This window comes from Eretmochelys imbricata, chromosome 24 (assembly GCF_965152235.1).
Source record: "Eretmochelys imbricata isolate rEreImb1 chromosome 24, rEreImb1.hap1, whole genome shotgun sequence".
In the NCBI taxonomy this organism is placed as follows: domain Eukaryota; kingdom Metazoa; phylum Chordata; order Testudines; family Cheloniidae; genus Eretmochelys; species Eretmochelys imbricata.
In genome coordinates this window covers 7,610,373-7,679,902 of record NC_135595.1, presented here as the reverse complement: position 1 = coordinate 7,679,902, position 69,530 = coordinate 7,610,373, and the positions used below count along the sequence as shown (strand labels likewise).

General features: G+C 59.6%; 1 protein-coding gene across 1 annotated transcript; it reads right to left on the bottom strand.

Annotated features, from left to right (window-relative positions):
* Positions 1-20,491: 20,491 nt before the first annotated feature.
* Positions 20,492-56,237, bottom strand: ADAMTSL4 (ADAMTS like 4). The gene is made up of 16 exons (XM_077841619.1): positions 56,028-56,237; positions 51,020-51,825; positions 48,949-50,275; positions 47,141-47,243; positions 35,567-35,703; positions 33,963-34,167; positions 31,720-31,898; positions 31,289-31,394; positions 30,625-30,867; positions 29,359-29,488; positions 27,238-27,442; positions 26,679-26,852; positions 25,659-25,832; positions 23,667-23,846; positions 22,825-22,969; positions 20,492-22,175 (listed from the first exon to the last, which is right to left on the bottom strand). Exons 1-16 carry the CDS (start codon positions 56,235-56,237, stop codon positions 22,036-22,038), a joined length of 4,464 nt encoding a protein of 1,487 aa, XP_077697745.1. The 3' UTR covers positions 20,492-22,035.
* Positions 56,238-69,530: the final 13,293 nt, after the last annotated feature.

Below are 69,530 nucleotides of genomic sequence, written 5' to 3'. Positions count from 1 at the left end.
GTAAATCAGGAGTAACTCCCCCAGAGGCCGGGGATCAGCCGCCGTAGGGCCCCTTATGGCTGTTTCTCGCCCGGCTGCCCTGTCTCTCCCGCTTTCCTCCGCGTGGCTCCCATGCTCGGTCCATCCTCTCACACCGTCCGCCAGCAGCCGTGCCAGCCCCCCAGCAGCCGCGCCAGCCCCCCACTCATGCAGAGACTGCAAATGCAGATCGGGCTTAAAAATCACAAGCGCTGTAAAAAGTCATGACCTTGGGGCACCGTGTGTCCTGGGTCAATATTTTGCAGCCGCTTGAGCTGCACTGATTCTTACGGTCGGTCTTAGAGGCCCAGCTGAGATCAGGCTCCCAGCTGCTGTGCAGGCACGGAGAATTGGGAAGGGAAACTGAGGCACAGAGAGGGGAAAGTCCTTGTCCCAGGTGAGTGACAGAGCTGGGAATAGCAACCACATCTCCTGGCTCCCAGTCTGGTGCTCAAGCCGCTAGGTCACACGGGGACCCGCTTACAAAGCCATTCTGGCTCCTCCGGTAAACAGGAGTACTGTGTCCTCCAAAGGGTGCTACAGGATCTCAAAGTGCTGTGCAAATATTTATTAGGTCTCACGCCACTCGCTGTGGTGTACGCATCTCTAGTCTGCAGCTGGGGAAACCGAGGCACCAAGCGAGACGGGAGGCACAGTCATACCATGAGTCAGTGGCAGAGCTACAAATAGAACCCAGGAGTCCTGAGTCCTTCTCCCTTGCTCTAGCCACCAGACCACGCTCCTGCCCAAAGCTGAGAAGGGAACCCAGGAGTCCTGGCTCCCGGTCCCCTGTTCTAACCACTAGCCAGACCGCGTTACCACTTGCTCAGCCCTGCCTTTCTACCCTGTCCTGTCCTGCTAACCCCAGTTCCTGCAGCGAGTGTTAAATACAGGAGCGGCCCTTGGAAACATCGGTGCGGGACGCCACGGCTGCAGGGCGGGTCTCCGTGCAAGGACACAGCCGTTCTGCCCTGGCTGAAATTAGCGGTGGAAAGTGAAACAAGGGAGGCCTGTATGGCGGGGGAGGGGGCCGGACAAAAGGCCTTTTGTAGCTCCTGTTTATATGTAACCAGATGCACCAGAACCCCCGGCGTGGAGTTAAAACGCTCCTGCTGCTGGTAGTGTCAGCGGAAAATAGGCGGAGGGCCAAATGGATCCCTGCTGTAGCAAACGCCTTTGCAGCCAGCCAAGTCCCCCCATGGAAGGGATCAGGCCCCTGAGCGCTGAGTCCCCCACAGGGGCAGGTGCTTGGGGGCAGGCTGGGTGAGCTCAGTGCGGGCAAAGACAAGGATTTGTGATTTGCTGATGGCCCTTGAGGCAGCCAGGAAAGGCTCTAGGTCCAGTGAGAGTAGAGAATGCCTCAGCTTCAGCCTGTCTCATTCCACTGGCCTCCACCCCTGGAGGCCTGTTCACCCCATGGCTTATGTCACACATGAGATGAGTTTTGGTCGTTCTCAGTCCAGCTCCGGTTAGTTGCTGGCCCAGAGATGGTTCCCCAGCTGTGCTCAGGCAAGGGTCAGGACTGAACAGCGGGGCCAGGGGCATGGGCTGCAGAAGAGCTGTCTGGGGGGAGCCCAGGGCTGAAATGAGGGGGGAGGGTCGAGCCAGAGGAGCATGGGAGCCCCGTGGACTGGAGGGCTGCGTGCATGGAGCTCCGGGCTGGAATAGCCCGTGGGGGATGAGGGACAGTCAGCACGGAGGGGCGTCGGCAGGGTTGTGTGGGACCCCAGGTCTGGAAGAGCGGGGGGAGCTGCAGAATGCAGCAGAGGAGTCTGTGCAGGGCTGCAGGAAGATTGGGGGGGGGCGGGGTGTGGTGGGGAGCATGCACAGGGCATGTTATCCGCGCCTGCCCGCGTGTGCTTGGGACCCCTGGTGGCCCTGACGGGCTCAGTGCATTGTAGGAGTATGCGAAACCTCACGTACACCCAGCTGGGGGGGTGGGGAAGGGGGACAGAGGTCAATCATCACTTGCTCATAGACATCAGTTGCACACGTGGCAGAGAGCTGACCCCTGAGCCTGGCCTGGGGCGAGGTCAGGGAGCTGCACACAACAGCCAGGAAGGAAGCCACAATCCCCGCCCCTCTCTGACTCCAGCCAGGAGGGTGGGGCAGGAGCCCCCATGAGCCTCCCTGCAGGGCGGCTGGGGCCCAGGCAGTGCGGGCTCTTGCAGGAGAGGGCTCTGACCTAATCACTGCCCTTCCCCATCTTCCCCCATCTATAGTCAACATCCTCGCAGCCGCCTGGCACTGCCCGCAACACACGATGATAATGCAACCAGCTGGATAATGCACGCACACACGCACATATACACAAGTGGCAGTGCCCTCTATTGGATGCAATGAGAACGTCTCAACTGTGTATCGTAGGCCCTATACTGCTGACAGCACATGGGGATTCTCCTTTAGGTGCAGGGAATGTAGGGGCTTTTGGGAACCAGAGGACCCCTGTTGTTGCCATAATCTTCCAAGCGACCCCAGATGCGTTACAATGCACAAGGCTTCCCTCGGAAACAGTTTGCAGACGGTTTGCTAATTAACCCTCGCAATCCAGTGTTATTGTCCCTGTTGTGCGGGTGGAGAAGCTGAGGCACGGACAGCTGAAGTCCTGACTCCTCGCCCCGTGCTCACATTGTACCAGGTAGAGTCGCTGCCTGCCTGCCTGCACTTAAATGCGGCTGGTGCTGGGGCAGAGCACCACCCCTTTCGTCAGCCTTCTGACCCGCAGGATTTTCACTGTCTGCTCTCAACGACCCCTGTGCAGCTCAGGCATGGGGGTGGAGCTGGTTCTTAGGCCCAGATCCCCAAAAGTATTTAGGCACCAAACCTCCAGTGGGAGTTAGATGCCTACACTGCGTTGGAAGATCGAGGCCTTAGTCACCAATGCTGGGGACCACTCACGAGCCAGACTAGACCCGGTTCCCTTCCCAGAGCTGGGCTAGCCCTGCCCAGCTGATGAGAGGGGAAGCGTAGGGCAGAGCAGTTCTGTCTGCACGGTCCCTTTTCACCCCGCCTCTCCTAGAAGAGCCTCTGCATTTTCCCAAGCTCAGGGACTTTCGGTCTCACACGGCTGCAAATGCTTTGGAAGGCTGCCGAGGGAGTGGGAGAGCTCTGTCAGAAAGCACGAGGCGGGGAAAGTTTGCAAAGCCAGCGAGCAAAGCGACTCCCAGCTTAAGTTGCAAACAGTCCAGGGGAAATTCTGAGCTCTCTGTACCCGGGACGTTATTCCATCCTGGGGCATTTGCAGAGTTACGAACCCAGTTTCTCCTCTCAGTCACACGAACGCAAACTCATTGCACGGCTACGAACGGACACGACACCAGTGCGAGCGCCCCAGCAAAGTGCCACGGCACTCGTGTTAGCGAGAGTCAGGGCTGCTCCGTTGTGACAAGGATTGACGCTGGTAATTTTGCTGCGAGGCGAATTCCCCCTCTTGCAGGGAGCTGGGAAATGTGTCCCCGCTGCAAAGCTTGGGTCACGATCCAGTTGCAAAATTCCCGAGCATAAGGGAGGGGGGGGGAGGGAGGGGCCAGATCCTAATCTTCCATCCAGGCCTATGCGGTCCAACGCTAAGGGAGAAAGATCTGGGAATCTCCCCAAAGCGCCATTGGGGCAGGTGCTGCTAGGAGCCCTGTGGGCCCAGCCCTGTTTACACGGGCACTAAACCTGAGCAGACGCTGGCCTGCTGGCCAAGGCGGCCTTTGTCTCTGGCTTAGTCGGTTTGCGCAGAGTTCACACTGCACTGGATTCAGGTGGGCCTGTGCAGGAGCCAGCCATGCCACTGGGGTAGTCCCAGGGGAGGTGAGGGGACAGGCTGGGGGGGCTGCAAGGATTGGAAGGAGAAGAGGTGGTGAGAGGGAGACGAAGGGGGTGGGAGTTAGGAGGACGTGGGGCTGAGGATGAGGCGGCTGGGAGAGGGAGGGGAAGGCGGGGGAAGGAGATTGGGTGGGGGCGCTGCGGGAGGTGAGGGAAGGAGGCCAGGGGGACAGGCTGGGGGCTGCGAGGCTTGTGGGGGGGAGGCCCCGTCTGGAGCCCCTGGTGTGTAGCGCAAGGCAGCCGAGGCTGGGGCGTCCAGCTCAGATTGCGGAGCCTGCCGGGCCCTGGGGCGGGGTGGGGGAGCCCCGCACGGCCTGACGTCATGCAGCCCACAGCCACGCGGCCGGCGTGTCTCCCAGCCACGGAGCCGGACACAGGCCACTGCGCAGGCAGGAAGAGCTGTCATGGCCCAGCGGGTTCTCTTCGGGCTATTTTCAGTAGTCTTGGCACGCACCGTATCACACGGGCATCACTAGCTTGTATCAGCCCCAGGGTGGGGCCGTCAGCCCGAGGGGCTCACCTGGCTCTGCTGACACGACGGGATTAAACCTCACGAGCTGCCCCGGGGGCCGGCCCCAGGATCAGTAACCCCCATGGAGAGCCTGAGACACAGAGAGGGCAAGGGGCTTGCCCAAGATCACGCAGTGAGTCGGTGTCGGAAGGGGAACCCAGGAGTCCCGAAATGCCAGTCCCCTGGTGTAACCATAGACACACTCTCGCCCCTGAGCTGGAAAAAGAACCCAGGAATCCTGACTCCCAGTCTCACTCCCCGCCCCTGGCCCCTGTTCTAATCGCTAGACATCACTGCCTTTGAAGGCCGCCGCACTTTGCACTCACTAGCTGAGCTGGTGCATTTCACATGGGCAGGGGGGCGGGCGAGCAGGGCTGGCCGCGAGCTCTTGTCTGCCCGCACACTTCCCGTCCCGGCAAACCGCTCCCCCATTGTTGCCAGCGGCAGGTACGGGCTTGCTCTGGAATGCCTGGGAGCTGCAGGGGGTCCCCGAGCTGCAAAGGAATGCAGCCCCCCCCTTTCCCTTTCCTTCCCCCCATAAACACCAGGGCACTGAGTCAGACCCAGCAGGAAGCTTCTGGGCCACGATAACCACATTGCAAAGCAAGCGGCAGAGCAGCTCCCCGGGTTGTCCCAGAAACTTCCTGCCCAGAAGGTGCCGATCTGGTCAGCTGCCCACCATTAAAGCCTTTATGGCTAGTCATTATCAGCCCAGGACTCCTGGGTTCCAAGCCCAGCTCTGCCGCTGCCTTCCTGGCTGGTTTTCTTCTTACAGTTTGTATTCGCACCGGGGCTGGGAGCCTGTATCACGGACCCTGCTCCAGGTGCTGCACAAACCCAGAGCAAAGAGCCAGCCCCTGGCCCAAAGAGCGTCCAGGCTCAGGACAAGGCAAGAGGAGCAGCTGGATAGAGGCCGCGGAAGCAAGGAGACAATGGTGTCTTGTAGCCCAGCTGCAGGCAGGGGTGGGATGGGGGGGAGCATACAAGCAGAGCGAACGCTTTGCTCGCAGCCAACAGGGTTTTTTTGGTTTCGCTTTAAAGCTTTTTTTCTTTTTAGATTTTGTTTTTAGATCTTTAGCTTCTGCTCGCTGGCTCTCAGTTTCCTCTTCTATCAAGAGGCGATCATGCTGGAGGGGGTGGGGTGGCTGGGTGTAATTCATTGGGAGAAGCTCTGGCGTTACACAGATGGGCGTCCCAGGGGGTCGTTATCTCAATAATGAAGTCCTCCAGTCCTCCTCTGGCAGGTGCCATGGGCCTGGCTCTGCTCTCATCTACCCTGGGAATATATGAGCCCCCCCATAATTCCCCTGTGCCATGGGGCAGGATCATTAGTCCCATTTTAGAGAGGGGGAAACTGAGGCACGGGCCGGTGAAAATTACTCGAGGTCATGCAACCAGCCAGGGTAAGAGATGAAAGCAGAATCCAGGAGTCCTGACTCCTAGTCCCAGCTCAGAAATGGGAATGGAACCCAGGAGTCCTGACACCCAGACCCACCTTCGCCAACCACTGGAAACCAGTCCCCTCCCCGAGCCAGACTAGATTTCAGGACTCCTGACTCCCAGCCCCCTGCTCTAACCCCTAGACCCCACTCTCTCCAGCACACTACACCTATGCCCCTAGGGGCTCGAGGTACATTCCAAGCATTGCTCAGTCCCCAGCCCGGCTTTACTGGCTACACCCACGAAACCGCCAGATTCCTGGCCTCGCCAGGAACAAATAGCAGGGGATGAATCACCCCTGCTGGCTGTGGAAATATGTACAGCAGCTCGTTAGGCGTCCGGCCTGTTCAGCAATCTCTGCTCTCCAGCGCTGACATGCCTGGCACAACCCAGCGCTGAGAATCCCCGACTCTCATGGGCAGTGGCTTGTCCCCACTTTGCCTGGACAAAGTCAGGTCCTTGACGCTGGCTGCCAACCCGCCTGTGAACAAGCCACTTGCTTCCTTGAGCTCAGAACAAGACCCTGCCGAGGGACCCAAATGAAGCATCCGGCTTTTCCAAAGGAGTTCAGCACCCAGCGCAGGTGGGGCAGCAGGGCGCTGAGCGCTTTAGAAAGAAATCTGACCTGCAGCTACCAGTGAAATGCAGCCACCTCTGGGGTGTGACGTGGCAGCTGTTTCACAGCTGTGCAGCGCCACAGTATGGGACAGGACGTGAGGAAGAACCTGAGCTCAGGGCCCCGCCAGGCCAGATGCTACACTGACACAAAGGGAAAGACAGGCCATGCCCAAGAAGCTTCCAAGCTAAATAGCTAATGGGTAGGAGGGGAAACTGAGGCACAGAGAGGGGCCCTGATGTGCTGAAGGTCAGTAGCTGAGCTAGGCCTAGAACCTAGCTGTCCTGGCCTCCAGGCCACTGCCCTGCCTACTAGCCCATGCTGCCTGCCGGAGCATTTGCTGCCTTTACACAGTTGCGAGATCGAGATGTGGAACCTGGCCTCAGAGGCTGACCGGCTATTTCCTGCCCCAAACCTTGGTCCAGCACGTTGGCAGCCGCAGATTCTGCTTTCGCTGCCGGGTTCTGCTGAGCCGTGCAGTGTGGGCTGGAGGGGCCGAGCGCCGGGCTTGCAGAACTGCCTGGCTCAGCGAGACCAGCGCCCTCCAGCCCTGCCCTCCCCACATGCTCGCCGGAGGGGGAGTTCTGTTCTCCCTGTGAGTGCCACGCGGCCAGCACAGAGCTGACGACCTCCAACGCCAGCCGTCCCAGGACTCGCTGCGACCCCCCCTTCACTAGCCATGCCCCCTCTATGGCAGCGCTACCCTGGTTCACCTGAGGTGCCTCCCCCACCTTTGCAGGGGAGATTCTTGGGGGGCTGTGGCTAGGGCCAGTGGGATGAACATACCCCAAGGCTGTGTACAGGCCCGTGGCGGGTTAAGATTTTCTAAAGCTTCATAAACATGTATGAAACATGCTTTTCAGCCTGAAACGTTTGGTGCGGGATCACGTCCCCCGCGCTGGAATGCAGCCACTTCTGGGCTAGGGTGCAGCCGGCCTGTCACAGGCAAACAGCCGTGCAGGATAGGAAGCAAGGAAGACTCCTATTTCCTGCTGAAGCTGAAGAATGGGGAGGGGGAGGGGATTAGATCCGGCCATCAGGGTTCAGGGTTCAAGGGATTTTTATGGGCCAGTAACCTCTTGGCTTTTACTTCTCAGCTGAGAGACCCGTCTCGAGGGGCGGGCGTCACAGCCCCGGCTAGTGCTGCTCCAGGGTGTGCGTCTGCCCCAATCAGCAGCTCCCTGGTGGTCTCGCGTCCACGCCCGGCCCTGCCTGACCCTGCTCGGGGCAGGATCGTAACCCAAGGTGGTACAAATTGCAGGGGGTAAACCTGGGATCCCCTCACGCCCCCATGCAGTGGTTGCTGGAACAGTTTTTATAGTGTGTGGGGCAGGGTCCCCCCTCCACCCCATTACAGGACGCTGCCCCCACACCCGACTCTGCCCCCTGCTCCTTCTCCGGGTGGCTTGAATGGGACGTTGTGCCAACTCTGCTCCGTCAAGCACCCCATTGCCCCCCTGAGCAGCAGCTGGGGAACAGGCCATCTCTGCCTCTGGCTCCTGTGTGCAGAACCCAGCAGACAAGCAAGACAAAGCTCTGTGTGTCTGCTGCCAGCCATGCCTGGCACGGGGGGTGGGGGGGCTGCCAGCTCCCAGCCATCTGCCATCTGGAGCACGCTCTGCACAGGGCCCGCCAGTGGGAAGCGGCTGGGTGGGGAAGACGGGGGCAGGATGCCACCATGGGAGAGCAGCGGGACAATGCCCGGGCAAGGGGGGGAAGCTTGCTCCTGGTGCCCCTCTTTGCAGCTAGGCACTGTTCAGGCCTAGTCGGGTATTTGGTGCAACCTCTTTTATTTCCAGGGAACGGACCGAGGCCTGTGGCACTGACATGGCCGGGCTCAAACCAGCCGGCAGCGCAGCTCCCACCCCCGCGAGGTCACACGCGCCTTCTGTCCCAGCCTCTGCCGGGTGCGTCCACACCTGCCAATCTCGAGCAGGTTTGAACTCACCCCGGAACGAGGTTACACACAGCTCGCAACAATCCAGATTGGCCGGCCTGGCTCGGCCCTGGTCTGCGGAGCAGGGAGAAGACAGGGCCGTTGCAGAGGTAATGAGCCCTGCTGGGGGGCAGGGGGTCTCTGCAGCAGCCTCCTCTCTCTCCACCTGGCTCAGCAGAGCTGCCCAGCGGCTAGGGGGGAAGCCAGGACTTTTGCCGTGAATTCCAGCAAATCCCCCCCGCACACACACACAAACTTCCCGGCCTTGGACGGGCTCAGCTGCAAGGCAAAGGGAAAACGAAAGCGACAGGATGTGGTGGGCCGAGTGGGGTGAAAAGCCCCGGGCTGCGGTAGAGACAGAGAGGGGAAGCTGCAACGCAGCCGAGCGGCAAGTTCCCAGCCCACGGCCAGGAACAGAAACGAGTCCCACGCACAGCTCCTAGGACGGCTCCCTGCTCCTGCTAGCCCTAGCCAAGCCTGGGACATCCCCTCACCCCCCCGCCAGCTCTGCCGGTGCCCCTCAATCCCGACCCATAGCCCCTGCTATCCCCGCCCTGGGGTCCCCCTCCCCCAGCTCTGCCGGTGCCCCTCAATCCCGACCTGCAGCCCCTGCTATCCCCGCCTGGGGTCCCCCTCCCCCAGCTCTGCTGGTGCCCCTCAATTCCAACCCACAGCCCCTGCTATCCGCACCCTGGGGTCCCCCTTCCCCAGCTCAGCCAGTCCCCCTCCCGACCCACAGCCCCTGCTATCCCTGCCTTGGGGTCCACCTCCTCCAGCTCAGCTGGTACCCCTCAATCCCGACCCACAGCCCCTGATATCCCAGCCCTGGGGCCCCCTGCATTTCGTCTGATGCACTTCAGATACCCAGTGCGTGGGATTGGCAGCCCCAGGGACTTAGGTCCCCACAGCAGTGACCCCTTCCAGGGGGCATCCAGGCTCCAGGGCTGGGTGCAGCTCTGTCTCTGTCCGCGGGCTCTGCTAGTGACCGGGCTGAGACCTGCCAAACTCATCTCACGTGGGCACCTCGCAAGCAGCCATCTGGCTCTCCAGTGCAGGGGGGCTCTGCGTGCATGGGTGCACGGCACCTCCCTGCACTGGGCTCAGCCCACGCAGCGCTGAGGGGAGAAGAGGTTTCCACATCATGTCTGGGGAAAGTTCCCCTTTCGGCTGGTCTGTGACGAGGCACTTGACCAGCAACTGCAGCTAGAGACACCCCCAGAGGGCCCAGGTAGAGCAAATGCAGGTCAGGCCGTGCACAGAGCTCTCAGGGGGCTGCGCGGGTCTCCAGCCCCCCTCCCTAGTGCGGCAATGGCCCCCACCCCCCAGCTCTCCTATCATCCCCCCCACCCCCGACATAGCCCCCTTCCCAGTGCAGCAACGGCCCCGACCCACCCCCAGCTCTGCCGTCGCCCTCACGCCCAACACAGCCCCCTGGGCACCCACTCCCCCAACTCTGCCGCTGCCCCTGAACCCCGACCTGCAGCTCCCCCCACCACCACCATTTAAACGGTCAGGCCTGACCTAGGATAAAAAATCACTTCACACATACACACACTGCCCCCCCCACCATGCGTGGGGGGGCGCCCCAGACCCGCCTCCCTCTCACTGTGCAAGGCGAGGGGGCAGTAGTGGCTGCCCCACCATGGGCTGGAATGGGAGCCCCCCCAGCCCACCCCAGAGCCAGAGCAGGGCCTCGGAAAACACCCTGCCAAGGGAGCCTGGCTGGAGTCACCCGCCCCGCCCGGCCGTGCCCCCGGCCAGCGCCGGGCACCTTTGGAACCAACCGGCAGGAGCACCCAGATACTGGCACCAGGGTGTGGCTGGATGGCCCTGAGCTGAGCAACCAAAAGCCTCTCGCTTACACCACGGGGGCCTGTCGGGGCACCCCCCCCCACCCCCCGGGGCTGGGCATGGCACAGATCAGGCGGGGGAGGTCTCCCAGCTGCTGCAAGGTGCATGTGTGTGTGTGTGTGAGAGAATGCAGGTGTGCGCACTTGTGCCTATGCGTGTGCAAGACACCAGCCCCTGGCTTGCCTCCGTGCGGCGCTGCCGAGGGCGATGGCAGTGCTGAGCCGGGCTGCCGGAGTCGCCTGCCATCCCTTCGTTCATCTGTTTCAAAGGCCAGGGATTTCCTGCGACAAATCCAAACTCCAGCCACCCGCCCAGCAATTCCCGCTCCTTGGGACAGGCTCCCGCTGGTGTTTCGCCGGCCGATGTGCCAGCAGGAATCCGGATGCGCTGGGGTTATCTGCCTTGACCCTGGGGAGCCTGGGGCCCGGCAGGCTGGCGGCTGAGTCACTGCTCAGGAATGCTGGTTGGCAGCCCCCAGCCGGCATGAGCCGCCAAGTTCCCAGCAGTCCCCGCTCCCGCAGCTCACTAATCACCCTTCGCCTGCTTCCCACCCCCTCCACCCCTGAGCTTGGGGCATGGCCTGGCGGGGTTGGGGTTCAGGCAGTGCTAAGCCCCCTTCGCGCGCCCCATGCTCTGGGGTTGAGCCCCGGGGTTCAACTGCAGCAGCCTCAGGGCTGCTCTACCTTCTGCTACGGCCCCTGGGGAGCAGAGACTAGCCACAGCGCAGGGCACTCGGGTCACGCCCCCGATCCACCCCCTGCACTGGGGCTGGGAGAAGGGCGGGTGCAGAGCCCCCATATCAGTGCCACACCACCCTACGTCGCCTTCGGTGCCAGGGGATGGGGGGAGGCTTCTCAGGGATCGGCTTCCCCCCACTCCAATGCCCCTTAGATTCCCAGTGGGGCCTCAGCATCCCAGAGAACCAGGAACACAACTGGGGGGGGGAGGGGGGGAACCTGCCAGCAGCAGCCTCAGCACAGGCCCCTAATGTGGGTCGGCCCGGGGCGGCTCTGTTCTCCGTGGGAGTGGGGGCCGGGCCCATGGGCCCGGGGGGCTGGGCAAGGGGTGCAGGCGGGCTGGCCAAGGTCATCCCGCCAGCAGCAGCTGCTCCCTGCAGGGCATCAAGGAGTGGGCTGGTGCTGGTGATGGGATGGGAGAGGTCTCGGGGCTGCAAATGCGAACGCAGACACCTCCCTGCTGCTCTGCTGGGACAGGAGAGGGCTTTAAGAGAGTGCCCGGCTCTGTGCCAATCACATGCCCAGCCCAGCTTGTCCTTTGGACAGGACCTGCCCTGCTCCTGAAGGGTCTCAGGGCCTGATCCAGCCCGAATAAAAGATGTCTCCATATACACACCTACCCACCCATCCATCCACAGAACCCCTGTCTAGCCATCCAGCCTTCCTCATGTACCCCCTCTATCCACCCACCCACAGAACCCCTGTCTAGCCATCCAGCCTTCCTCATGTACCCCCTCTATCCACCCACCCACCCATCCAACCACAGAACCCCTGTCTAGCCATCCAGCCTTCCTCATGTACCCCCTCTATCCATCCATCCATCCACTGTTTCCTCTAATTTTTCATGACCATGTGCAGAATGAATTTTGTTAGCTGCACCAATATGGAGGTGATGTGTGGTGGGAATGGGGTTGAGGGGTTTGGAGTGTGGCAAGGGGGCTCAGGGCTGGGACACAGGGCTGGGGTGCAGGAGGGTGAGGGCTCTGGCTGGCGGTGCGGGCTCTGGGGTGGGGCTGGGGATGAAGAGTTTGGGGTGCAGGCTGCCCTGGGGCTGCGGTGGGGAGAGGGGATTCCCACCCCAGCCCTCTCTTGCCGCAGCAGCTCAGGGCGGGTGAGAGGTGCCTCTCCCTGCCTGCGGGGCCCTTGATAGCCTGCTGCACGGTCACACAGCTTAGAGGGAACTTAGCCACCCACCCACCCATCGCGAGCTAGCTAGCCCCATATTCACCCTTCACCTCTCTCTCCCTCTCTCTCTCTCTCTCTCTCTCTCTCTCTCTGTTCTTTACACGCTCCCCCTGGCTGCAGTATCTGAGCCCCCTCCCATGCCCCTTTGCTGTGGCCACTGTCCTTTTCCAGCCCCAGCAGCTGATTTCTCAGCCCAGGCCAGGGCTCAGGGGTACGTCTCATACCCAGGGCAGGCCCCAGAGCCTGGGCTCCAGCCCGAGGGGGGACGTCTACACTGGTATTTTTAGCACCGTAGTGTGAGCCTGAGCCAGCTGATCCAGGCTCTGAGACTCGCTGCCGCGGGGTTTTTTGCAGTGTGGACGTCCCCAGGTGGCATGCAGGCAGCTGGCTGGGCATGGGAGGAACTGCAGGGGCTGCCCATGTCCAGCAGCCTCTGTACATTGCTCCCAGCTGAGCCCTCCCTCACCACAAGGGCAGAGCACCTGGGTGGTCAGTCACCGTCCGGCCGTCCCCCTTGCCCGCCGGGCTGCACTGCAGGAACTGGGGCCTGGCCGTTCCCATGGCAGGTCTGCAGGGCATGGGCGGGTGTTTAGGGTTTTATAGCCAGGAGATTGCCCTTGAATGGCTTCATAACAGGATATTTGAGATAGGACTGAGCACGTGGACACTACAGTGCAGATAGAAAACAAGCCCTGTGCATCCTGGCCTCTGCACCACCACACGGGGCACCTCCTGCCCAGAGCTAGGAACAGAACCCAGGAGTCCTGTCTCCCAGTGCCCTGCTCTAACCACTAGCCCCCACTCTCCTCCCAGTGGTGGGAACAGAACCCAGGAGTCCTGTCTCCCAGTGCCCCGCTCTAACCACTAGCCCCCACTCTCCTCCCAGTGGCGGGAACAGAACGCAGGAATCCTGTCTCCCAGTGCCCTGCTCTAACCACTAGCCCCCACTCTCCTCCCAGTGGCGGGAACAGAACCCAGGAGTCCTGTCTCCCAGTGCCCCGCTCTAACCACTAGCCCCCACTCTCCTCCCAGTGGCGGGAACAGAACCCAGGAGTCCTGTCTCCCAGTGCCCTGCTCTAACCACTAGCCCCCACTCTCCTCCCAGTGGTGGGAACAGAACCCAGGAGTCCTGTCTCCCAGTGCCCCGCTCTAACCACTAGCCCCCACTCTCCTCCCAGTGGCGGGAACAGAACGCAGGAATCCTGTCTCCCAGTGCCCCACTCTAACCACTAGCCCCCACTCTCCTCCCAGTGGCGGGAACAGAACCCAGGAGTCCTGTCTCCCAGTGCCCTGCTCTAACCACTAGCCCCCACTCTCCTCCCAGTGGCGGGAACAGAACCCAGGAGTCCTGTCTCCCAGTGCCCCGCTCTAACCACTAGCCCCCACTCTCCTCCCAGTGGCGGAAACAGAACCCAGGAGTCCTGTCTCCCAGTGCCCTGCTCTAACCACTAGCCCCCACTCTCCTCCCAGTGGTGGGAACAGAACCCAGGAGTCCTGTCTCCCAGTGCCCCGCTCTAACCACTAGCCCCCACTCTCCTCCCAGTGGCGGGAACAGAACGCAGGAATCCTGTCTCCCAGTGCCCTGCTCTAACCACTAGCCCCCACTCTCCTCCCAGTGGTGGGAACAGAACCCAGGAGTCCTGTCTCCCAGTGCCCCGCTCTAACCACTAGCCCCCACTCTCCTCCCAGTGGCGGGAACAGAACCCAGGAGTCCTGTCTCCCAGTGCCCTGCTCTAACCACTAGCCCCCACTCTCCTCCCAGTGGTGGGAACAGAACCCAGGAGTCCTGTCTCCCAGTGCCCCACTCTAACCACTAGCCCCCACTCTCCTCCCAGTGCGGGAACAGAACCCAGGAGTCCTGTCTCCCAGTGCCCTGCTCTAACCACTAGCCCCCACTCCCCTCCCAGTGCTGGGACTAGAACCCAAGAGTCCTGGCTCCCATTTTCCATAGAGCCCTGGCTCCCAGCCCTCCCTGCTCCAACCATTAGTCCCCACCCCACTTCTTTCCCAGATACCCCACCTCATGTCATCCCAAGAATCAAAACTTGCTCACACGCTACGGACTGGAGAGGCTTTGCGTAACAGTCACTTGCCTGCTGGGCACAAAACCATTCATTACAGCCATGATTTTCAAACGTTCCTAAGGGAGTTAGGTGCTCAAGTCCTATGGAAATTCTATGGGAATTGGATTCACAATTCATTTAGGCTCCTTTTGGAAGCAGCCTAGTGGCCAGTGCATTGGACTTGGGCGCAGGACACCTCAGTTGTATTCTATGCCTCGCTCCACCTGCTGGCTGACCTTGAGCAAGGCCCTCCCCCCCCCATGCCTCAGTTTCCCCAGCTGTAAAATGGGGATAATTGTGATGGAGGACAATTGCCTGTGATATCCTGGGTTCCCGTCACTGAATGATGTTTACTACCTTTGCGTTAAAAAAGTGCAGTTGTGGCCATGTTACTGTCGGGTTGTGTGCAACCTTCCTAGGAGCCGGGACTAATGTCAACCTCGGGGAACTGGTAGGACCAGCAAAGGACGGTCTGGGCCGGGCTGTGTGACGTGCGTTTCCTAGGAGCGCCTCGGCTGCGTCAGAGCCCTGCGGCCCGTGGGGATGGGGGGGGTGAAGTCTACACCTTGCTGCTCGCCCCCAGGCTGCTGTGGAGTGACCATCGGTCAGACGCCCCGCCCCATGCTCTGGTACAATCACAGCACGTGGATTGAGTCCTCAGCTGGAGGGGCCAGACCCTGGCTGGAGCGTCTGCACTGCAGCCGAGATTCCACCACCGCACTGGAGCGTCCACACTGCACGCTCAGCCTGGGCTTACCAGGGCTGGGGCTCGGTCTCCCAGCTGTGCTAGCGTGCCCATACCTTAGGCGCAAGCCTGAGTCAAGAGTCCAGGTTTAGGGCGCCGTGTAGACAGACTCTGCGCAGCCCTGGGCGCGCTGTTCCGCTGAAGCTGATCGCTGGTGACCCCTGGTGGCTGAAATAGGTAACACACCAGCGGTTGTGGCTCTTTTCACCAAGATGTTCACAAGGGCGCTGCATGTTGGGTGCTAAAAATCGGCGCCACGGGACCCGCTGGGTGCCGGGCGCTTTGCAGACTTGGGCCCTTGTTTTGGTGCCTCGATGGGAGCCGAGCCCTAGGATATCCGGCTGCTGCTGCCCCCTTTTGGAATCCGAATTCCCTTGCTTTCCTCTCCATCTCGCCGAGCCTGCAGGGGTTGGGCTGGGTTTCACAATGACCTGGCCTCTCTGCGTGGCATAAGTCGGTTTCAGGGCAGCTTGGCTTTGTCCTGGCTGTAGTCTTCCTTTCCTGGTCCCAGCTGTTGGCGGTGCTTTGGGGTGATGGGGTGCCCTCACCCGCCCGCCTTCTTCCTCACACTCCCCAGGGTGTGCGCTCAGTGACCTTTTACCCTGGGCAACAGTCGATATACAAAACCTGCCGTGCGTGTGGCTCCCTGCTCAGGGCTTGGGGGGTAGAGGGCCGCTGTGTGACTGTCCTGTCCTTCGCCCCCCTCCCGAGCATGTCCTTCCAATCCTAGCGCTGCTGGACTGCTTGAATCTTTATTCCAGCTAGCCCCCGATCAGACAATTACCCCATCAGCTTCCTCCGGGGACTAATTAGCAGCTGAGTGTTCGGCCCCCCGGCTCCTGGTCACCCCCTGCACGCTGGCACAGGGAGTTTTCACAAAGCCCCATTTTGGCCTCGTATCAGGGTGTTCCTGAGCAGGGCCTTAGGAGCCATTGTCCTGCCCTGCAGATCTTTACGCCAGGGCAAGTGCACGTATAACTCACTGGTTTGTGCCGGGGGGGGGGGGGGGGGCAGGAAACGCGGGGGCTGGAGTCCGCTCTCTCACATAGGTTTTGCACTGGTGGGCCCCCGTTGGGCTCACTCGCCGTATAGGTCTGTGCATCGCAGAGCCCGGTCAGACCCGTGTGCCTATAAACTGACTGCGCTGGGAACCAGCAAAGAGGCAGGGCAGAATTCAAGCTTGAAGGAGGAGGTGAATTCCCCGGGCGGGGAAGGGCTACTTACCTTGCTGGCAATGTGCTGGTTCCAGGTGCTCAGGGCATATGCTTTGCTGGGTTCTGTGCTGTATCTCCCGTGTGTGCTACCGTGGCCACTGCTGTCTGGGCAGCGTGGGATCCCCCCAGCTCATTGCTGCCCCATCTCAGCTGATAGTGCAGTGGCAGGTCACCTCAGAGCATCCCGCTGGCCTAGGGCTGCGTCAGGTACCAGGACACCACTCCTGGCAGGGGGGTGTCTCTAGGGCTTGCATGCTGATTAGTTGCTGGGGACCCTGCCCTGTACCGACAGGAGGCCCAGCAGTGCTGGGGGCGGGGGGGTGTTGGAGTGCAGCAGTTCAGAGCAAATCACAGTACTGTGAGGTCCGTGAGCTGCTAACGGGCCCTGCCCAGCGAAAGCAACCAGCTTCTCATGCTGCTAGGGAAGGGGTGGGGAGGATTGCTGATGCTGATTGTTTCAGAGCAGCTTTGGGTGACCCTACAGCCAAGCTGCTGCCTCTAACGAGAGCCCAGCCACTAGCAGGGGCAGTGTTTGGTTCTGCTAAACTCGGGCAGTAACCGTGTCAAGAAGACCCAGTCTGCAGACCGGCCTGCACCAGCAGAAAAGCGTCCCACGGAGCTCAGCTCAGAGGCCGCAAGCCGGGCTGGACAGCTGTCCTTGCCAGATGTCAATAACACACCAGACCAAAGCAAACATGCTCCTTAGAGCTACCATGTGTCCGGCGGCAGGCCCTGCTGTGAGAGGCAAACTGCTGGGCACCCCTCAGGCTGCAAGGATGGTTCCTCCGTCACCTCCTCGCCACGGATCGCAAAGCACCTTGCCATTCATTACTGAAGGCTCCCAATCCACCCCACATTGCCCCTGGAGATGTTAAGCGCAGAGCAGGGATGGGACTAACTGAAGATGGCAGGCCAGGAATAGAAACAGAACCATCCTGGCTCCCTGCTCTTACCGCTGTCTCAGGTGTCTTGATGCCCAGCTCTCTGTTAGTTCATGCTCCACTGCCCCTTCCGCCCCACAAGGTTCCCTCCAGCGTCTGCCCTCTGGAAGACCCATCCGTCTTTGTAGCAGAGAAGCGTAGCTCTCTGAGTCCGATTGGCCAGCATGTGCTAGGTTCTGCCGCCAGAGCCTGTCATGGGAATAGGAGACTAGCTGGACGGGTGACAGGTGTGTCTGGGAGAAGACAGTTCCTGTGGGCGGACAGGCAGCTAGAGATGGTGGATTGTTTACAGTGCAATCAGCCACGTGAGACCATATGAGTGTGAGTTCAGGACTAGGATCCGGCTGCATCAGGATGCAGATTACGCACTGTCCGGCCTCTGCCTTCCTTAAGTTTGCAGGCAACTGGGGGAGAATGGCTGATTCGGCTCTCACTTGCTCCTGTGTAAATCCGGAGTAACTCCACTGAGCTCAATGGGCCTGAGTTTCTGCTTACCCTGGTGTAAATCAGGCGTGATGCCCTTGCAGGCCATGCAGTTACTCTGAGATAGGAACGATATGATGGGACTCAGGAGCAGAGTGGCTTTTCCTCCCCCTATGCAGCCTGGATAGAAGGACGAAATGCAGAGGTGAAACTGACTAGAAAGATGGTAGAGAGAGGAGGTGCGGGAGGGAATATATTTTATTGGCCCAGCCTCTGTTGGTGTGAGAGACGTTTTCGAGCTTCTTCTGCAGGGCTGGGAAAGGTAGTCAGCACCTCATAGCTAAACAGAACGTGGAACAGATTGTTTAGCATAAGGACCATTCAAAGAGACGCGGCCCGTTAACACCCCTGCAGGACCAAAAGTGGGTGAATGGGTTACACATTGTTGTAATAAGCCATAAATCCTTTGTCTTTATTAAGACCATGATTTTTAGCATCTAACAAAGGTATGAATTTAAGCTCCCAGGCTCGTCTTTTGAAGATGTCGTGCAGGTTTCCTTCAAGGCTGAGGACTGAGAGGTCAGATTGTGATCACTTTGTGACAAGTGGTAGCCACAGGTGATGTGGTGTTTGTGTCTTTTAGCGTTTTCCTGTGTGAATTCATCTGAGAGTGTAGTGATTGTCTGGTTTCATCCACATAGTTGGGACCGGGACATTTAGTGCCCTGGATGAGGTACGTCACATGTTGTGATGGGCATGTGTAGGACCCAAGGATTCTGAAAGGTGTGTTGTGGGAGGTGTTGATCATTGTAGCAGTGGAGACAGGTCTGTAGGTTTTGCATCTGTTGTTCTGGCAGGGTCTGGTGCCACTCTGAGTGGGTCTGTGGGGAGCTTGCTTCTGCTGATGAGCTTGGCAAGATTGTTATGGGTGAGGAGGAAAAGGATGATTTTGGCGACATGTTTGGGGTGGATATCTGAGAGTCGTCCATTGTCTTGTGGATATTTGAGGCAGGCAGCTATGCCATCACTGTGTGGGATGTTGGCATATAGGGAAGTAATCTCCATAGTGGCAAGGATGATGTTCTGAGGGAGGTTGTTAATGTTGGGATATTTTGGAGGAAGTCAGTTGTGTCCTGGAGGAAGCTGGCCCTTTGTGAGGTGAGTGGTTTGAGGATGGTCTCTATGGGTCTCAATATTCCTTCAGTAGGAGTGCCATGGCCAGATATGATGGGTCTGCCTGGGGTCTCTTGTGTCTCTTGGGAAGCATGCAGAAGGTCCCTGGGGTGGAATTGTGGGGAACGAGATTGTAGAGTTTCTCTTGAGAGTAGTTTGGGGAAGGATTTGATGATTAAATTCCTGGGTGACTTGTGGTGGGGGTCTTCTCTGATCTCTTCCTAGTAGGCGGCGTCAGAGAATTGTTGGCTGGCCTCGTTAACATAGTCATCACGGTTGAGTACTACAATGGTGCCCCCATTGCATGCGGGTTTGATCCGTATCTGGTGGTTAGCTTTCAGGGACTGTCTAGCTGTTCTCTCGGTGGTAGAGAGTTTGGGGTGGATGTGATGTTTTACTAAGGATTTCAATTTTTTCCCTGACACAATCAGTGTAATGATGATGGCGTGATATCGTCTACTGGGGGGTCATATGATTCTTTTCCCTTATGACCTGTTGGTGGGGACGTGATAGTTGTGGGTGGTGTTGCTATTGTTGTGAAATTCTTTGAAGCAGAGTCAGCGAAAGAATTCCTCTAGTTCTCGACGTTAGTACAATACCAGATTTTGCAGTTGGGCAAAGTTCAGTCCCTTGTAGAGTAGAGACAATTCAGCTCCAGATACGGGTGGTCTTGATAGATGGATGATGTTGGGGTGTCATGTAGCGTCCACGTGGGTCCTGGTGCCCTGGTTTCTCCCGGAGGTGGTGTTCTGTGGGTTGTGGAGTTCTTGGAGTTGGTTCCACGGTTTTGTTTTGTGTTGGATGGCTGGCATCAGAGGGAGTTGATAGTTGTTTCGGTTTTCTTGCATGGTCTCCACGTAGGATTCCTGATCTTTTTCCTTCCCATGTGTGGCACCATACACTGATTTCTTGTTTGAGAGGGTCCCTTTTGGAGTACGTGAGGTCTTGGTGAAGGTTCCTCAATTTTTCAGAAGTTCTGCAAAGCTGGTCAGCGTATTTGGGGCTGTACGTCAGGGTTAAAGGATTGTGGAGAGTGAGTCTTCTGGAGATGTTTTGTTTCCTGCCATTGCTCAGGAAGTCACTGTTGCTGTTCAGTTTTGCTTCCTTTTTCTTTGTATTGGGGAGTGGCCATTTCAGACGCAAAATTCAGTTGTCTCCCATTGTTGTCTGCAATGATGCTGTAGCCAGGTTGGTCCCTGACAGAGAGTGAAATTCACCAGGCTCATGCCAACCATCCCAGCCAAGCAGAGCGCAGAGTCTAAGGCCCCAATTCCGCAACACACATGAACATGCCCTTAACTTCAAGCATGTGAATCAGAACCATCCTGGCTCCCTGCTCTTACCGCTGTCTCAGGTGTCTTGATGCCCAGCTCTCTGTTAGCTCATGCTCCACTCACTTAAGCGCTCTGCTGAATCAGGACTTTAGACTGTAACCTTTTGGGGACTGTCTCTCACTCAGCCTATGCAATGCCTGGCACAACAGGGCCCCAAACTCAGTTGAGGACTCTAGATCCTATTGTAATACAATAATAAAACATTATTATTCTTTACACAGTCTTTCCCAGCCCCAGTTCCCCCCTCCCATCTAAGATTTCTCTGCACCAACCAACCCTTAACCAGGTAACTAATCCTGAATACTCTTTTTTATGTTCTTCAAGTTGGCAAAAGTAACATATTTCTTAAAAAGGGGGGGAAAATATAAGCCCACAGGGAAACATCAGCTCATCTTTAATACAAAATAAATTAGATTTGCACAAAAAAACCCAGATACAATCTTTATAATATATAGTTATATATTTATATAATCTGGACACTCTGAATGGCTTTGCAGTAAAAATTTTCTATAAAATGTCTTTAATATAATGCCTTTATTTGTCAGGGGTTTTCTACCCCCTGCTACCCTCTTCTTCACCCAGCCTCATAAAATGTGGCCCTGCAATGCTCCAGCATGGTGTGTCCATGTTGTCGTCCCATGGCTGGTCCACAAGAGGTTAAAGGTCTACTACAGACACTGCCTAAGAGAGGTGATGCTTTAGCTCAACTGGTAGACGTGTGTGCTTTTTTTTTTTTTTTCTCCTGAAGCTCCCAGGTTCAAATCCTGTGTATAGCTCAAGCAGGCAGGTGGGGATTACACATGGACAATAAAAGTGATGGGAAATCTAGGGGCTGATCTGTAGCCCATGAAGTTAACAGCAAGAATCCCATTGGTCTCAAGAGAAGCAGAAAGACATGAGGGAGAAGCAGTTCAGTGACGCTATCACCAAAACAGCCAGCCAGCCAGCCCATGCAGACGTCCTGGGGGCGTGGGCTCTACAGAGGAGGTTTGCTCTGTAAGTTCCCCAGACAAAGCAGGGACAGGGAAGGAAGTTGATGGGGAAACAACTAGAGGGGACTCACTCGAGCTTGACACGCATTCAGGGGTCATGTCAGCACTGGCAGAAGCTGCTGAGCTGGGTGTGCAGGGCAAGCTCCCCACGTGCAGGGGCACCCCCTAGGGGTGAGAGGGGAGTTCAGGTTCCTGCTGCCCGTTCGGTCCTCGGCCTGGTGCTAATCGGGGCGGTGACTTGTGTCTGCCAGGAGCTGGACTGGGAGCTCCCCCAGCCTCCGAATTGTGTCACCTCCATGCCCAAAGAGGGGGCTTGGAGGCCTCAGACATGACGCCCAGGCCAGGCTCTGGGGTGGGACACGTAGCACATGGGTCCCTTTGCACCATTATGAGGCCGGCCGGCACGGGGCACCACTGGGCTTCGCAGCTCCATGGGATGCAGGCAACACGAGGGTCAGGCTCCGTGGAAGCGCTGGGAGTCGCGTTACCCAGCAGGAAGCACCAATTCCTTCCAGTGGAGGGTGGGTGGCGGGCTTTCCGGGCTCACCTGTGGGGCTACGTGATGACGGGGCAGCCGGGCCGGGGGCGGGGCCCTATAGCATCCCGGCCCCAGAGAGCAGTCAGTATCGCGGCCCGCGGCGGCCCCTTCCCCTCACCACTGGGCCCGTACGCAGAATTGGTCAGTAACACACAAGGGCCCTGATCCTGGGCAGGACTGGCTCTGTTGGAGTGAGCGGGGACAAACTCCCGGCACTCAGCTCCACTCAGGATTGGGCCCTAGAGTTGCGAGCGGAAGTGGCCTCTCCAGCGACAGGGAAGATGTGTGGCCCTGGGACGAGCCAGGCATGCGGCCTGGCCATGATCCTCGTCCAAAGCCGTTCCGGCCTCTTGGGCACAGTCTGGTTGTTCCCGCCCCACATGCTGCGGGGTGGCCTTGGGGGGGACGAGCAGCCCAGGTCCGTCCGAGTCCTCCCCAAGGAACACGCCCATCCGCATGATGAGCGTGCGAGAGCCTGGCCCCCGTCTCTGGCCGGCCGGCGCCGCTACCGGCTCTGCATGTCCTTGCTCCGCGCCACGGCCCGCGTGCAGGACGCGCAGCACACCAGCTTGTAGTACGAATAGACGCAGAGCCGGGCCTGCACCACCACGGGGCAGTTGTGGTACTTGTCCCTGCAGTTCTCGTCTGGAAAGAGGAGGGGAGCGGTGAGGAGCCGGGGGTGCGGCGCACTCGGGGTTAATGCTGTGGGGAAACCCCGTTTGGTCCCACACCCCCCGCCCTTGGCGGGCTTCCAATCCATCATCACTGCTCGGCACCCATGGAGCAGCCGTCGCTCTCAGAGGGGTTTTAACAAGATGGGGGCGGGGCAGGAAGTATCATCCACTGCACAGAAGGGGAAACCGAGGCACAGAGAGGAAAAGTGAAAGAGCTGAGAATAGAACCCACGAATCCTGGCTCTCATCACTAGCCTTCCCTGCACTGGGAATAGGACCCAGGAGTCCTGGCTCTCATCACTAGCCTGCGCTGAGAATAGAACCCAGGAGTCCTGGTTGCCAGTCCTTTGCTCATACCCCAAGCCCACACCTCTCATGAGGCTTGGGAGGGGCACTCCTCACTCAGGGAGTCCATCCCCTCCATATCAGTCTGCACCAGGTCCTGGCCCCAGCGTCTGCACCACCTCCCCTGTTAGCCACTCCCCCTGCCCTGGGCTCCCTTTGGCTGCTCTCTGCTTAGGGCACTGTAGAGGAGAGGTATACAGATGGACTCAGGCAGGGGTGAAGTGGGGTGGAAAAGGGGGTGGCTGACCAGGCCACAGGCGGTTGGCGTCCCTTACCGAGCTCAGGGGTACAGGGCTGGGTATTGCAGGAACGTTTCTTGATGGGTTTGAGGTCCGACTGGCAGAGATTGCTGAAGGTTTTGTTCTGGGTCAGGCACTGCACTTCCCGCACCTGGACTCCCCCCACACACGACTTGGAACACTGCGGGGGCAGAGAGGGGGTTAGGAGAGTGACCAACATCCCCCCCGAACCATAAGGACCCCTGCACTGCTCTGCAGATTTTGTGCAGGGGAATCGGCCTCCCCACCCAGCACAGAGATGCAGCCACCTCTGGTGCAGAGCGTGGCAGCTGGCAACAGCCACTCGGCAATGCTGCACAGGGCTCACTCAATGCTGAAATTGTTTGGGTGCAGCAGCTGTTGAACAGCAGTTTAAGAGAGGAAGTGAAGTTGGGGCCTGTACGGGGAGAGAGGGGGAGGGAACAACCCGACTTGGCCAGGACACTAGGTTTTATGCTGGGATTTTTTATGCCATTTTATGCCATTTTTTTCTTCCTGAGGCTGGGGGCAGCTTAGAGCTGACGCACTGAGTGAAGCTGAGCCCCCACTTTTCCCTGACGGCCCTGCAGGAGACGCTGCCTCTCAAGTATCTGGCAAACGAACAGCCACTCATGCTATGCCAAACCTCCAGGGCCTGGAAAAATGGGCAACCAGATTGGCATGGCCACAGGGCACGTACTGCACTGTCCTCTAGTGGATGGGATCGGAATGGTTTGACTACATGTCATAGCCCTTGTATGGCTCTCATCTGAAGGGGAGTCTCCCTAGTCTCAGCTGGCAGGGGCCTGGGTTGGGGGTGGGAGCCCAAGTCTGTCAGGGAGGGGCCTGCAGGCTCTCACCGCACTCCAGGAGGTGGAGAACCAGCGAGCATCGCAGGCAGTTCCAGTGCAGGGCTGCAGGGAGGACGGCTTCTCCAGGGGGGCACACTCTGAGGCCTCCGTCACGTTGAACTCTGAGCCCAGCTTGCTGACACAGATCACGTCCCGCCGCTGAGAACCGGTGCCACAGTCCGCCGAGCACTGCGGGGGGGAAGGGAGGGGAGGGAAAGGGCTCAGGCCACTGGGGGCACTCAAAAAGAAAAGGAGGACTTGTGGCACCTTAGAGACGAACCAATTTATTTGAGCAAGAGCTTTCGTGAGCGACAGCTCACTTCATTGGATGCAGGGCTCCTGCATGTCACCTGCCCGGCACTGAGGGAAAACCCACCCGCTACCCACCCACCACCCACGTCCCACCCGGAGTGCTCGTCATTAGGGCATGTCCTAGCGGGACCAGCCCAGCTGGTCATGGAAGAGGCTAATCTCTCCATCTCTGTTCGCTGGCAAAGCAGCCGCTGCTCTGTGTGCTTCCTGGAATTGCGGTGTGTCCCTATGGGGTCTGCGGAGACCTTGGCCCCCAGGAGGGCAAAACTGGGGTTGGCGAGTGCAAACACAGACCAGGGGAGCCATACACCCCGTGACAGAATGTCCCCATGTGCACACCCTGCACACTACTGTAACAATCTGGGTACTGAGTTATGCCTTGGGAGGTATCATCAGAAAAGTCATTGTCTGCTGGTCAATACTGTCCTGATAAAATATGGGTGGCCACATTGTGAAGCGATAGATTCCAACTGCATGGGGATCTTAACACATGGTCCAAAGGGAGCCTGGCAAACAGGCCTGTCTCAAACAAAGGAACATGGGCTCTGCTTAATTGGCATTTAAGCAGCAAACAGAGTCATCAAGCAGGGCGGGTAGAAACAGAAACCCCAAACAGGTGAGGAAAAGCAGCAGGGAACATCCTTCCACACAGACTCTCTGTCGCCAGAATCTCAGCCAGAAATGTTTTCCAAGAGGAGGGGAGATGCTGTAAAAAGGGGGACAGACACCCCAAGGCTCCCCTTCTCTCTCTCTCTCTGCCCATCGATTCTCTGCACCAGAGGGACAAAGGAAGCAGCCGTTGAACTGGGGAAGGGCTCCTGGCCTAAGAAGCTTCTTCAGTAAGACGGCAGAGAACACGTGGGGAGTAAACCTTGCCCCGAATTAAACAGAGATTGTGAAGTTAGGCACCCGCAGAGTTTTCTCTTTACTTTTCTTGTATCCATTTCTGACTGTTATGCCTCATGACCTGTAACTCACCTAAAATCTCTCTCCTGGCAGTTAATAAACTTGTTTTATTGGTTTTTCTAATCCCACGTGTCGGAATCGAAGTGTCTGTGAAACTCCATTTGAGGGAACGAGATGTGTGCATGTCACTTCTAGTAATAAAAGGAGGGACTTTATACTCGCTTGTATTGTCCAGCAGAGGGCCGGGCAGGACAGGACATTCATTTCTGGGGGGAAATCTAGGACCAGGGGAGTGTTGGGGTCACCCTGCAGTATAGCCAAGGCTGGTGAGGGCCAAGGTGTGTCTGGCTGGAGCACACACAGACGTAGCTGGGAGTGACTTGCACACTGGAGGCTGTTTCGGAGCGGTCCAGATTGGAGGCTATCGACGCCAAGCAGTGTAAAGGGCCCCCAGGTTAGAGGGCAGGGGTGACACAGCTACTCGTTAGGCTGCACTGTATGCTGGATATGTGTCTCACACACACACCACTGATTGTTATGCATGGGCACAAATACACACCAATACATATGCACACACACACAGAGCACTGACTGTTATGTATGGGCCCGTGAGCACACACACACAGCACTGATTGCTCTGCCTGGCACACGCGTGTGCAGCACACATACCCCATGCTGAGTGCAAATGATCCCAGGAGGCTGCAGAGAAGTGTCCCCAGGCCTGGCCCCAAGAGCAGGGTGCTTTCCCACCCAGCCCGGCCCGGCGCCCACACCCCTCCTCACCTGGCTCCAGGGCCCCGTGTACCACTTGACAGTGCGGTGGCAGGGCCCGCTGTTGCAGGCTCGCATGTCGGCTGGCTTGGTGCCTGCGCAGGTCTCCTCCACCTGCCCGTTGGCATAGCTGGACAGACAGACCACAGAGCGGCGCTGGATCCCCGTCCCGCACTCCACCGAACACTGGGCCGATGGGCAAGAGAGAGAGAGACACCATCAGGGAACCTGGCCAGGGGCACCTCCCAGCGTAGGACTCCTGGGGCCTGGTGCTATCTAGCCTGGGACGGCTCAGACCCCTGCACCTTGGTTCATTACACAGGGATCCACCCCTCACTGGCCCCATGGCTCCTTGGGCCCTGCAAGGGGCAGGGGGGGCTGATGGGGCTTATTATCCATCCTTCAGCAGATCCACCCAGCTGCACTCCTGGGGCCTTGGGACACTAGAAGGCAGCACTGCCCAGCATCGCAGGGAAGCCATGGCTGGGCTTCTCCAGGCAGGGAGCCACAGGCCAGGGTCTGCACGTAGCCCCTCCTGGCCCCCGACCCCAGGGATGCAGCAGCCCCAGCCCTGAGGCAGGGAGCTTCTCCTATGGGGAATCCCCTGAGGAACCCACTGAACTTATCCGGGCCAGGCTGGGGGGTTCCCAAGAATCTCAGGTCACAAGAGAAATGAGTTTGCTGGGCCTCAACCTTGTTCCTAGTGGAAGGGCTTCAGCATTGCAAGATCACCGCAAAATCTGGCATGACTGGGCTGTCCCTGCTCCAGGGGCCCAGGCCTGGGCTAGCAGGGGTCTGCGGGTCGGGATTGAGGGGCATCAGCAGAGCTGGGATGGGGCAGGGCTGGGCTAGCAGGGGCTGTGGGTCGGGAGTGAGGGGCACCGGCGGAGGTGGGGGGGTTCCCAGGGCTGGGCTAGCAGGGGCTGTGGGTCGGGAGTGAGGGGCACCGGCGGAGGTGGGGGGCTGGGCTAGCAGGGGCTGTGGGTCGGGAGTGAGGGGCACCGGCGGAGCCAGTGGGGGGGGGTCACCGACCGTGCTGCTCCAGTCGCTGTGGAACCAGCTGCGCACGCAGGGCCCCATGTCGCAGGCCTCGTTGGCCGGGGGCCGGTGGCTGCCGTTGCACTCGCCGTCGCTCAGCAGGTCGCCGCGGTTACTGATGCAGCGGATGTGGCGGGTCCGGTGGCCCAGGCCGCACAGAACCGAGCACTGGGGGGAGGGCGGAGCCGGAGGTGGTGTCACCATGGAGACTGGTGTTACCATGACAACGCCTCCCTGTATGGGATGGGAGGGAACCCCCCCCCACACACACAGTCCTGCCCCCCAGGGTCTCCCCTCCCTCATGGCACCCCCCCGAGGCATCCCCCCTCCACAGCACCGCCTCCCAGGAACCCCAGATCAGACCCATGGGCCCACCTACCCCACGTGCCCCCTCCCACCCCAGATCAGACCCATGGCCCCTCCCGCCCCCTATCCCCCCTCCACATTCGAGCCCCGCCCAGGGCTCAGGTCAGGCCCTGACGCATGGGGGCCGCCCCCCTCCGTGCCCAGCTCCCGGCACTAGCCCCGGCCCCGAGCCCCGGCCCGTCCTTACCGCGCTCCAGTTGGTGCGCACCTCCCAGTGGCTGCAGACGCGGAGCTGGCAGGGCTGGGTGGGGCTGGGCTTGTCCAGCTGGCCGCAGTGCTGCGGGTGCACCATGGTGCTGCGGTTGGCGTAGGTCTGGCGGCACAGGACCTGGCGGTGCTGGGTGCCCGGCCCGCAGGACTTGCTACAGGCCGACCACTCGCCCACGTCCCAGCTGCGGCCGGAGAGAGTCAGGGTCAGCCCGGGCTGGGCACCGCGGCCTTCCAGACTCCAGGCCCTGCCCTGTGGCCGTGGGAGCCTGCACATGGGGCGCCCGCGGGAACCACAGCCCCGGGGGGGACACCCAAACTCACTGCAGCCCCGAGGGGGGACACGGGGGATGACCTGAACTCACTGCAGCCCCGGGGGTGAGGACCCGCACTCACTGCAGCCCCAGGGGGGACACACCCAAACTCACTGCAGCCCCGAGGGGGGACACGGGGGATGACCTGAACTCACTGCAGCCCCGGGGGGGAGGACCCGCACTCACTGCAGCCCTGGGGGGGACAGGGGACGACCTGAACTCACTGCAGCCCCGAGGGGGGACACGGGGGATGACCTGAACTCACTGCAGCCCCGGGGGTGAGGACCCGCACTCACTACAGCCCTGGGGGGGACGGGGGACGACCTGAACTCACTTCAGCCCCGGGGGGGAGGACCCGCACTCACTGCAGCCCCAGGGGGGACACACCCAAACTCACTGCAGCCCCGGGGGGTGGGACGGGGGACAACCTGAACTCACTGCAGCCCCGGGTAGGGAGGACCCGCACTCACTGCAGCCCCGGGGGCGGGACGGGGGATGACCTGAACTCACTGCAGCCCCGGGGGGGAGGACCCGCACTCACTGCAGCCCTGGGGGGGACGGGGGACTACCTGAACTCACTGCAGCCCCACGGGGGAGGACCCGCACTCACTACGGCCCCGGTGGGGGGGAGGACCCGCACTCACTACAGCCCCAGGAGGGCGGGACCCGCACTCACTACAGCCCCGGGGGGGGAGGACTCGCACTCACTACGGCCCCAGTCGGGGGGCGGGATCCGCACTCACTACAGCCCCGGGGGGGGAGGACCTGCACTCACTACAGCCCCGGGGGGGGAGGACCCGCACTCACTACAGCCCCGGGGGGGGAGGACCCGCACTCACTACAGCCCCGGTGGGGGGGAGGACCCGCACTCACTACAGCCCCAGGAGGGCGGGACCCGCACTCACTACAGCCCCGGGGGGGGAGGACTCGCACTCACTACGGCCCCAGTCGGGGGGCGGGATCCGCACTCACTACAGCCCCGGGGGGGGAGGACCCGCACTCACTACAGCCCCGGGGGGGGAGGACCCGCACTCACTACGGCCCCAGTGGGGGGGGCGGGATCCGCACTCACTACAGCCCCGGGGGAGGGGGGGCAGGACCGCACTCACTACAGCCCCGGGGGGGGGGGGCGGGATCCGCTCTCACTACAGCCCCGGGGGGGGAGGACTCGCACTCACTACGGCCCCAGTCGGGGGGCGGGATCCGCTCTCACTACAGCCCCGGGGGGGGAGGACTCGCACTCACTACGGCCCCAGTCGGGGGGCGGGATCCGCACTCACTACAGCCCCGGGGGGGCAGGATCCGCACTCACTACAGCCCCGGGGGGGGAGGACCCGCACTCACTACAGCCCTGGGGGGGGAGGACCCGCACTCACTATGGCCCCAGTGGGGGGGCGGGATCCGCACTCACTACAGCCCCGGGGGAGGGGGGGCAGGACCGCACTCACTACAGCCCCGGGGGGGGGGGCGGGATCCGCTCTCACTACAGCCCCGGGGGGGGGGGGCAGGATCCACACTCACTACAGCCCCGGGGGGGGGGCAGGATCCGCACTCACTACAGTCCGGGGGGGGGGGCAGGATCCGCACTCACTACAGCCCCGGGGGGGGGAGGACCCGCACTCACTACAGTCCTTGGTGGGGGGGGGCAGGATCCGCACTCACTACAGCCCCGGGGGGGGGAGGACCCGCACTCACTACAGCCCCGGACCTGCCCTCCGTACCCAGGGCCCTGTGTCCTTGGCTCCCCGCAGAGGGCTCTGGCCAGGCCGGGGGACGCAGACACTCACTAGGCCGGGCAGGGCTGCGTGTTGCAGGCCTCGTCTGGCGCGGGCGGTTTGGGGGCATCGGCGCATTGCTCCTCCCCCACCTGCTCCTGGGAGTGGCGGGTGGTGCACCGGAACACGGGCTGCCAGAGCCCTGCAGAGACACGGCGGGGGGGTGTGGGGGAGAGGCTGTCAGCATGGAAGGGAGAAGGAAAGGAGGCCCCATATAACACAGGGATCATAGACACAGCCGAGGGGACAGCGTGGGTGGGGAGGGGGACCCCAACAACCTGGGGGTCATAGACACGGTCGGGGGGACAGCATGGGCGGGGAGGGGGACCCCAATAACCTGGGGGTCATAGACACAGGGGAAAGCAGCATTTGCAGCGGTGAGTGAGCTGCTGCGGGCTGCTGGAGTTGTTGGGGAAGCCACAGAGTTTGCTCATGCACCCGGCTGGGGGTCGGGGGGGGGGCATCAGGGAGGCAGGGAGGAATGGGGCAATGGGATTGGGGAGCAGGGGACAAGGAGTGGGGGGAAGGGCAGTGGGGGAATGGGAAGGAGGCAGAATGGGGATCAGGGGGACAGGGAGTGAGGACGGGGTGTAGGAGGGGACAGGTCGTGGTGGGGATGGGGATCAGGGGGACATGTCTTGGGGGATGGGGCATAGGAGCAGATGGGACGTGGGGGATGGGGAGGAGGAGGGGACAGGTTGCGGGGGAACAGGTAATGGGGAGGATGGGGGTACTGGGGTGGGTCATGGGGGGATGGGGCGGAGGAGGGGACAGGAATCAGGAGCACGAGGCGAAGGAGGGGACAGGTAGTGGGGAGGATGGGGGTACTGGGGTGGGTCGTGGGGGGACGGGGCGGAGGAGGGGACAGGAATCAGGAGGACGAGGCGAAGGAGGGGACAGGTAGTGGGGAGGATGGGGGTACTGGGGTGGGTCGTGGGGGGACGGGGCGGAGGAGGGGACAGGAATCAGGAGGACGAGGCGAAGGAGGGGACAGGTAGTGGGGAGGATGGGGGTACTGGGGTGGGTCGTGGGGGGACGGGGCGGAGGAGGGGACAGGAATCAGGAGGACGAGGCGAAGGAGGGGACAGGTAGTGGGGAGGATGGGGGTACTGGGGTGGGTCGTGGGGGGACGGGGCGGAGGAGGGGACAGGAATCAGGAGGACGAGGCGAAGGAGGGGACAGGTAGTGGGGAGGATGGGGGTACTGGGGTGGGTCGTGGGGGGATGGGGCGGAGGAGGGGCCAGGCTGTGCGGGGGACGGGGCGCGGGGGTCGCTCACCTTTCCCACAGGAGGCGGAGCAGTCGGTGCTCCCCACCCGTTTCCAATAGACGTCGTGCGGCTGGGGCCGGGGCAGGGCGGGTGGGGGCGGCAGTGGGGGGACGCGGACGTTACGCTGCAGTGTCCCGGGGGTCCTGCCCGACTGGCTGGCCGGTGCCGGTGCCCGGTGCCGGGTCCCCATGGGGTGATTGTAGGAGGTGGGCGGCACTAGCTGGTCGCTCGGTGACAACATGGTCAGGGCACCTGGAGGGGAGAACAGAAGGGCGCCCTCGATGGGTGATATGGGGGGGAGGGCCTCCCAGGGGGGATGGGCCCCTCAGGGGGTGTTAGGGAGGCGAAGGCCACCTGGGAGGTGATGGGGGGAGGCCTCCAAGGGGTGGATGGGAATGGCCCCCCTGGAGGGTGATGGGGGTTGAAGGGGCCCCGTGGGATGATGTGGGGAGAAGGGCTCCTGCAGGGTGATGGGGGGGGAAGGGCCCCCTGGGGAGGGAGTGAAGGGCCCCCTGGAGGGTGATGGGAGGTGAAGGGCCCCCAGGGATGTGATGGGGGGAGGCCCCCAGGGGTGACGGGGGGGTGAAGGGCCCCAGGGGATGATGGAGGGTGAAGGGCCCCCGAGGGGTGACGGGGGGGAAGGGCGTCCGGAGGGTGATAGGAGGTTCCTTACTGACGTCCTGCCGGCGGCCGGGGGGGTCGTGGGCGGGGTTGTCGGGTCTGGCCCCCGCCAGAAAGAAGCGGTAGGCGACGCCAGGGTTGTCCTGCTGGAAGATCATCTGGGGGAGACGACAGAGAGCGGCTCGAGCAGGGAGCCCAGGGGTGAGAGGCACCCGCCATTCAACAGGCCGCCCAGCCGGTCTCTGAGCCTCGCCCGCCACAGCCAGCAGTGGCCTGCCATGCTCGGAGCCAGCCGGCTGCTCCTCTGCGAGCCTCCTTCCCCAGGATCCCCCCCCACCCCCGCCCCAGAGCCTAGGAACCCCCCCACCCCTAGACTGCTCCCCCTGGGTCCCAGGGTCCAGAATCCCTCCCAGCTCCCCCATTCCCCTCTAGGGCACACAGTGCCCCCCTTCTCCAGCCGCCCTGCCCCCCCTCCGTACTCACATACACATCAATGGGCTCTGTGGTGGGCCCCTCGGCCGTCAGCGACTCTCCCCCTGCGCTGGGCTCCTCGTGGCCCGGCCGGGTGTAGATGAAGACGGTGCCGCCCGCCTCGTAGCGCCCGGGGGGATCCACTGCCCAGTTCCCGTTGATGATCGACTTGCCGGAGCGGCCCCTCAAGGCTGCAGCGCACAGAAGTGGGTGAGGGGCTGCGTCAGTGTCCTGAGCCTGGGGCTCCAGGACTTCCCCCGTGCTCGCTTGGGACCCCGGCGTGCTCTGCATGGACTGCGGGCCTGGAGCCCACGCTCCGGGGCACGGGGAGAGCTGCCGCATTGTGGGGCTGGGGTCACAGCACAACCTGGCAAGAACGGGGAGCCCGGGCAGCCTGCATGCTCGTGAAAGGTGCACTCAGTGTGTGTGTGTGAGTGTGTGTGTGTGTGTGTGTGTGCACATGTCCTTGTAGATTTTGCACGCATGTCTCTGTGTGTCGGTGTACAGGTGTGCCTGTATAAATCTGCGTGCAGGTGTGTGTCAGTGAACAAGGGTGTGGGGGTGTGGGGGGGTGTGACAGTGTACTGGGGTGTGGGTGTGAGTGTACAGGGGTGTGCATGTCTGTGTGTGTTAGTGTACCGGGGTGTGTGTGTGTGTATGTCAGTGTACAGGTGTGTGTGTGTGTATATATCTATGTGTGTCAATGTCCACGTGTGTATGTCTGTGTGCATGTCAGTGTACATGGGTGTGTACATGTCTGTGTGTGTTAGTGTACCGGGGTGTGTGTGTGTGTATGTCAGTGTACAGGTGTGTGTGTGTGTATATATCTATGTGTGTCAATGTCCACGTGTGTATGTCTGTGTGCATGTCAGTGTACATGGGTGTGTATATGTCTGTGTGTGTCAGTGCACGGGGGGGTACATATGTCTGTGTTTGCCGTGGACACGTGTACGTCTGTGTGCACATCTCCGTGTCTTATTGTAGAGGTGTGTGTGTGTTTATGTCTGTGTGCGTCAGTGTCCACGTGTGGCTGTGCATGTCAGCGTGTGTCAGGGTACAGGGGTGTGTATATGACTGGGTGTGTCAGTGAACACGTGTATGTCTGTGTGCACATCTCAGTGTGTCATTGTACAGGACACGTGTGTGTGTATGAATGTGTGGGTCTATGTGCCCATATGGAGGCGTCTGTGTCAGTGGATGGGTTTCAGGTTACCCGTGTGTCCGTGAGCCGGGCCTGCATGTGGGTGTATCTGCGAACGAGTGCGTGGGTAGGTGCACACACGTGCATGTATCCGGGTACTTGTGAATGTGTGTGCACGTCTCTGTGCACACAAGCGTAGGTGCATTGCACTGGCTGTCCCAGATCCCATTAGAAAATGGCCTGAGCGGCAAAGTGCCAATCTGGACCCAAACTCCTCCAAGCCTGGGAGAGGCTCTCCCAACGCAGCAGCTCGTTGCCCCCGTCTCATGCCCCTAGCCAGCACCAACACCTGGTGCGTCAGAGGATACTCTTGCCTAGAGCACAGAGCTGCATGGGAGGGAATCTACCAAACCCCTTCCTGACCATGCAGGCGATCAGCCGAGACCCTGGAGCAGGACAGCTGCCTGCCCTCATCTCAGCTGGGTGTGCGTGCAAGCTGGGTGTGACGTGTCGGGGTGTGTGACAGCTAGGTGCGGCGTACCTGCACGAGGATATGCCGTGTGCACACAAGGTGTGCACGTGCGGCACGTGCCCGAGGTCTGCATGTGCAAAGTGTACAGGTGATGCAGGAGAGGTACATGCCAGGTGTACGTGTATTAGGCACGTACGTGCAATGCATCTGTGCAAAGCGTGCTCGTGCAAGGTGTGCAGGCAGTGCATGTGGGCTGGGCATGAGCAAGGAGCGAGCATGCAAAATGTACATGCCAGGTGTGCATATATGAGACACGTGAGCGTGTAAGGTAGGCGAGCTAGGTGCACATGTGCTTGTGATACCTGTGCGTGAAGTGTGCAGGCAATATGTAAGCCACATGCTTGTGCAAAATGTGTGTGCAACAGCGCACATATAAGGCACACACATTTTGTGTGTGTGTGCATGCTCGCGTGCGAGGTGTGTGCATGCAAGATGTGTGAGTCTGGGGTGTGTGTATATCGCACGTGTGTGCATGCGAGCTTGCACAAGTCCCAGTGCAAGTGCAGAGTCCCTTGGTGTGACGAGCAAAGTCCCAAGAGGGACCCATCCTCCCAATCCCATCCCATCCCAGCCAGCCCTTACCCAGGTAGTTGGGGCTCCGGGTCATCTCGGTCACGTTGATCCTGGTGGCGCCCTGGGGGATCTCGAGGATTTTGTGGTAGCCGATGGGCACGTTGGAGTCGCTGAAGTTGCCCACCACCAGCTTGCAGGTGGAGTGGTCGCCCCCGCACACACCGCAGCTGTCCAGCGTCTGGTTGGACCCCAGGACCCCATCGCAGCCAGGGCTCTGTGGAGCGAAGGCCAGGGAGAAACAGGCATGTGAGCTGGGATGGGACGGAGCCGCGGCAAGGGCCCTCCCCTCTGGCCACCTAGCTCCATCCCTGCCAGCCCCCCGGCTCTCCTGCCCTGCCCGTGATCCCTGTGCAGAACAGACCTCCCCATGTGTGGCACAAGTACCCCAGTGCCCTGGCCATGTTCCGACTGAGCCCCGGGGCCTCCCCTCCCTGGGCGAAGCTTGGCCTGGCTGGAGGGTGGCCTGGAGAGGCGGCAGCAAACCCACATCGTGCTAGGAGCTGGGCCGAGACCCGACACACTCACTGCCCGACCCCCTAGCCCCGGGGGACCCCCCAGCACCTCTCCAAATAGGCCCTGGAGCAGCCTGTCATGGGGAGAGGCGGTGAGTCCCAGAGAAATGAACCAGGGTGAGCCCCTGAGAAACTAACCAGGGCCTGCTTTAAATTAGGGGTCCGCCCCAACTCTCGCCCAGGTCTCAGCCGGACTCCATAAGCTTAGAGATATGTGACCACATTGGCCCCATCCCCCACGCACCCCTCCCCAACACAGGCCCCTCTGCAGCGCTTCCCCCATTTCCTTCCTGTTCCCCAGAGGGACCCCAGAGCAAGGGGGGCTCCCCGACTGCAGCCAGGGGAGCACCCCTGCTCTGCCAAGAGGTGCTGCTGCTCCTAGGGGCAGCCTAGCAGCTGGTCCAGTTTTGGGGGGCACAGGGGTTTCCAACCTCTGAAGAGCCCAGCTGAGCCAGGCAGGGAGGGGGACCCGCACTGGGCCAGATGTTAAAGTTGGGGGTTAAACACAGGGTATAAATGACACCCCCACACCCATGCAATCAGTGCTCAAGGTCAGGGAGGAAGGGGTTAACGAGGGAGGAGTACATGGCAGGGCGGGGAGGGTGCTGGGAGATGGGACAGGCCACCAGAGAGGGGAAGGGGGTGCGTGGGAAGGGCAGAGGGAGTTGAGTTGGTGGGCGAGGGCTGCTAGGTGGGGCCGGGCTCTGGGCTTCCCCCACAGCGTCCTTCCCCCGGGGGCTTGGATCACAGATTCTGTATATCCCCCCGGGGGCTGCCCCATGGCTCCCTCCTTTTGCACCAAGGGGGAAACAGAGGCACAGAGCACGGGTGCCACTCTCCTAATGTCACTGAGGATGTCAGTGGCTGAGACAGGAAGAGAACCCAGGAGTCCAGGCTCCCAGCCTGCTGCTCAGACCCAGAGACGTCCCTATGCCCCATTCCCGGCCAGAGTCTGTCCTCTTCCCCCTCCCCAGCCCCTCTCCCTTCAACTCCAGCCACAGACAGGGCCTAGAGCAGTGGGTCCAGGGCGGGGGGGGGGGGTTGTCCCAGAGCACAGAGCTCCCCCCTGCACGTACACGCCCCCACCCCCGCCTCACTTACCAAGCACTCTCCAGCCACGCAGATGTCGAGGGAGGTGGCCTCGCACGGCGTGCCGTCCTGCACCTTCTCCGTGTGACGCACGTAGAAACGGTACCCCACCGGGCGGCAGTTCAGCTCGCAGCGCTGGGAGCCCCGCACTGCAACGACACGGAGCCGGGGTTCAGGGCGGCCCTGCCAGGGAGAACCCGCGCGCGGGCGATGGCCGCACCTCGAGCCCCGACCAAGAACAGGGAAACCGTGCGCCGGGCAGCCCCAGTGGGAGCCCGGCCTGGCCCCGGAGAGCTCCCAGACTGGATCGTCGCCCCCTTTCCCTGCCATTGTCCCGTGGAAACAGACCCCAGGTGTCCTGGGGGCAACCCAGCGCCCGCTCATCCCTAAAATGCGGCTTACCCAGGGCACAGCTAAAGGGTGGGGTGGGGAAGCTGCCCCACTGCACCCAGGGGTGGGCCCTGGCCGGCCTGGGTGACCCCCCACAGCACATGGGGAGGCTGACAAGCATTCGTGGGGCTTACTATATGCTGGAGGGGGATTAAGGGGGCTTCTCGGGGGGAGGGGTCAGATCAGGGCATTGCCCCCCCCTCCCCCAAGCTGGTGGAGCAACATGAGGCTAGTGGGGATGGTAGGTTCAGACTAGTGCCCCTGGCGGGTGGGCCGTGCACCCCAACCCCAGCTCTGGGCATGGGCTATCTGCCCTCGTGAAAAGCAGCCGCTCAGCTGGGACTGACCCCAGGGAATGGACCAGGCAAGAGGCCAGAGAGACACCAGGCTGGGGACCCAGCGGGGGTCGCTCTGGGATCCAGGCGCCGCACTGGGAGCCGCCCGGGGGCTCGCAGAGAAACCAAAGACACGTTATCGTTGGCAGCGTGTGCTGCCTGGAGCTCGGAGGAGCCCACGGAGGGCTGCAGGTGCGTGCCCGGCGGGCACAGACAGGGCAAACAGGGCGCTCGCTCTTCGGGATGGGACAGGAAAGAAAATATCGCGTCCGGGGGGACTGCTGGGGAATTCGGCCTGCAGAAGGTAATTGGCGGCAACCTTGGGGAGCTTGCTGGGGGATCTTTAATGATAGACCGGGGTTTGGGGGCTCATCTGCCCCCCCCCCCCCGCACTGACTCAGAGGAGAGAGCGCCACCTACTGAGCCCCCTCAGCCCCCCCCCCAGCACAGGGCCCCCTAGCGGGGCACTGACTCAGAGGGGAGAGCGCCCTCTATTGGGCTCCTGCCCCCTAACCCCGGTTTGTTTCCAAGATCTCCTAGCCAGCCGCTAGCCCAGCCTGGCTCTGAGTACTGGGGCCCGGGGGCCCGGCCCGGGGCATTTTGGCGTCACTGCTGAATGTCCAAACCCTCCCAACCTCCTCCCTGGGCTCGTTAATGAAACAGGGTTGGGGGGGGGGGAATCGAATGCCCACCTTGTCTAGTCCTTCCCAAGCTCCCCACCCTGCAGGCTGCATGCTACCCCGCAAAGGGTTAACCCCCCTCTGCCAGCCCCACCTCGCTTCAGGACAGGGTGGGGTGGGGGAGCAGCCAAGGCTTTTTAACATTTTCCACAGTTTATTTTACTAAGAGCTGCTGGCTCCGGGGGTGATTTATCACCAAAGGTCCCCCCGCCTCCCGCCCCCCCCCCATCCTCATGGCTCCCTCCCCCCTGCCCCCTGGGACGTGCGGCAATTGGCCTTTCGCTGCCCCATCTCGCCTGGCAGCCCTGGCTGGCAAAGCCTTGGGGCTGACAGTGGGGCAGGGAACAAAGGGCTTTTTGTGCGAGCCCCTCCCCTCGCGTCCCCACTCCCACTGCGTCCAGCAGAAATCCAAATATTGGCCGGGAGCAGAAATAATACAGAGGGGGAGGGGCTGGGCGGGGGAAGCTGCTTTCACCCCATTGCCTCCTGTTTACTCCGGCTTTACCCCAGGGTCACGGGCCAATCATGGTCTACTTGGGATGGGTCTGGCTTGAACGTCCAGCTTTCGGTTCTTGCCAAGCTTTTCCCTGCACCATCACTAGCCCCGTGGGATGATGCGTAGCCCGGACCGGAGGGCATTGCCCCCGGAACACGAGAACGTGGTGGCTGAGCTCCTGGCTAAAGGCCGCACAGTGCGTCTCCTGGATGGTGACAGCTTTGCCGGGGGGCTGGATGGCAGCCAGGGCCCAGCCCGGCTTTGTCACTGGGGCGCAGGGAGAGGAGGAAGGATGGCCCAGTGGTCAGTGCGGTAACCTCAAACTTAGAAGAGCTAGGGTTGTTTCCCTGCTCTTTCCCCAGCATCCTGTGTCCCCTTGGGCACATTACTTAGGCCCAGCTTCTCCAAGGGCATTGGATGCCTCACTCCCATTAATTAGCCTTGCCCACAAGCGGGGGTGTGTGTGTGTGTGGGTGTGTGTGTGTGTGAAGATAAAACCATTACAGATTGGGAGACGCTCTGGTACTACAACAGTAGCAGCCAGTAAATAGCGAGCCCAGCTCCTGGAAAGGAAAACCACCTGGCTCTAAATCCTGCAGAGGTTTGGGGCTGCTTCTCTGTGGGCCAGACACCTTGGGAAATCAGTTACACTAGGGCCAAGCGGGGCGCAAATTGCTGTTTGCTCAGACGAGTCGCGTCTCGCCCTGACGTGGGTGGGCTGGCAAAGACCCATGTCCTTTGCGCACCACAGTGGATAAGAGAAAGGGCAGAGGGGCCCTTTTGACTTTCCAAATGCATTTGCTAAAGCCCTTCAAAGAAAGCTACAAAGGAAACGAAGGGCTTATCTAGGCAAAGTTTTTGTCCTCTGGTCTAGGCAGGTTCTTCGGACAGTCCAGCTGTGCATTAAGCCACGGGACTAACCCTTACCCACAGCCCTCTGAGACCAGCGGGGTTAAAGTGGGTCAGGCCCTGTGTTGCGGCTGCAGTTACAGAGAGTCGTCGCCCCGTCAATTTAAGATCTGCCAGAAGCTGCACCAGTTAAATGGCTTTTAGTTCAGCTTTTGGGTGCGGACGCTCGTCTCTATGTCAAACTGTTTCTCCCGGTTTAACTTGCATCTGTACATTTCCCCAGCAGGAGCTGGGCCAGGTTTAAATCAATGTAAGAGCATCGCACACCACAGGTTTCAGAGTAACAGCCGTGTTAGTCTGTATTTGCAAAAAGAAAAGGAGGACTTGTGGCACCTTACTGGTTTCGAGGGCTATACTATCCTGTAGGTGCATAGTTAAAGCAGTGCCCCACTCCCCACTGTGAGTGGAGTTACTCTGACAGAGAGGGGATTATACCAACACAGCATCAGTCCAAGAGGCTGGAAACTGGGAGTTTCTGGGTTCACCAGAATAACCCTCCATACACACACCATGTGCTCTGCTCTCAGCCGGCCTCAGGGTCTGACCCCAGCAGCCGCTCTCCCCAGCATCTTCTGGGCCCATTCTGCAGAGAGTGGGGAAAGGGCTGATTATGGGGCTCTCCAGGCATCTGAGAGGGAAAATGGAGGGGGGACCAGAGAGAGAAGGAGAAAACAGGGATGAACAAAGCAGTGGGAAGAGAGAGCGAAAATGGAAGATGGAGGGATGGGGAACAAATGCAGGAGAAGACTCCAGCCCAGCCTGGCTGGCCGCCCATCTTTTTCCACCACTATCATTCTTCACAGGTCATTAATCACTTGGGATGACTTTCTGCTCTCCCGTTTCCAATGTAAAGGTCCCATCCGTCCGGGCTCTTTTCTTCCCCAGGCCTCTGAGTCTTGGTCGGAGTCTCAGGCCCGCTGCTTCCCTCCCCACCCCGCAGATCGCAGAGGCAGATCACAGGGCAGAACGGCCGGGTGGTTTCTGGGTAACCAAGCTCACTGAGTCACCAACCCCCCAACATAATCAAAGCCCCGCCCTTTCACATTGGGAGCCAAATGGGCGGTTTACCTGGCAGCGGTTGCACCTTTGCAGGGCTGTTCATTTGCACGGAGGCGTCTGAAGCCAGAGCCCCCCGCCCCCGCTGGCTTGCAGTGACACTTGGGGTACGTCTCCCCGGCAGCTGGGGTGCGTGGTCCCTGGGCCTCTCCACAGGTGTCAGTCACACCCCCAGCTGCAGAGTAAACGAACTCCTTGCATCGGTCTCCTCCCACTGCAGGAGCCAGGCTCCTAAATGCTTTCTAAAAAAAAGTCTCTTGGGAAAATGACCTCAGGCCTGAAGTGACCCCCAAAAGCAGGTGCCAGGCTGCACCGCCTCCTCCCCCACCCCCATTCAGTCTCACGGCGCAGCCCCAGCCATCCACTACGGCCCACCCGTGATCTTCACAACCCTGGGCAAACAGGGCAGTAAAGAGACTTAGCCCTCGGCTCTTAGGTCAGTGGTTCTCAATCAGGGGCACATGTACCCTTGGGGGCACGCAGAGGACTTCCAGGAGGTAGTCAACTCATCTAGATCAGTGTTTCTCAACCTGGGGGCTCGCAAATGCAGGGCCAGCATTGGGAGTGGCAAGCAGGGCAATTGACCCAGGGCCCCAGGCCACAGGAGACCCCCGTGAAGCTGAGTTACAGGCTTCAGCCCCGCTGCCGCGGGCTCTGGCTTCAGACAAGTCTCGCAAGTGAACAAGGCTCACACTGAAATGTAAGTGTAATATTTATATTCCAATTAATTTATTTTAGAATTATATGGGAAAAATGAGAAAGCAATTTTCCCGTAATCCGTGACACTTTTGTATTTTTCGGTCTGATTTTGTAAGCACGGAGTTTTTAAGTGAGGTGAAACCTGGGGTACGCAAGACAAATCAGACTCTGGAAAGGGGTACAGTCATCTGGAAAGGTTGAGAACCACTGAGTGTCACGTTCTCTGCCTCCCCCAGGATCGGTCCCGAGGCGGTTCCAGGTCGAGCGCAAGGGCTCCTGCCCACAGCCCGAGTCATTTCTTGCAACCCCATCCCACCCCCCCAGCAAAGGTCATCGGCACCTGATCTCCCAGCCCCTGCCCCTCTGCGGGACAGGGCTCGTTAGGCTAGGAAGTTCCTGGCACAGCTCCCCAGCCTGACAGATCACCGCATACTTCGAAGCAAACGTCTGCAGGGCCCCCTGAGCTCCCCCACCCCCGGCCTCGCTCCCGCCCCACGCCAGTCTGGGTGATTGAATCCGGCTGTGGAGCTGCGGTAAGAGTCCAGGCCGCTCCGGTTGTAAATGGAGCGTGGGCGCTGACGGGAGGCGCGTGGGACAGCGGAGGTGGGAGCTGGATACGTACGGACTGGGGCAAACGTTTGTTTCCAGTCAGGGTTTTGCATTAGGCTAGTGGGTTGCAGCCTTTTCTGTAGCCGGCCTCCCCTCCGGCTGCGAAGTCCCGCCCCCGAAAGCCTTTTGTGGTACAGAGGAATAAGCTGGTATCCCCTTTAATACCGTGTAGGCCTCTACTGGTGCTCACCGTGTTTTGTTTTAGACACGGCCGGAGCAGCAGGCGTGTGGCATCTTCTACAGTCCAGAGCATGGTGAGCGCTGTTAGAGGGTTCACAAACTGTTTAAAGGGATGCTGCCCTATTCCTACGTGCTGCACGCTTCGCAACTCCCCCCAGCCCTGCAGTAAAACAAAGAGATTGACAGCCTCTTTTTCAACCTGTCTCCTCCTGAGCTATCTGCCTGACCCTCCCGCTCCTCAAGCTGCTGGGCACTCAGCGCCTTGGAGCATGGGGGTGAATAACACTCAAGAAGGGTGTGGTCTGAGCGCAGCACTGGGGGCTGAGGGGGACAGGAGAGCCCTCACCAAGGATAACATCCTACAACTGCTGCTAACTGACAGTTACTCCTTTAGCTCAAGGGGCAGCGGTCCAGGGCTCAAACCCCGCTGGCAGGGGCAAAGGGTGGTTGCCACCACGTTAAGGGAAGATTGATTTTTGAGGCTGGTCCAAGGGGTGAGAGCGAGAGGGGCTGGGGCAGGAGACAGCCTTCGGGAGGGTCAGCAGGGGGTGTTTGGTATCAATGGGGGTCTAATGAGACAGCAGAATCGTCGCCAGGCGGGGGTGGAAACCTCATCAGGTGGGATATTTGAAACTAGATGGGACAAATCAGAATCACCGAGTTCTGACCCCAATCCAGATGGACCCACACCTACCAAGTACTGACCCAGACAGCCCCAAACCCATCAAGTACTGACCCAGATGGATCTGAACCCACAAAGTTCTGATCCAGATCCAGGTAGACCCAAACCCATCAAGTTCTGATGCTGATGGACTGAATCCACCAAGTTCTGACCCCAATCCAGATGGACCTGAGCCCACTGAGATGTGACCTCCCCCAGAGTTCAGGGGGAAGGGAGGGGTGCTGTGGACGCGAGGTTGAGCCCAGAGTTGCTCTGTCCTAGTCCCCATTGGGTGACCCTGCCTTGCCCGCCAACCTGGCACCTCCCCTCTCCCTGGTGTGCTGTGGGTATCAGGGCTGGTTTAACGCTGGCCAGAAGCCAGGGTGCGTCCCAGCAGCTGGACACAAGGCATCAACTTGAGGGACAGGCGGGAGGCCCCAATTCTGCCCTCGATCGCGCTGCACGACCTGGGTGCCACCCCTTCCACAGCAGAGCGAGTGATTAGAGATGCTGGTGCCCCCTGATGCCAGCTCAGGGGAGGGGTGGGCACAGCCGGAGTGGGACCCTTTAATAATAATAATAACCCAGCCAGGGTTTATTTTCCCAACGTGCTGTCTCAGCGGCTGGAGGCCACGGCTCTACCCCCGGCCAACTGGAAAGAACAGAGTGTTTGAACAGAAACGCTATTCATCCCTCACGTCCTCACCCCCCGGCTGGGCTCGGCAGCCGAGGGCTGGCTGGGCATGGACGGTAGAAAGGTAGATGCGTGGGGAGTGCGTGTGCGGGGCATGACCCTGCACATCTGGATGGGAAGGGAAAGGACCTTGCACATCTGGATGGGCTCTGGCCAGCTTTAGCCCCTGGAAGGAGCTGAGAGACAGAACAATTCCCCTAGCCCCCAAATCAAAGTGCATGGCTCTGAACCTACAGGGCCAGCTTTACAATGCAAGATGAGGGGGGCCCACATTGAGCAGAGCACAGAGGGTTGGAGCAGTTGGTCAGCTGAGGGAGATCTGGGTCCCTGCCCCACTGGGACATGCTGGGATATCCAGGCCCCTGCCCCACTGGGAGACCCCAGGAGATCCGGGCTCCTGCCCCATTGGGACACCCCAAAAGATTCAGGGCCCTGCCGCACTGAGCCACGCCAGGAGATCCAGGCCCCTGCCGCACTGGGCCATGCCAAGAGATCCAGGCTTCTGCCTCACTGAGACATGCTTGGAGATCCAGGCCCCTGCCTCACTGGAACACACTGTGAGATCCTGACCCCTGACCCATGGGGATGCACCAGCAGATCTGGGGCCCTGACTCATTCGGAGATCTGGGCCCCAATCCACAGGGATGAGCCTCTCGCCCCATGGGCCCATCACTGGGAGTTGTGGATAAGGCAGCGCTGGATCCAAACTGTAGTGGCACCAGCAAATTCACTTTGGAAATTATCCCCCAGAGGCGCCGGGTGGGGGTGGCTGCCTTTGATGCTGCCGTGGAACTGGATTAGCAAAAGCCCGTCCTCGGAAAGGCCCCAGCTGCGCTGAGCTAATCATGGACTCCAGGCTGGTCCAGCCCTGGCCGTGCAGAGCCGTTAATAAGTCGTGTCCTTGTATTAACTGGCTAAAGCTGCTTAGGCGGCCTGCGGCACCGAGCGCAGGGAAATGGCCGGCACCCGCTGATAACACTATTTAATGAATGCTCAGGGCGTTGTTAGCTACCCTGCAGTCCCCCACACCCTGGCTCAGGGGCTTAGCTCAGCGGGAGGGGGCCCTGCTACCTGGCTCTGGGGCAAGCTCAGAGATCCATTTGCCCTGGAACTGGCTCCCCCACTCGTGAGCAGCACACCCCATGCCAGAGCCCTGGGATACGGACAGGGAGGGTTGGATGTCCGGACTCCTGGGTTCTATTTCTGGCTTTTTGGAGGGGAGTGTGGCCCTGTGGTTAGAGCTGGGGACTGGGCACCAGGACTCCTGGGTTCTAGTCCTATCTCTGCCACTGACGGGCTGTGTGATACTGGGCCAATCGCATCCCCCTGCTCTGTGCCTCAGTTTCCCCACCTGTAACATGGTTGATCCCTGCCTCCCAGGGAGTTTGATTCATTGTGTAAAGCACTTTGAAATCCTCGCGGGGCCGGAGAAGGATGAAGAGTCATTAACAGAGATGCTACTGCCAGCTGCTCGGCTGGGTTTAGAAAGGAATCTGATAAAGACCCCCTTGGCAGCAGCCTGATGGCTAACAACCCCCACCCCAGTGCCAGACCCACGGTGGGCAGGGCATGGGGAGAGGGGCAACCCCACGGCTGCAGGATGGAGACGTGAGATGGGCTCTCCCCAGGGAAGGCAGAGAGGCTGGCGGCTCAGATGTGCACAGTCCTTGGTTCTGCTGCACCCGGTGCACAATGAACAGTGTAGCGTCAGCTGGTTATAAATCTTCCAGTGCTTAATCAATTTGCTACGCACATCGTTAGACCTGGGCCATTCCGGGGACATGGCGGGGGGGAGGGGAGGGAAGGGAGAGCACAGCAGGGTGGGCAAGGCGGCTCTGGCAGGGGATTGTTTGCAAAGGGGTCCTGCAGGGATGGAAGGTGCCAGCTGGGGGTGGGGGGAGTGGAAAGAAAGAAAGAAACGTGAATGGAGGAGAGAGACGAGAGCGGAGGAAGAGACAATGCAGGAAAGGAAGGAGAGAAAGAATGACAGAGACATAAAAGAGAAGATGAAAGAAAAGAACGAAGAAGAAGAGAGTCGGGGAAAGCAGCCAGCCAGCGGGCCCAAGGCGTGGGGCGCCCGCTGGCACCCAGAGTGGGTACTGGATTCCTGCTGCCCCTGCCCTGCCTGATGACTGAGCTGGGCAGAGAGCCCCGGCAGGGCATAGAATAACAGACTGGGTGTGGGGCTGACGCCATTCGGTGATTACTGCACAGGCCATCGGCCATGAGAAAGGGGATTATGGCCGAAAAGGCTGGATCTGCCGAACTCGGCAAAAAACATCTGCCAGCCCTCGTGCCATGGACACGGGGGAGGAGGGGGCCTGGCACAGACAGCAGGGGCGGGAAGGGAGGGTGGAGCGGGCACCGCAGCACAGAGATGGGGGGCTGACTCCAACCTCCACTCCCCCCCCCCCACAGCCAGCTTCGACTTTTCTCCATCCAATTCACTTCGTGCTGAAATATTCCAGCCTGGGTCTTGGCCTCCGGGGACTGTGGGGCACAGAGGGGCTCCTCTCAGGGGGTTTCCTGGGCACTCCTCACCCCCAAATCAGCTAGTGCTGTGAGTGGGAGGTGGGGGAAGCTGGGTGTCAGGACTCCTGAGTTCCATCTCTGGTTCTGGGAGGGGCGTGGGGCCCAGGGGTTGGCATTTCAGAAAGGGAGCCAGTGGCTGGGGTTGCAGCTGCTGCCTGCACCCAGAAGTGGTGACTGATTTAACAGAAGATCCCCCAGGGTTCCCAGCAGCGACTGGACGAACCAGTTTGAATGAGATTAGAAGTGACCCCAGTGCCCCGGGTCAGAACTGGCTGTGATGCCCTGGCTCAGAACCGAGATCAGATTCCTCAGATCGGCATTGGAATCAAGCCCGTCGCCTCCCCCGATTGGAACTAGCCCTGCCCATCTGGATCAGATGCAGCCCCTGGTTCCCTCTGGATCGGAACTGCTCCCTGAAACACAACACCTGGATTGAGACCAGCCCTTGGCTTCCCCTAGATCAGAACTGGTGCCTGGTCCCCCCAGATTAGAACCGCCCCCCGGATCCTCTCTGGATCAGAACTGTCTCCAACTCAAAAGCAAATTGTTTTCCAAAGTTCGACACTGTGCTCTTACGGATTATTATTTAATTCCCATCCAGCCCTGCTGCAGCTGCCCCCGAGACCTGAGACGTGTCAAGGTCCTGCCCTCCCACCCGCCTGTGCCCCCCCACCCCCTGCAACCCCTCACCCCCTCCAGTCCGTGCCCCCTCTCCCGCACTCCTACTGAGGACACAGCGAAAGGAAGTGAGCAAACTCAGAGCAAGAGAGTCAGGGGCCGAGGCAGGAAATGGGAATGTCCCAGCGCCCTGCTGGGACCCCAGCCCCCACCATGAGGAACCCCCCACCCCCTTCCTTAGTACAACAGCCTCCCTGGAGAGAAGTTTTCCAGCTAATTGGCTTCCAAAGTGCCCTGGATGCGGTGATTTAAGAGACAAAAGGCCCTTTCCCTGCAGACATGCTCACAGCCAGCAAGGCACACGCAGTCCATGCTTGCATGAAACACACATGCAGATCCATGCGGTACATGCAGGGAGGAGCCCGTGGACACAGCCGGAGACACACGCACAAAGCATACGGGGAGATCCATCCAGGCACCATCCTCGCCCCACATGCCGCACACAGGTACACCCAATCACGCTTCTGCACACGCCAGCCCCCGAACTGCTGCTGTGCTCAACAGGACACCCACGAAACTGCCCCCTGCCCAAACCCCAGGCCCGGGTTACGCTCCAGAGCACTGAGAACTAACCGGCTCATCAGAGAGCAACCCAGGCTGTGGGAAAGGCTTCTCAAGGACACCCGGCACACACCCTGCTCGGCCAAGGGAGCAGGGCAGTGTGCTTCCATCACCAGTGAAATGAGTTTGCTGGGTTCAGCTGAGCGCCACCAGACAGCGCCGTGACCCACTCCCTTGGCTGGGAGATGTGGACACATCTCTGGTTCACACCCGTCAGCATGGGTCACCCTGGAGCCGACAGGATAGACGCGCCCTGGCCCAGCTGGGGCCCATCCGTCACCGTGTGTGTACACAGGCCCGACAGCCCCTTGGCCGTGGAGAACATGTCCCCCAGGTGCAGAGACCAAACCCGGCCACCAGGAACGAGGCGGGGTGGGAGCAGTTGCCTGCGCCCGCGCGGGAGCAAAGAAAGGGGAAAGGACCCAGAGAGCGAGAGGGGCCGCAGCCAACAGCCCCCGAGATAAAACCAGTCCAGGATGAAGCTGAGCACAGGGCCCCTCTGCAGTGCCACCGTCAGCCAGGGGGGAGGGAGCAGAAAGCAGCGAAGGCCAATCCCAGCTGCAGGCCGGGGTCTCAGGGACACAGCCACCGGAGAGCAAAGCTGCCCATCCCAGCTGGGAGCACCGAGGGGTTAAACGCAGGAGTCGGGGGCTGGTCCACAGCCTGGTCTCAGGCTGTGCGAAAGGAGCCCGGTGCTTTCCTACTTTGGTCATGGCACGAGGCCGCCGTGCACCAGCCCCTGGGCTGGAACGGGAGGGCGGGGTGGCCGGGCAGGACTGAGGGGCACCTGCAAAGCTGTGCAAGTGGGGAGCCCCAGACTCCACCCGCAAAGGGGGCTGCGGGTCGGGATTGAGGGGCACGGGCAGATCTGAGTGAGGGGGGAGGGCTGGGACAGCAGGGGGGCTGCGGGTCGGGACTGAGGGGCACCGGCAGAGCTGTGGAGAGGCAGCGGGCCCAGAGGGGGCCCCTAGCCAGCCCACCAAAGACGTAGGCACCCCCTGGGAACGCCAAGCCATGGCAGAGCAATGAGATGGTACCGCACGAGGGTCCACTGGACTTCCCCCTGCCCCGTAACCGAATGCCAGTCCCGGCTCCCAGTCCCCTACCGTCTGTGAAGGGCTCCCACTGGTAGAGGCGGCCCATGAACTCCTGGGTGTTGAAGGCAGCACACTGCACGGCTCGGGCGTCGGGCTGGTCAGCTGGGCACGGCTGGAAGGGAAAGGAAGCTGGGATGCAGCTGAATCTGGCGCTAGGAGACACCAAGCAGGTCTCCACATGGTGGCACGTGTTGCTATATCAGTGCCCGCCACCAACATGAGATACAAATACCCTGGGCTCTGAAATGCAGCTGCCTCTGGGGTGGGGCATGGCAGGTCTTTACCAGCCACACAGCAACGCGGCACAGAGATCACTTGTGCACTGCCGAAATGCAGCCTCCTCTGGAGTGGGGGGGGGGCAGCACTTGGTCAAGGGCCACATAGCAATGCTGTAACAGAGGTTGCTTACTCAGTGGCAAAATGCAGCCACCTCTGGGGTGGGACATGGCAGCTGTTCACCAGGGATTGCTCATGTGATGCTCCTCATCCTTTCTTTCTCCTCCCCAGCATCCGTCCTCCCCTCTTCTCCTACCCCATTCCTTCCACTCTTTGCCCATCCTTTTTCTTCCTTACACTGCTTAGCCACCCCCCATCCCACCATCTCTCAATGGAAGGGATCAATCCCTTGTGTCAGCAAAGCCCTCAAGGTCCCAGCTGCGGGGAAAGATGCTATGGGCCGTGAATGCACGTTCTTTGCCAGAAAGGGGGAGCCATTGCCATGGAGTGCTTGCCTTGTTTGGGCACCTTCCCTGTGAAGATCTCCAGGTGCTTTAAAAATGTTCCTGGAGTTGCACTCAGTGAGGCAGGAGAGGGCTGTCCCATTATACGGGGGGAAACTGAGGCAAAGAGAAGGGATGCGACTAGCCCGGGGCCACAGAGAGAACCAGCGAAACAGAACCCAGGACTCATGCCTCCCTGTCACCTGCTCTAACCATCAAACCACATTCCCCGCTCAGCCCCCTTCCCTGCTCTAACCAGTGGAACGCACTCCCCTCACAGAGTGAACCCAGGTGTCCTGGCTCCCTCCCCTTAACCACATGACCTCAAGTCACCAGACAATGGGGCCCCTAAATAACTTCTTCCGAACAGCCCCTGTAACTCTCCCAGCATGCCCTGGGCCCCGTCCTGCACCTCCAGCCCTCACAGCTATTTAGAGGAGCAAGTTCCCGCCAGCCAATGGGGGAGGTTTGGCCCGGGTTGTATAAACGAGCGGGATGGGTGATTTATAAGCCCTGTGCTCTCGGAGCACGGCAGCGGGGCTCGCCTGGAACCGGCTGGGCCTGACATTTGTGTATTTTTTCACTGTTTATTAAACCAAAAAAAAAAAAAAAAAAAAAAAAGGATAAATTGGCACAAAAAACCCCATTAGCAACCAAATCGCTCGTTGTCTGCCTTCCCAGCTCAGACGCTCTCCGCTTCGCTGGCGGCTGCTTCCCTAGATGGACTCGAAGCCTTTTACTGTTAAATGGACGCAGGCCCCACAAGATAGTTTGGTCCCGCTGGCTAAAGTGGAGGAGGAGGGAGTCAGGACTCCTGGGTTCTTTTCCTGGGATGGGCTGGGTGACCTTGGGCAAGTTGCTGCCCCTCTCGCCTGTAAGATGGGGTGGCTAATACTGTAATAAAATGGGTGGGCATGTGTACCCAGCACTGCCCTCTCCTGGAGGGAAGCAGAGCTGATGACCCGTGTGTCTTATGCCCTATACTGCTCATGGAGAATGGAGATTCTCCTGTTGGGGGTTTGAAGCATGGGGCTCTAAGTTCTAGTCCCACCAGGGGGAGGCATCCAGCGCCCCTGTAGGGAAAGCAGAGGCCCTTACCTCCTGCCTGCAGGCTTTGAACTGCTTGCTCTCCCCCTCGCAGTGGAAGGTCTCTGTGCCGGGGTCGTAGAGATTCCACTGGGGCACCTCGCGGCCTGGGTGCAGGCCCAGCCTGGGCCTTTGCCCCCTGGCCTGGAACTGGACGGGGTTGCCACGGTGGAGCAGCCAGATGTCCGGTTCTGCCAGCCGGTGAGGCGAGGGCTGTTCCACGAAGAGGCTCTGGGAGGCCCGGGTGCTGTAGCCGCCTGGGCGGTACTCGTTCTGTCTCTGAACACGGGGCCTGGCCGGCTGGCGGAGATAGGAGGGTGCGGCAGGGTCAGCAGGGCCTGCTCCCTCTGGCTGGGCCAGGTGGGTGGCCTCAGGCCAGGGTTTTGGTGCTCCTGCGGCCCGATGGTGGGAGCGGGGATGGGGGTGGCCAAGTTCTGGTGTCTCCTTGTGGCCACCCCCTGCCCCGTGTCCCTTGGGCTCCAGCTGTGCCTCCACGGTGGAGCTGTGGTTCTTCAGCACCTTGTGCGTGAGGCGCAGCTCCCCCCGTGGCCGAGGGGCGCGGCCGCTGCTTGGGGCCCTCTCTCCCACGGGTGTCCCAGGGCGGGAAGACTGCTGGGTGGCCCTTGTGGCGCCCCCGAGCCCGTCTCCTCCTCCTCGCTCGGTGGGCACCTGCACACCCGCCCTCGGGCGCCACTCCCGTGAACCTGTCTCCTCCGGAGCCGTTGGCTCTCCCCCGCCAGGCCCTACGGTGGCCGACGGAGCCCAGCCAACCTGCTCCGTGGGAGAGGGGCCTGGCTGGGGAGTGCCCTCCGCGGTGCGATGCCGGGCCCCTTGTGGCTCTGGGGACGCTGCTGCCGGCTCCCAATTCTCTCCAGGACTCGCCTCATCCGCCGAGGGGCCTGCGTGGGACTTGGCTGTGGCCTCGGCCTTCAGTGGCCCAGCGCTGCCCTGCTCGGCCGTGTGGGGCTGGCGGTGTGGAGCGGGCCCGTCTCCCCCACCTCTGGGCCTCGCCCTATGCCCTGCCAGCTCGGAGCTGTTCTCTGCCAGCTCTCCAGCCTGGAGCCGGGGCTGCACAGAGTCCTCCGCCGGCACGGACTTCCTCTGCTTGTGGTGCGGATGGTGCTCGCCCTTGGCCGGCAGCTCCTTCTCCCGGCGGGGGGCTTCCTTGGCCTTGCGCTTGGGAGTCTTGGTGGGCAGCGGTGGCTGGTCGCTCGGGGGCCCTCGGTGTCTCTTGAACCGTGGCGTGCCCCCCTCCGCCACCTCCTTGTGCAGGGGCAGCGCAAAGGGCACCTTCCCATAGCCATATTTACCCGGTTTGATGGACTCTCGAATTCGAGACCTGCAATGGGGGGGAAGTATTGTTACAGGCCCTGCATAAACAGAGCAAAGGGGGAGCCAGGGACCCACCTGTCTTCTTGCCCCTAGAATGGGCATCCCACCCAGGACAGTGGGCAAGGAGGGAGCTGGCTAACGTGTGTGCCTACTGGCTTCAGAATGGCACGCCTTGTGTCACGTGCCCTGTACTGCACACAGCTCAGTGGGATTCTCCCACAGTTTAGTGGGGGTGGGACTAGGCTTCTGGAGTGGGAGGATCTGAGCTCTCTCTCTGCTGTTGCCACCGGGGCATTCCAGATAAGGCCTGACATATGATAGTGAGGATCAGCTGACTCCTTTTCAGTCGCTGAGTGGATTTAGCCTGGGGACCGTGGCAGGTGGGCAGCCCTGGGGACCCAGGCCCTGAATTTCCATTTCCCAGGGCGAGGACAGAGACGGGATCTGCACCCCACCATGGTCTCCATGCCCAGATCCAAGGTATTTTGGTCTCCATGCCCAGATCCAAGGTATTTTGGTGCCTATGGGAGTTAGGATCCGAGCCTCCCCGCTGGGAGGGGGGCTTCAGAGCAGAGGCCAGGGCAGTAGGAACAGTGCCGGGACCCCCGCCCTCCAGTCAGTGACTGGCGGACAAAGGGCACCTGACCCAACGCCCAGAGCCAGCCGGTTCCCTCTCCCTCGCCTCCCACCCCGGCCTGGTTGCGAGCCCAGGCTCTGCCACGGGGGACCGACGGGGGAACCTGGCTCTCACCTCCTGGCGGCGCGGGACTCCTGTGTTGGGGATGTCGCCCACCTGGACCCGAGGGCACCGTGTTGGGAGCTGCCGGCTGCGCCGCCCGCCTGGTGGCTGCCTCGCCGCTCGGGTTTGAAGAGCGGGAGAGAGTCCTGGGCGGGCAGCCGCGCCGGGGCTGCGCCGCCATGTCTGGAGGGCCTCTGCGGGCTGGAGGTGGCGGGAGCATCCGGGTGGCGCAGCCGACGCGAAGAGTGGGCCAGGCTGCGGCTGGAGGTGCCTGCTTTGCCAGACGGGTCCTCTTCCCGCCTTGGGGCTCCGGGGGCGAGGGCTGGGTCCCTCCCGCGGCTGGAGGGGCGGGAGGAGGCGTCCCGCAGCGGGGACGAAGGCAGCTGCTCGGAGGGGAAGGACTCGCGGCGGATGTATCTGTTCTGGGGCCCGAAGCGGGCGGGAGGGGGGGCCGGCCGGGTGTGGCTGGGGCCGCTGTGGAGGGGGAGGGCAGAGCCGGTGTGGAGGGGGAAGGCAGGCCCCGGTGGGGATAGAGGCGCCCCTGACTCCCCATCAGTGTGAAGGGGGTAGGACGGCCGGGGCGGGTAAGGATTGGCCCGTTCCTCCGGGTACAGGGGCTGAGCGTACGTGCGTGGGCCATGAGGGCCCCCCCAGGGGGCTCGCAGATAGGGGGGCAAGCAGGTGCGGACCCTTTCCAAGACCCCCACCCCACAGGGCTGGGAGCAGGACGACCACGGGCCCCAGCCGCTCCAGGTGCCCGCCACTTGGTTTCCATCTCCGTCCTCCTCGGGCACCTGCCGAGACGTCCGCTGCGGGACCTGCAAGGGCACAAGGAGACAGCCCCGTCACCGGGGGGCTCTGGCCATGGCTCTGAAGAGCAGGGGACTTCAACTCCACTGGCCTGGCCTCAGTCGGAGCCTCCCACCTCCACCCCGTGAGCATCTGACCAGGGGCTCTCATCCCCTCTCACAGCTGAACGCCTGACCCAGCAGCCCCATGCCAGCCAGGACTCAGGGATGGCGCTGGGTGCCAAGGGGCAGCTGTGGCCCAGGTCTCTGGAGCTAAGACAGACGGAAAGACGTAGGTGGGCAGGGAGAGCCTCCTGGATCCGGCGGCGAGAGGGTTGGTACCTGGGAAGAGACCGGAGATGGGGGAAGAGAAGCCAAAAGACGGGGCTGAAGGGAAGCGGGCTGGGACGAGGGGCACGGACCCGCCCACTCAGCTTTTCCTTCTGTGTCCCTGCTGCGAAACGTGGGGTCCTTCCCTGTCCCCCCCACCTCAGCTGGCTCTGCCTGGCCTGGCCTCTCCCGGGCCTGGCCTCTCCCGGGTGCCTCAGACAGAGGGACAATCCCACGCCAGCCGGGGCGGGTCCAGCTGTGGGGAGCAGGCTGGGGAGTTTATCGCTGCCCAGCTGTTTGCTGCTCCTCACTACAGCATCCCAAAGGCCCCTGGGCCGGAGGGCTCAGCCTTCGCCAAAAAAGGAAATTAAGAAAACAGACGTGCTCGCCAATATTTGGCATGGTTCAGGAGACACTAGTGCTTGGCTGGATTTTAACGAGGGCACAGGTACCGTGGGGAGGGGAGAGGCCTGTTAAACCCACTCAGTGCAAAGCAGAGCACTGCCACTCCCCCCCAACAAACGTTCCTCCTGCGCCCCACAGGTTGGGACCTCTGCTCTAGTGGCTCGGATCGAGCCGGCCAGCCTGGCTACAGCCCGCGAGCTTCACTGGGCGGGCTATATATAATTTTTGTGTAGCTCATTCATCAAAAAGATGGAAAGAGATTCAGCTAAGGTTCAGCATCTCCAGGGGAAGCATCAATGACCCCTAGCATTTGTAGAACACTTTTCATTAGGAGATCTCAAAGCACAGTGCAAAGCAGGTCAGGATCTTATCACCATTTGACAGATGGGGAAACTGAGGCAGAGCAAGAGGCGGTCAGGGGTAGAACCTGGGTCTCCTGAGTCCCGCTCCACTATTCTAGTCACTGGGAAACACTGGTCCTAGGCTGAGAACTAGCAACTCATTCCATGCAGGCCAACAGCAAACAGCTGCTAGATGGGCGTAATGACTGTCTCCCAGTAACGCCCCAGGCTGCATTCAAACCAATGATCTAGCACCCCCATCACACAACCTCCCCCCACGAGCCTGTCCAGGCTCCCGTGTCCGCATCAGAAATTTCCCATGTTTTTCTTTTCATTTCCAGGGACACTGGAAAGCGCCGGCCGGGCGTTCCACACCAAGGGCCCGGCTGCCCTGTGCCCAGCACATTCCTCTGCCCCCTCCTGGGCCAGAGAAGCAGTTGAGACGGGCAGAGGGAAAGAGATTTCAAAGGATTTGGGGCCCCCTCTCCTTCCCCCCCAAGAACAACGGCACCTGAAGGACCGACACAGTCAGGCTGAGAGCTGAGGGCCAAGTCTGCTGCTGGCATCAACGGGCGCCGTTTGACTGGAGTCGATCTGGATTTACGCCTGCTGGGGCTCAGGCCCACGATGCCTCAGAGCCTTTCCAGCGCTCAGAAGCATAGCTACCTGTGCAGTGTAAGCCGTGGGGGCAGGGCTGAGTACAGCCCCGCTGCCCCTTCACACAAGGATACCTCCCTGGAGCACTGGGGTAGCCCTTAGACTGCCCAGCCAGAGCTGGGAGGCTGCTTACAGCGCTCTAGTCCCAGCTCTGTCACTGACCCGCTGGGCGACTGTGGCTGGCTATCGTGCCTCAGTTCCCCCTTTGGCTGTTCAGACTGGGAGCAAGAGGGCAGGGATTGCCTCGCACTCTGTGTCTCTGCAGAGCCCAGTTGGGGCCCTTCGGTGCTACTGTAACCCTGTGTCCGACTAGGCAGAGCACTGGCCTGGCCCGCAGGTTCTAGTCCAAGCACTGCTTGCGGGGTGACCTGGGGCAAGTCATGGCCCCGTGCCGTGCCTCAGTTTCCCCTGCTGTAAAAAGGGGGGCTTTTTTACACCCAGAGCCCCTGTCCCCAGCCCTCAGCCGCACACCCCAACCAGCAGGGCCCGCCAATCCAAATCCCAAACTCCCCCAGCTGTGGGCCCAATCCTCCAACTGTTGGTGCCTCGTACGGCAGTGTGCCCAAGAGGGCGTAGCACGCCAGCAGATCAGAGCGGCTGAGTGTGGCGCTCACTGACTGTGCACAACGTGCAGGGCAAAGAGCAAACATCGGCTCACGACTTGGCTTTTGCTTGAGGGCCTCTGGTTCCTAAGGACGCTGGCGCAGGAAGGGCCGGGGGGGGGCACAGGGACTGCTCGGCAGAGCCAGGGAAAGCTCCGTTTTGCAACACGCAGCCGGGTTAGCAAGGCTGCCCCGGAGAAAACACACAGAGAACCACCCCACCCCGCAGCACGTCTGGCTTCCCCCTCAGCCCAGACTGCTGCTGACTTCCACGGGCTGTAAACTCCTAAAGCGGACAAGATGCTGCTCCTGCCCCCGCCAGCGCTCGCTGCAACATACCAAGGCCGCAGGGAGGACACTCCGCGCTGGCTCGGCTCTTTGGGAATTTCCTCGATGACGGTGGTTCAGAAGCTCCCGCCCTCCCCTCCAGCATCCCGCTCCTCATGGACTTGGCCCGTGATGTGACGCTGTGTTTTAATGCACGTCTCCCCTGCCCCTGCCTCTCCCCAAGCCCGCAAGCAGCCCTGACATGCAGGCTGCCTGCAGAGCCCCTCCAGGGGAGAATCTGGCAAAAGGAAGCGGCCTTTTGCCTGGAGAACCTGCCCATCTCGCTCACTTGGTGCTCTCCCATCCCTGTTCGGTGCCGCGTGCACGCAACTCCCACAGCATGTGCAAATCCCAGGGCAGAATCTGGAGCCAAGCTTAAGCCTCTTTCTCCCACTTGTTTCTGTACCTTCCTCTGCTACTGGTTAACCCAGGGCCTGATCTTTACTTGTTCCTCCAAGGGTGGGATCCGGGTGTGTGTTGGGGGGTTGCTCTGACCCTTAGACTATACTTCCCTTCCAGAATCAGGAATGGAACCCAGGAGTCCGGACTCCCAGCATCCCTCCTACTCTGACCACTAGACCCCCATCTCCCCCCACCTCCCAGCTGGGAATAGAACCCAGGAGTTCCGACCCAGGAGACAGCCGCCCCACAGCTGCTCTGGCAACACTACACTTGTGATCCCTGCACACAGGGCCTTGCCTGGCCCTCGGTGTAATTTAGAGCAGCCCTGAGGTTGCTCTAACTCATGCTCTGCTTCTCACAGCCCCATATGAGCTGGGGGAAGCAGAGACTAGCTAGAGCACAGGGGAGGCCCCAGGATGAGGGCTTTCTCAGGGGAATGTTTCCTGCCTGAATAGCATAGGAGCTGCACCGTCACTGAGAACCAGGCCCCAGGGGGTTATCCCTGCCCCACCATTCCCACTTGCTCCTGCTTTGCCTGATTTTAGCCACCTCTGGGGAAGAACATGGCAGCTGTTTAACAGCCCACAGCAACACCCCAGGCAATGCAGTGCTGGAGTACAACATACCCAGCCCCAAGGGAGTTGATGGAGGGAGAACACCATCTACCTCCAGTTGGGACTGGCCAGTACAACACCCCAAAAAGCACCAGGAGATTGTGACTGATCAGGTGCAGCCAGCATGCTCGGCGTCACCCCCACAGAAGGGAGAGCACCCCCTAAGGGACACCTCCCCATTGCTTTCCAGGAGAAAGGTCTCCAGGTCACCAACCCTGCCTAATGTACCAGCCCGGCTCCGGGGAGGGGGTCACAGTCTATCCCCATTAGCCTTGTGGGCCAGTCCGGCTCTGGGGGAGGGGGCCAGGGTCTATCCCCGTTAGCCCTGCGGGCCAGCCCGGCTCCGGGGGAGGGGGCCAAGGTCTATCTCCACTAGCCCAGCAGCAGATCCCAAGAGGGACGCCCCAGGCAGGTTCCCTGCTGGTGATGAAGCCTGTGACTCCAGGAGGTGGCGATGCACATTGAGGCTGGCGAGATAACTCGTCTGTGCTTCCCAAGCTGCCCCCACCCCGATCCTCCCGCCCAGCTGTAAGGTCCTTGGTCTGGTGACTCACCTTCCGGCTGCCTTGGCAGAGCTGGGCCGTCAGCAGGACCAGAGCCAGGGCCAGTCCAGCCATGCAAAGCCTGGAGAGAAAACCAGAGACGCGGCCGTTAGCAAGAGGAGGTGCCCACCCTGCTGGCTCCAATGCCCGGCTCCCTTCGGCCGCTGTTAACCCCTCGCTCTCCTGGGAAGGGCTGGATTCCAGGCCACCCAGCCCCCCCATTATCCCGACACCTCACAGCTGCTAATGTTCAGAGGTGGTTCCACACGCGAATCCAGGAGGAGAGGTGCCCAGATCCGCTCTTCACGGTAACACAGGGGTGTCTACCCACTCCACCCCACCCCGGCTGGACGGCCCAGAATGGGTGAGACCCGTCTCCATGGGTCTCTGCTATCGGCCCGTGTAATCCGTTGTACAGATTTTATCCAAAGCAACCACAGCGATGCTTTCTTGCCTTGTGGCTAGGAGCCCCTGTTTCTGCACCAGTGCCCACGTCCCAGTGATCAACAGCAACCCTACAATAACAAAGCAGACCAGAGGATCACAACAGTCCCTACTGGCCATGGAGTCTGTGAAACTATAAAAGCAAGGCACCCTGCCACCGCAACCCTACCATAATAAACCTGCACATGCTGCCCCTGTGCTCACCGGCAACCCTCCAACAACAAGCCTGCATAGGCAGCCCCAACGCCCAGGAGCAACCAGAAAATAACAAACCAGTATGCCCATGAGCAACCCTACAATAACAAACCCCTCGAGGACTCCAGCATTCGAAGCAGCACTCAGAAAAGCACCTCCAACTCAGGAACAATTTGGTGACGATTTCGTGTCACTAGCAACCTGGGTTGGATTTGAACCCGGAGCCCTGAGCCACCTCCCATTCCCACACTGCCTGGGGGTGGGGAAAGGCGGGGTTCGAACGGGCGGCCGCGTAGCAAGCAGCTCCCTACCCCAATCCCACCACGCTCCTTGACCAGCACTAGAGATGAACCAGCGCCTTGGAGATGAAAAGTTCCCGTAATCCCAATTCCCAGGGGCATCACTGCCGAAAAATTCAAACGGGGGGGAAGGCAAAGTTTGCTTTCCTAATAACCACGTCCAAAGTCTGGGGCTGGCAAAAAGCAGGGGCCACCATGGAGCATAGAGACCTATGAATAATCTGGAGGGGGCCCCAAACCCTCACCCCATGCCCCCCGGAACTATCTGAACGGGGGCTCCCATTTGAACCAGTGACCTAGTTATTCTCCATTGTTGCCTCCTGAGTCATCCACTCTCCTCCCGGATGATGAGTTCACACAAATCGGCCAAGTATCTTCTCTCTCTCTTTTTTTTTTCTCCTCCAAACAGCAAAATAGCTGCTCGTTGTCTTTCTGACCCGCTCGTCCCCACTCAAAGCCCCCACCACTCTCCAGGAAGAGCCCCCCTCGCTCCTTTCAGCACAAAAACGGGAACCAGAACTGCTCGTGAACCCTGAGTCAGCCGGGGGCGGCTGGGACAGCCTGGCAGCTACAGCGTCAATCTGACAGAGCAAGGGCCGCTCTGGACAGCACATCTTCGCCTGAGGGTTGCAGGAGGGGGCTGCAGCTCCAGTGCAATGAGGCAGGAGCTGCCCCAGTGCCTGTCTCTGGCTGGCTGGACGTTACAAAGCCAACCGCTCCTCCCAAGAGAGTGGGAGTGCACCGTGCCCTCATGGCTAACGCACCAGCGAGGGCAGGGGTGGGCAAACTACGGCCCGGGGGCCGCATCCGGCCCTTCAAATGTTTTAATCCGGCCCTCAAGCTCCTGATGGGGAGCAGGGTCCAGGGCTTGCCCTGCTCCGCACATGCTGGGGCTCCATGTGGCTCCCGGACCCAGTGGCATGTCCTCCCTCCGGCTCCTATGCGTAGGGGCAGCCGGAGGGTTCCGCACGCTGCCCCGGCCCCAAGCGCTGCCCCCGCAGCTCTCATTGGCTGGGAACCATGAGCATTCATGGCCCACTGTACAATTTCCATACCCAGATGTGGCCATTGGGCCAAAAAGTTTGCCCACCCCTGAGCTAGGGACTCAGAAGACCTGCCTTCTATTCCCAGCTCTACTGCTGCATGACCTCGGACAAGTCACAGCCCTGCTCCATGACTCAGTTTTCCCCCTCTTTAAAATGGGGCTAAGGTTATCGCCCTCCTTTGCAAAGAACTTGGGAGATCTATGGACATAAAATACTGGAGAGGCATCATTACGGTGACTAGACGAAAGACCCGGAGATAGAGGAGCTAGACGAGAACATGGGAAATAGAATGGTAAATCAGTGCCCCTCCTTCTTCCAAGACACCTGCTCCTTGACAGCCCTCTCAGCCCATGTCTCCTCCCCATGGACAGCAGGATTAGTGGTACATCCACCCCACAGCGGCACAGCTCCATAGTCTAGACTATCCCACCAGCGAGGGAAGAGGTTTCCCCCACCTCTGCGAGAGGCTGGAGGGTCAACAGAGGAATCCTTTTGTCGACGCAGCGGTGTCTGTCCCGGGGGCTAGTGCGATCGCAAGCGAGGGGTCCGTGGAGAGGCCTTTCCCAGCGAAATCCTGGTAGAAGCAGCATCAGGGAGGCAGCGATCAGTCACCTACCAGGGCAGCGATGGAGATCTAGGGCTAGGGCCCCTCTCAGCCCATTATTTGCTCTTTGGGGTCTGGAATTCCTGACCCTTTCCTGGACTTGCCAGATGATCCACCAGCCCGGCCAGGAACAGAGCGGGAATCCAGTGCCCAGGGTGACTCGCGCGGGGAGGTTGCAGCACCAGGCTGGGTTTCAGGGGCAGCCAGCAAAGGAGCGTGCAGTTTCACACCCAGGTGGCAGAAATGGCACCGGAGAGGCAGCAAACACAGCGAGAGGATGTAAAGAGCAGCCAGCTGGGCGGGTGACTGGAGAGTAAACCCGGGCTGGGCCAGTCCACGTCATGCATCAGGGGCCCTCATCGAGCTCTCGGCCAGCATCTGGAGTAATGCTAGTCGGTGCTTGTGACTCCTGCTACAGCCAAGGGAGGGTTGGACACAGCCCCAGCGGCCTGCCCATGGTGTCTGGCCCGGAGCTGCCTGCAGAATCCCTGGCCTGGGAAATGAGGGGCGAGACCCCTGATCCTCCGCACACACCGAGGACGGGAGCCGGCCGAGGCCCCAGGGGTTAACCAACTGGAGAGGGTACATCCTCCACAGCGTTCCTTCAGCCAGCAGCCTGGGAAAGCCAGCCCAGCCCTGCTCCGCCAGGCCAACAGGTCAAGGGCACGGGATATTTTCAGACTGGAGGAATGTGGCCAGTGGCCACACTTGGGCAGCACTTGGGGAAAAGTCGTTGTCCAAAGAAGACCGGAAAAGCTCTGCCTCAAGGGAATCCAACCCCCCCGTCCAAGGTCTCTGATGGCGGACAAAACCGACGCAGACATTCCAGGAGGATTCGCACATCCGCCCACCGAGCCCCGAGTTCAAGGCTCCATCTTTCCCCCAGTGAGAGCTGGCGGCAGTGCGGGGGCCCCGAAGGCAGCCCAGGGAACTGAGGTGTTCGCATTGCTCGATTATTCAGGGAAGCACCTGCAGCCAGAGCGGAGCAAATGTGGGATCCAGAGCTCAGGGTGCTGGGTTAAAATCAGTCTGATCAAGGAGTGATGCAGAGGTAAATTAAATTGATTCAGGGCAATGTTTTGATAAGCACCTAAGGGTACGTCTACACTCCAAAGGAAAACCTCAGAGCCCAAGTCAAGCAACCCAGGCTCGTGGGGCTTACACTGCACGGCTAAAAACAGCAGCGTAGACGCTCCTGCTCGGGCTGGAGCCTGGCCTCTGAGATTGTCCCCTCTCACTGGGTTTCAGAGCCCGGGTTCCAGCCCAAATGGGAGCATCTACACGGCTATTTTTAGCCCTGCAGCCCGAGTCTCGCAAGCCCGAGTCAATTGATCCAGGCTCTGAGATTCAGTGCCACAGGTTTTTCTTTGCAGTGTAGACGTAACCTAACTGATTTAGGAGTCTAAATACCAATGTAATGCAGGCTCCTAAATCACTTAGGCACTGTTGACATTTTAGCCCTAAACTCATATTAAAATATCCTGAGATTCTAATTACAGTTCAGATTAAGATTCAGATCAAGTTTATTAAAACGCTGATTCAAATGATTAAGGTTCAAATTAAGATGAAGGGAGGACCCTGCAAACCCTTAAGCCTGTTTAACTTTACAGTCTCATTCATTTCAATGGGAACGCCCACGTACATAAAACGAAGCTCTTGTGTACATCTCTCCAGGATCAGGGCCTAAAATCCAAATCCAGAGTAAAATTCAGATTACATTTATTCAAAGTAACATTCAAATGAGACGTATTCAAATTAAGACTAAGAATCAAGTTCTGATTCCAGTTACGATTCATTTTAAATGTATTCCAATTAAGATGCAGGATTCAAATTCGATTCATTCAGATTCAAATTAAGATGTGTGGTTTTGATTATAGATTCCTAGCTTCTAAAGCCAGACGGGACCACTTTCGTCTGCCCTCCCACATAACACAGGCCAGAGAACTGCCCTGAATTAAATCCTGTTTGAACTCGAGCGTGTATTTTAGAACAACAGCCAATTTTAAATTGCCACTGCTGGTGAATGCTCCTCCACCCTTGGGAAATGTATTCATGTTCAGATTAAAAATCTGGATTCGGAGTAGATTCAGATTCTAATTCTGATTCAGATTAAAGTCTCAAATTCAGAGCCTCAGACTGACCGCCTGGCGCGCTTATCCCAGCCGAACCCTCCCCTCTTTCCCCTCCGAGGTGCCCCTGTTAGATCTCATTCAGCTTCGGGCAATGGTCTCCGGCAGGGAATTGGTGACAAAGCCCAGTCCCCAGCCGGAAGCCGGGTGCGAGCCAGGAGGACTAAAGATGGCTGGTCTTTTCAAGCGCTGTCGACACAGATGAACTCTCTCGCGCTCTGTGTTTATTATTGTTTCCCCCGCCTTGGACGGGGAGCTGCAGGGGCGTCGAGCCATGGTCTGAAAGGTCGGCTTGTTCGAGAGAGCTCCTGGGAGCTGCTCCACCACCTCGGCAGGGTTGGAATTAAGTAGCCGCGGCCCTTGGCCCTGACCTCCCCTGGAGAGGGCGCCTTCTTCAGTGTCTCATCTGCTCCCAGCCTGAGAAGCACCCCAGGCCAACGTGGAGCCGAGATCTCTGCGTCTCAGAGCCCGAGCAGCAAACCATTCAAGGGTCCCAAATGGCTGATGATGTGGTATCGCGACATGCCTCCCTTCGTGCTCTGACTCCTGGTCCCATAGCAGGACTCCCACTAGAAAGTCAACGCCAGAACATTTCCCATGCACCTCCACTCCGCACTCAGGCACCAGCCCTTCTGCCGCTGCTTACACGATCCTGCAATCTGGCTGCTCCTGGGTTAAACAGCTCAGGATGGTAGCGCAGGGTCTAAGGAGAACTCATCCCATGAGCTAGAAGAATCTGATTTACCCCAGTGTAAATGTGATCAGTCAGGCTCAGGGTTGGACAGCGGCACTCAGAAACTCCCTGGGTCTCATTCTCTGCTGCCCGGCAGCCTGTGCTGTCATTTACACCCATGCAGATTCAGATTCAGCAGAGATCTACTGAGGATCTGGCCCCAGTTCTGCTCGCCATCCTGGCTACAGCTGGGCCCTCTGGGCTTTCAGGGCAAGTTCCACGGCATTTACCAGGAACGTGAAGGGAGCTAGTGGCGAAGGAATGCAGCCAAGGAAGGACACAGCCCAAGCTAGGAGGCCAGCGGACACTTTCTGGGTCACCATCTCAGCACCAGGAGACATTGTGGAGCCGACCAGCCCAGCTTGAGCAGCATCAGACCACACGGGCCAGGCGCTGAGCATGGAGTTCGCCAGCAAACAGGTCCCCGCATGCAGTGTGGTGCTCAATCTCAGCCCGACACGGAGCATGGGATGCTCGGCGTCGCAGTTTCCCGTGGGCTCTAGTTTAATCTGCGGCCCCTCCACGGGCCCCTTAGCTCCAAGCGATGCCAGAGGCACGGCTGCCCATTTCATCTCGCAGGGACGTGCATCGTGCTGGGCACTGGGGGCTCGGGGCTGCGTCCCAGCAGGGAAGCTCCCACATCCCTGAGGCAGAAGTGAGCTGAATTTGCTTCACCCCCACGCTGGTAGCCCCTTTTTTGGTGCATTTTGTGCCCTTGTCACGGCAACGATGCGAATACATTGGTGCGGGCCGGTCTCCTTTCCCGTCCCCGTCCCGTTCTAGAACTGGTCAGCAGCAAAATCAAAGCTCGGATCTGCAGCACGGTCTTACGCTATAGCAGCAACTCCACTAGCTAGCAACAACAGTAGGCTTTTATCCTTTAGCTGCACCAGCCCCCAGAGGGAGAGATGGGGGCACGTACCCAGTCTTTTAGGCTGCCCCTATATAATAGGACACTAACTGTTTGCCAAGCCACTGCCTTGGCCTCACTTCCAATCCCCTCATAAAACTCACTCCTGCAAACCTTACAAGAAGTGAGATTTAAAGGGAAGCCACCACCATGTGTCCATGCCCTAGAGCCAATCCAGAGCCCCAGGGACTGGCGGATCTGTTGTGATTTCAATGGGCTTTGGATCTAAGTGGCCACATGAGCCTATTAATCCTCCCTGATCTTTACCTTCTTCCCTTCACCCTGGTTTTTGGTCTGTTTATGACCCTTGCATTATGCTCCATGGGACCAGGACTGAACCAGAGGCATTTAGCACCCGGCAGGCTTGTGTATCCAATCAATGTTGTAAAATTCCCTGTGAACACCTAGGATCCCTGCCTTGCAGACCCAGCCAGCTGGGAGCATCCTTCTGTTCTTGGGGGGGAACGGCCTTAACAGGGGGCGGACCCACATTTGTCATGTCTCAAAGACCCTCGGTCTGGCTGGCTCAGCTGACAAGTAAAAGGACGGGCTTTCTACCCACCAGCCCCACACCTTCCCTCAGGCTCGTAAGAATCACGCCACGTTCTGTGTGGTTTACGCGCCATCCCGCACATAACCCTGACCTGGAGGGGCTGAGACAGAACTGAACCCACCTGATCCTGAAGCTGGGCTGGGCTAATGGTAACAGACAGACGCCAGCTCCCTTCCCCAGAGCTGAGATGGCTCTGGGGGGCTAGCAAGATAAATATTAATCTGTGTCACTAAAGGAGCTCTGGTTCTACATGTGCTCACACACGTGTGTGTACACATGCACACGTGTGCACACACTCGCACGCCAATGTCTGGATAAGAAGGGGCCATCAGTTGTCACTTTTCTGACCACGGCCACCCAGTAACACCCAGGAAGTAGGAGCTGGGGCGCGGTGAGGGAGAAGAGAGGAGTTGCCCCGGCAGATCAGACTGTCGGCTCGTCACGTCTGGCATCCCTGCCTCCGGCAATGGCCGAGACCTGGTGCTCCAAACAAAGGAAATAAAAAACATTCCACACTGCACCTGGCTGACTGTGCGGCGTGGAACGTGGGGCGGTGAGGAAGGAGGGAATTCCCTCCTGACCCCAGCAGGTGGTCACTTGCCGCCCTGAAGCCTGAGATCTGATTAACCATGTTACCTGAGCTCGCATGGCTTACATGCATGGGCCAGTGAATGGGACACGGGCTGGGAGGCAGAGAGCACAGGACAAAGTATGGTTTAGTGATTAGGACAGTAGCATGGTATTTGGGTTGGCTGGGCTGGACTGCCTGCTCTGACACAGCCTCTCTGTGTGACCTGGGGCAAGTCCCTTAGCTGCTCTGTGCTGCAGTTTCCCATCTGTACAGTGGGGATAGTAGTACCGCCCTGCCTCTGGGGGATTGTGAGATAAACGCATTGCAGACTGTGAGTTGCTCAGAGAGATTATTTCTGGCTCTGCCCTTGACTCACTTGGTGTGCTTGAGCAAAGTGCTGTCCCTCTAGCTGTAAAGTGAGGGATGACGGTGGCTGGACCCCTATGGACACAGTAAGCCATATAAATAAACTGAGCAGGGGTTGGCTCTACTGCCTGCAGCAGTGAGTTCCACAGATTGACTGAAGTCCCTGTGCATTGGATTCCAGGTCTTTCTCTTCCCCACTTCACAACATCTAAACCTACAGAGAAGCCCAGGAACTATACCTCCTTACCTGCTGATCCAGCCTCCATGCACAGATCCCATCCTGCCTCAGTTCCTTCCTTTGAAGTGGAAGCTCCTTGCTTTACTTCTTCAAATGACCTCCTCTTCTTCTCAGCATCTGGGCTGTCCTGAGAGTCTTTTTAAGGCGTCCTTGCCTCCCTGCGTAAAAATAGTAAGAGACAAAAGTCAATTGTTACATAAACCCTTTACCTCCACCTTAAATATTGACGGCACCTCCAGGCAATTCTGGTTTTAAGGGTGGCTCTGTTCTTAAACCTAACACTGAATCCCTTAGGGACATTTCATAATCAAAGAACCAGCTGCATGGGAGAAGCATCGTTGCAAATGTGGCTCTCTGCTGGAAAGAACTGGGAACTGCTCGCTGTGTGTCTTAGACGCCACACTGCAGTGAGGATTCTCCATTAGCTCAGGTGGCAGAGGCCTGTGCTTTCAGAGAAGGAGGATGGGATTGTTGTGAGGTTCCCAGCCATCTCAGATGCAGCATTGCCAGCCCCCAAGCATTCAAACACCAGGAGACAGGCCTTCAAAAAATCACGAGATTGAAACAAAATAATGAACTCGGGGATCTTGTTATTTCCTTTCTGGGTTTAGAGCCTTTGTTGGGGGGTCACATGTTCCAGCTTTTCTCTCCAACTGTGCGGGTTAGGAAATGTCTTTTCTTATTGAAATACAAGCTGAGAGCTCATCATCACCTGACTCCAGGAGCTGGGGCTTTGAGGAAAACGACAAATCTCGCGAGACTCCCAGTAAAATCCCAAGAACTGGTGCCCCGCCAGTGGCGGCTGTGATTCTCAGAGGGAACGCATCTATCCATTGTCACGCCTCTTAGCACAGCGGGGGTCGCTCAGTGCAGCTGCCCCTCGTGGAGGGAGGGTTTCAATGGGACGGGTGCTTACAAAGCGTGGGATTTTCACAGGAACCTATAGGAATCAATGCCCAAATCCTACTGAAGTGAGAGTTAGGCACCGGACTCCCTTAATCTCCTTTGGAATTCCACGCCTAAATTGCCATCAGTGAGTATGGTGACCCATGCCCCAGGGGCGGAGAGGCATCACCAGGATAAAGCGGAGACCAGGCTAGATCCCAGGGATGACTTCCAGACTGTGAGATCTCTGAGACGGCAGAACGGCTCGCCTGAGGAACACTGAACAGCAGCTGGGAAATATCTTCCACGAGGGTCACTCCAGGGTGCGGGCCCCCTGGCAGACTGGATGGGACGGGCTCATCCCATCTCAAACATGGGCTTTATTGAGACACCTCCGGAGGATCCAAGCCCAGGCTGGGGCGGGCGGGTCTCCTGGGGATGGGATCAGCTTCTGCCCTACCCCGGCTCAAGAACAGCTGCTTGTGGATCGGTTGCCTATTGTCAGCGTCCCACAAGGTCATCAGAAAGGGGGGCCAGGGGCTAAGGTCTCGTGTGCAGTCTCCATGGGCCAGTTCAGCCCTCGGGCTTTCCACTGAGGCCACTAGACTGGGGGGCAATTAACAGCCACCCTCACCAGCATTCGTCTCCCCGGGAACTGGACCCACCCGACCTGTTCGAGAACAAGGGCACCTGACTGTCGCTCCTGCTGGCTACTGCTGCTCTGGGCTGGTGTCCAACAGGTAACCTAGGGAGATGGGCACTGCAGCCCCTTCTCAACCCACTGAGCCACCCAGCCCCTGCCCCAGAGCTAGGGCCCGTCAGGACCATGTTATACAAAGGGGAGGTCCAAACCAAAGTCAGGGCTGCTGCTCTCCCAGATGGTCCCATCCAGGGAGGTACCGGGCAGTGCAACACACAAGCTCGGCTCTCCCACCAGCCTTTGAAATAAGGACTTTCTCTTAGATCGAAGTTCAGCACAACCCTGAGACTTTGCCCCCTGGTTCTACCCAGAGCAATTGCCAGGAGAATCCCCCCTGTGTCAGGATCCTGGGGGAAAGCCTGGCCCCGGCACCTCGAGGCAGGACGCTGTCAGCCCGGGCTGGAGGCTTCTTTCTTGGCCTGTGTGTTTTGTGGAAGGAATCTGGGCGGCTGGCAACACGCTGCAGCCAGTGGGACAAAGTCGGTCACCGCACAGCGGGAGCCAGCAGCCCAGAGCAAGCCGAGATGTCCACAGGCAGAGGTGCGCACCCCCCCACACACACACACACACACCCCCACACACACGCTGCACATGCAGACCCACTTCTGCTTCCACGCACAGAGCTGCGTACCCAGTCCAGAGACACAGCGCGCGTGGACACCCCGCCTTGTACGCTCTGCGCCCCATGTCACCATTCCCACCCCCCCGGCGCTCGCCAGGCAGGACGGCAGCTTGCACGCCCCCAGAGTTCCCGTCCCTGCAGGGCCGAGGCCCCGTCCCCAGGCTGCGGGGGAGGATGGCTGCGCACTGTTCAACTGTCCTGATAAAGAATTCCCCCTGCAAAGCCCGAACAGTTCCTTCCTCCGCTTGGGGCCATTGCTCCTTACGCAGGCTAATTCCATCCTTCCTTTAGATGGCTCCCTGGGCGGCATTTATAAGCTTTGAACACTTCCCCGGAGACTCCAGCGTTCTCAGGACTAGGAGTTTAACCCCTTCCATCCCTCCTGTTAGGTTTCACCACCCAGCCTTGAAATCATCTTCCATCACCTTGGGCTGAGGAGCTCCAGATGGGCTGGCACTGGGACTACCCCCCCCCCCCCCCCGCTTCCATATGACCCCCCTCTGCATCCATCCGGGAAGAGCACGTCTCCGAGTCAGTCCCTGGAGCACTTCCCGATAAGCTCTGCTCTGTTTACATGGCTGCGCCACTGAAGCCAATAGGGTCCCGCTGGATTTCGCCCGGGGTCAGGGAGATCAGAACCGATCCCCACTAGATCTCGGGTGCACTGTGTCCAGGGCCCTGTCCCCCTGCGCCTGTCCTCTGGCTGAGCGGTTGTGCATTCCTCAGCACTGGATGCAGACTCGGGGCCCCATCCTGATTTCGGCGGTGCTAGTGTAACACCACTGTCGTCCACGGGACTCGGGCGCAGGAGGGTGGGGTCAGGCCCTGGATTGCAGGTGAACCAACTCCTCCCTCTAGTGATGGTTGAGAGAGACAAGGTGGGGGAGGTAATATCCTTTATTGCAGTGGTTCTCAACCAGGGGTTCAGGGGCCCCTGGGGGGCCACGAGCAGGTGTCAGGGGGGCCGCCAAGCAGGGCCAGGATTAGATTTGCTGGGGCCCAGGGCCGAAAGCTGAAGCCGCCACCCAGGGCTGAAGCCGAAGCTTGAGCAACTTAACTTCATGGAGCCCGAGGAGACATGGGGCCCGAGGCAATTGCCTTGCTTGCTACCCCCTAATGCTGGCCCTGGCTTTTATGTACAGTTGTTGTGGCAGAGATGAGCAGTGGAGTTTTTAATAGTATCTTGGGGGACCCTCAGAGAGAACAAGGTTGAGAACCTCGGCTTCATTGGACCAACGTCTGTTGGTGAGAGAGAGAAGCGTTCGGGTTGAAGAAGATGAGAGTTTGTCTCTTTCACCAGCAGAAGCTGGATCCAAACAAAGATATCTCCTCACCCACCTCGTCTCTCTCATATCCCGGGACCGGCACTGCAGACAACCGTCGGCTGTTGTCGCATGGTGGTACCTAGACGCCCCTCGCGCTGAGCACTGCATGAACAGAGCAAGAGACAGTCCCTGCCCCGACGAGGACCAGACCAGGCAGGCTCTTATCTTGCATCTCAATTGCTGCAACCTTCTCCTCTCTGGCGCGGACAGATACTGTCTGGCCTCGCTCAGAGCCATTCACGAGGCTGTTGCAAAGACGGTTTTCCTAGCCCGTCGCTTGGCCCCACTCTGCATCCCTCCACTGGCTGCCTCTTCTCCATCGCATCAAAGGTCGGCTACTTGCCTTCACTTTCAGGGCCCTTCCCGGCCTGGCCCCTCCCTCCCTAGCATCTCTCCCGCGCCCTCGAGATGTCGACCCACGATCCCAGCCTCTGTCGCCCACGTGATGCGCAGGCAAATGAGCCCCTTTGTCCTTCCTCCCCTGCTGCTCCTCACGCCGACAGGGAAGCTCCCCACAAAATGATCTGCTTCTAAACCCTCTTAAAACGCTACTTAGCCAGGGTGACTCCAAAGCACCCGAGACTAGCCAGGCTGCTGCTGTGCCACCCCCACCGCCCGCCACACTGACCACAATCGTCTCGTCGTTTCCCTGTGCTCGCCCGCCCGCCCGCCCGTCCCCAGCCATTGCAAGCTCCTTGGGGCAGAGACTGGCTTTTTGTCCTGCGTGCGGTTCTTCCTCTCTGTTTTTTTTTGGGGTGGGGGGGCGGGGCGGTTCTGGAAGGACTGAAAAAGTGGTGGGGGGGGGACAAGTTTGCTTCAGCCGGCCCTCCATTATGGTGGAGGCGGGGCCAGGCCAAATCTGAATGAGTGGCGTTGCAACCTGGTGCATGAGGTCACAATGCCACATAAATTTGGCCCAGCCACCCCTATGTGGCTAAGCAAAGGGGCTTTGCTGGGATGCCACCTGGCTGTGGTCAGGGGTCAAGGAGGGGGACCTGCCCCCCTCCTCCGTTGCACCCCGCTGAGTTCAGGTTCTCAGAAGTAGGAGGACGATGGTCCTTTGGCTTCCCATCTCTAGCACCCAGGGGTGCAAGAGAATTCAGAATCCAGCCCCATTAGACAATTTCTCTTCCTGGGTCTTGTGCTGTTATGTTTAGGTTCCCAAAATGACGGGGGGAGGGGGAGGGGGGAGTGCAACTGTTTCCATAACAACCACAAATGTTTTTGTTGCTTTTAAAAATAAACCCCATGGTCACATTTCTATTTGCATTCAACTCCCTATTTAAAAAGTCATCCATGTAAATCCACGCCCCAAACGTGGGGCTGACACTCCACATCGCTGGCTTAGATTCTGCAGTCAGTTACTCTCGGGTAAAATCAGACCAGCTCCCCTGGGCCTCTGGCCATTTCACTGCAAAAACAAGGTGCGTTTTTATATTGAGCTGGCTGGGAATTTTGAGACAAAACAATTTTTTTGTTGAAAAATGTTGATTCACCAAAACCGAACCTGTCTGTAGGAAAAGGTCCATTTCCACCAATTTCCTGACATGAAAAACACTTGGGGAAAAGTTTCAAAATCTCTCATTTTGCTGCTCTTGGAACCCAAATTTGGGGTTTGGTGGTTCGAAATGTAACTTAATTTATACTAAAGAAAGGTTAAAAAGGGCCCAAATTGAAATGAAATTTTTCAATCGACACAAACCAAAAATGTTTTCAGTTTGTAAACATTGTTGCAATTCCGATGTCTCATCCGGAGTTTGGCTGGGAATATTTTAAAAGACTCATGACACAGAGCTAGCTGTCTCAGTGTACAATCCTAGCAGAGACAGGGCTCAGGGGTTTTTACCTGCATGTAGCTAGCCCAGGTAAACTCCAGATGGGGAGTATATTATTGA

What these genes read in the sequence shown, in the direction of transcription:
- ADAMTSL4 (XM_077841619.1), bottom strand. Translation starts at nt 56,237, where the DNA reads ATGGGGGGGCTGGGTGGCCTGGAATCCAGCCCTTCCCAGGAGAGCGAG. An exon ending in CAGAGCCCATTGATGTGTAT is followed by an intron (nt 31,395 to 31,719) that starts GTGAGTACGGAG and finishes CGTCTCCCCCAG; the next exon opens with ATGATCTTCCAGCAGGACAA. An exon ending in ACAGCGACTGGAGCAGCACG is followed by an intron (nt 25,833 to 26,678) that starts GTCGGTGACCCC and finishes CCATCGGCCCAG; the next exon opens with TGTTCGGTGGAGTGCGGGAC.